General features: G+C 36.5%; 1 protein-coding gene across 3 annotated transcripts; it reads right to left on the bottom strand.

The window, feature by feature from the left end:
• Positions 1-930: 930 nt before the first annotated feature.
• On the bottom strand, positions 931-36,489 carry ING3 (inhibitor of growth family member 3). 3 transcript variants are annotated; one of them, XM_082400116.1, is made up of 12 exons: positions 26,369-36,480; positions 26,053-26,124; positions 23,357-23,457; positions 21,356-21,421; positions 13,204-13,300; positions 11,310-11,381; positions 10,352-10,471; positions 9,942-10,099; positions 9,139-9,332; positions 7,633-7,825; positions 5,237-5,275; positions 931-3,378 (listed from the first exon to the last, which is right to left on the bottom strand). In XM_082400116.1, exons 1-12 carry the CDS (start codon positions 26,394-26,396, stop codon positions 3,262-3,264), a joined length of 1,257 nt encoding a protein of 418 aa, XP_082256242.1. In that variant the 5' UTR covers positions 26,397-36,480; the 3' UTR covers positions 931-3,261. The 3 variants fall into 3 exon arrangements, 1 of the variants encoding a protein (XP_082256242.1); XR_014246930.1 differs by lacking the exons at positions 931-3,378; positions 5,237-5,275; positions 7,633-7,825; ... (1 more) ...; positions 9,942-10,099; positions 13,204-13,300 and having other exon boundaries at positions 10,353-10,471; positions 26,369-36,489; XR_014246931.1 differs by lacking the exons at positions 931-3,378; positions 5,237-5,275; positions 7,633-7,825; ... (1 more) ...; positions 9,942-10,099; positions 10,352-10,471 and having other exon boundaries at positions 13,204-13,296; positions 26,369-36,489.
• Between the last annotated feature and the right edge of the window lie 25,139 nt (positions 36,490-61,628).

Genomic DNA, 61,628 nt, shown 5'->3' with positions numbered 1-61,628 from the left:
AAAAGATTCACCCTAAATTTAGAATTTTTAAGCAACTTCCAAGTTATAGACTAATTAATTTTTGTCATCTCTAGTTTATAATCTCAATAAGTGCTATGATTTCACTAAACTGTTAAACCATAAAGTATTTAACTGACAACATGTAAATGCTATCACTACTCCTATTGACAAACAATTCCATGGCCCAGTGTAAAATGCCCACGAATAGACTCTCACTCAGCTTTCCAGTTTCCTTCCCTGACAGCACATCTTCCTAACCCATGTCCACTCATTTCGGACTACTTTTAAATTCCCAGAATGTTTGTGGCTCTAGAACAATTTCACCTGCCTGGAAAACCTTCCCTGCTTCATCTGTCTTTAGGAATCAGTACAAATGATACCTCCTATGTTAATCTTCCCAGTGTTCCTAGAATACTTTGTACATCCATCTATTACAGCACTTATCAAAATACAGCAATTACTTGTTAACATGTCCATCCTTCCCACTTCCCCCACCAACACACACACACATGCCCATATACACACAAATACCTTCATCTGTGTATTTTCAACATCTAGGTGCTTAACGTTTAATTACAAAAAATGAACATTTTTGAGGATATTCTTTTTCTCTTAAAACCCAACTGTTGAAAGTTTTTTTGTTAAATGTGAGAGTTGAAGGAAAACACTACAAAGTCTACAAAGAGAATCTTACTCCTGGCAGTATATTAAACATTTATTTTTCTAAGACTAAAATAATTAATTAATTAATTAGATCAAGAAGACTTATTTCTGAGGTCTAAGGACGAAGAGCACTAACATTGCACAAAACAAAGATGGTTAAAAATCTAAAATATGTGGAATTTCTTTAAAGGAGAAAAGAGCCAAAAAATGAACTGCCCTTAAAAAGAATGACTGTATGTTTATCAAACACTCAGCTTCATTTAGGCATTTAATTAAGCCATTTATTGCTTCAAATGTGTCACCATGAACATTGTAATATACACTCCACAGCAGTAAGGCCTCAATTTTCACCACCTATAAACTGTGAACCCACATTTGGATTTTTTGTGCCACCAACTGTTACACGAGTTTTGTACAACAAAGATTTTTGAATGTGTATATTATAAGACCAAAAATGCTCATATACTCCTTGATGTAAATGTCACAAAGAATATTAATAGTTGGCCACATTTTTTTTTTTTTCCGATGAGGTAGTTCCATGTTTGGCCCATTGTATAGATCTCAGATATTAACAGGTTCTACCCATTACTAAATAACTGCACACAATTTTGGTTTACTTCTTTATACACACTTCATAAAATATTCAATGTCTGAGCTTAAAATTTGTCAAAATGTTTTTCTGAGTGATTTAGTTAAGTAGTGGAATTCACACACTGAAAGGGGCTATAGGAACTTTCTCTTAAAATAAGGCTGTACATAAGGCTTTTTCCCTTTGACCAATTCCTATAAAACAAATGAGTTTGGAAAAGTCATTATATATAGATTAAACAATACCACTGAGCATCTCCAGGCAACATGCTAATAAGCTAACTGAATACTACATTATATATTATTTTTTAAAGGTTTATAAAATCTCCATGAAAATACTGAGTATCATGAAATCATGAGTACCCACAAATGAACCTAACTTAGTTTTATGGGCTGTCCAGTTATAAAATAAGACTGCAGCAGCTCAGAATTATGGAATCTTGAAGCTGGAAGAGACCTTTGAAATCCCCTATCTAATCCATACCCTTTGGGTAGCATTGCATAGATTTCATAGTTTTCTGTATAAGTTCTAAGAGGCTCATAAGTGGTTTTGATTAAAGCAGAAATCTGATGGGACCAGTAAGTTTCAATATAAAAGAAATACGACATAATAAGTATTTCTAAAGTTTTAAGGATTTTTCTATCGACCAGACTCGATATTATACCTTAAATAAAACTTCCACTATGCAAAATTTATAATTTAAATAGCACCTATAGAATAAAACCTTAGGAGTGCTTTATAGACATCCTGAAGCCAGCGTCACCCTGGTTTAATAAGCCCCAGAGTGATTAAAGATGTGAATTAACTGTCATACCAACATGTGGTAGAATCAAAAAGAGAACTGAATTTTAAGCTCTGATCCAAGGGTTCTCTTTACTTAAGTTGGCCACACTGCCACAAGTCAAAACAACTACAATCATTATTTTCATTTTATCTGCTGTAGTTAGACTTCTCTCATGTCCCTCAGACTGAAGGAAAAGTCAGGGAGATGTTCTAGAAAAATACATTTGCATTTCAAATTTGCATTAAAAATGTCTTTCCCTTATTTTCATATCACAAATTCCAAGCATTATTAAAGAAATAACAGATTACGCAGCATTCTGTGTCCTGGGTCTCTGTTCTTTTTAGATTATGAAAATCGGAAGTTAGTTGGAATTAAGAAATTTTCATTATTAAGTGTGAAGTATAAATACAAGTAATTTTTTAAAAACTTTATTTTAACACCTAATACAATTCCAATTTTAAGGACTACTTGCACAAAAAAATAAACACATTTGGTATAAAAATGTATCACTTATAACACCCTTTCCCCTCAGCCCCTCCCCCTCCCACCCTCGTGAACTGCACTCTATCTGGATGCAGAAACATATAAAGACTAATGGCACAGATTAGTTTTTACCTACAGGAATTTCTGTTTATGTACCCAGGTACTCTAGAGGACACCAGCCCACTTTATCACATGAACCATTTCCTTCAGCCCGCTGAATTTAGTTTCACAAAGAAACAAAGCTTATTATAAAGGCATTTAAAAAACCATTATCTTAAATTCTTTTTAGAAGCACTGACTTTTTTTTGTTTTGCAACCATGTATATACAGTGTTACGTAACAGCTCTGGAGTACAGTACATGCAGCAGAACATACCTGTTGAATATAAAATACTTTTCTTAAAATCTTCGTCGTTGGAATTCTTTGAAGTCTAAATTATAGAATGCCCATTACTTGGAGAAAATGGTTGAGGAGTACAAACGTCTGCATATGTTGGCCACTGAAATAATCCAAGGCTGACTGGAATAATATTCAGAGCACACCAGGAGTGCATAAATAATTTACTTACATTATTAAAATACAACCCATAAAATTCAAGTTCAAGATCTTATAGGATTGTCTATGTAAATCCTTTAAGTGGTTGCCTGGAAATGCATTGTCTCTTCTCTCTCTTTTTTTCTTTTTTTTAAAGTCCTATATAAAATGTTGGAGTTTTTTTCTTTCTCAAATGAAACGACCACCCTTATTTGTGCCGACTGCCCCTTCTTTTCATGGCAGCAGTGCACTGTGGACAGTACCATTTTCCTTTTGGTGCTTCTGTCAATCCAACACATCCATAATGGAACCATTCTATGGGGCACTAGAAAGCAAAAGTGCAAAGAAATAGTTTTTAGTAAAAGATTAGGAAGTATGTTAAAATATGCCCAGCAGACTAAATATTAATAATTAGAGCCATGGAAACAGAACTTTGACATTTAGGAGCTGATTTATTGTTCATTTAGTCCAACTGGTAAGTTTCAGAGATGAGGAAACGGAGACACAGAAAATGATGCATCTTTGTTAACTCTGAGGTTCATGTAATCTACTCCCATAATCTTAAATAATGAACACAAATTCACTAATTTCCGTTAAGCTGGAGAGTACATTGATACCAACTCACAAGGACAAGAAGAAGTGAGATGGGTCTCTCACATAGGTGGTAAATGTATTTTAAAGATTTCATTTAATATTCAGCCTTATTCATTTCCTCATAAAGTAGAACAAGCTACTTGTAATTAAAGACATAAAGGATTGCCCTGGGTTTCCCTTCTGGTGTATCTATTCCTAGATATGCAGAGAAAAAGAGTTCCACTGTGCAATATACTAAGTGGTTCTACACTTTCACAGAAAATCTTAGCACCTAGAGGAACACAACTGGGAATGAGAGGGATCAGAGAGAGCACGACGGGGTATTCACAGAACTCTCATCCCTCATTTGCACTAAGCGCCCCAGAAGACAGTTTACAATGGTCTTTTTGAAATGGTTTTGCAATAATCACAAACAGCCCACAGTGGTTCTGCACAGGGAGTGGAAGGAAAGTCTTTCTCTATGTGAACGTGTTGTTGGGAACCTGGCAGGTCAGGAAAGCACACATTTTCATGAGCCAACCCTGATCAATTTTCAAATTGTTTTAAAAATTTAAAACTCTTATTATTAACCTTAGGATCTTGACATTACTGATCAGTCCTCTTTAGAATTCAGGGTTCAGTTACCCCTCTGGAGGAAAAGATGGACAAAAGGGGGCTGAGCTGCGTGACAGTAAGAAGGCAGTGGAAATTACTAGACAAAAATATTCTCAGGGGGCTTCCCTGGTGGCGCAGTGGTTGAGAATCTGCCTGCCAATGCAGGGGACATGGGTTCGAGCCCTGGTCTGGGAAGATCCCACATGCCGCGGAGCAACTAGCCCGTGAGCCACAACTACTGAGCCTGCGCGTCTGGAGCCTGTGCTCCGCAAGAAGAGAGGCCGCGATAGTGAGAGGCCCGCGCACCGCGATGAAGAGTGGCCCCCACTTGCTGCAACTGGAGAAAGCCCTCGCACAGAAACGAAGACCCAACACAGCCATAAATAAATAAATAATTTTAAAAAAAGAAGCTTTTAAAAAAAATATATTCTCAGCATTCAAAACATATCTCTAACCCAAATAAAACTTCAAAGAAAATAAATAGGAATTCTTTTCTTTCAAACCTTCTTTATTTTTTTAATATCAGAAGTGGCTCTTATCAGCTGACACTTGCAGAGTACCTTAGGAAATACTACACTAATAGGAGGAAAATAACCCACATTAGAGCCTTCACCTTAGCATCATGCTTCCTGAAAGAATGTACTGTTCTAAAGTTCCAGTTCTTCACTGTGATAAGCGAACTGAATTCCAGCAAACACAGCATTCTTTGGCAAAAGGGGAGGAGGAGGGTGTTTCTAATTTTCATACAACGTAGCACCTTTTGGGAAGTATAATCCACACATCAAACCGTAAAACTAGCTTTAAAAAAGTTAAAATAGGGAATACATTAAGGGACACTATCCTATTTGGGGGAGGAATACTCTAGCAATATTACAATGAACATAACTTCAAACCTGTTTTCTTATACTGAGAGACACAGTAAACAAAAAAGTATACATTCTAGCAATAATAATCTGTGATTTTTTCATTCCTAAATAGAAAAATTTAATACTTACATCCTGGTTATCGCAGCCCACCATCTCACCATAGGATACCTAGTTAAAAGAAAATTAAATATTTTTATTATGACTATATAACAAGCATCTAAACCCAAATTAATTGTCTATGATACTGTTAAGAAAATAGAGGGAAATACACTGAATATACAACTGCATTAAGAAACGGGGCATATAGTTTTACACAGTTCATAGTTTTTTTTCTGAAAGATTTTTTTGGGACTGGGATGTAGGGGGAGATACACAGAAATTATGTACTCTTTGAAAGTCTGCAAGAATTTGTTCTGTAAACTACCTTGGCAAAGGAGCCAACTTTTTGGGTGGTTTCTTTTATAAAGATTTTAAGTTTCTTTCTTGATTATTTACATACTTAAGTTTTTTTTTTACTTTTTCTTGGGTCAGGTTAGGTCATTTACATTTTTGCAGTCAATAGCCCATTTCATTGAAACTTCTAAACTTATTATCTATTTATTATATGTCCTTTCTCATTTTTCTTTTTGCTGTTCTTCACTAGCACTTTACAGCACGACTTCCTAATTCCTGAATTCATTTAAGTTCTCAATGAACTGAATACATTTTCAGATAGAGTTTATTTTACTAGATGGCATACTTCCTGATTCTTTGCATGAGTGAAAATATCTGTTTGCGGTTCTATGCACATGATCAACAACTTCTCTGGGTAACAATTTGCCGCGGGGTGGGGTAGGGGCCGGGGAGGGGGGCACTTAGATTTCTCCCTCAAAGCTCTACAGACATATTTCATCAACTTCTAGTTTTTAGTGTTATAGAGGGGAAATCTAGGGTGAATCTGATTTTGTTCTTTTGTAGGTCATCTACCTCTACTGCCAGGATATTTATAGGATATTCTTAATCATTAATGTTAAAAAATGTTTATCAGGTGACAGCAGAACTAGCAAACTCTTAAACGGCATATTCTTAAAAATTAGACTGACAACTCACATTGTTAAACACAATATACTGCAGACAGATTAAATATTTAAATGTGAAGAAATTAAAGCATATCAACAGACCAAAACATTTAAAAATCAAGACACATTTATAAGGGGTAAAGGGGAAGAGGCCTTCCTAAGGATATAATCCATGGCTGAATTCATAAAGAAAAAGACTGACAGTCATTACTACATAAAATTGGAATTTTAGAATTAAAGAACTAAACCAAGCAAAATATTTATATGTGACAAAAATGATAGAAAAAAATCAGCCAACTCATAAAAGAAGAAATCAAAATGGCCAAAAAAATCCAACCTTACTACTAAGGTAAACTGAAACAACTGTGTGATTCAAAACTATCAAAATTGGTACATGCTTTTTAAGAGAGAATAAAATGCAGTGCTGGACAGGGTTTAGGAAACAGGCATATTCACCAATTTATTAATTTTGGTAATAAATTTTAGAAGATAATTTGGTAGTTGGTATCCAATATTTATAACTTAATTTTAATTCTAAAGGATTGCCCTAGAAATTAGATGTATGAAATGGATTACATAAAAAATGCCTACCATAATGTTATTTGTAATTTTGAAAAAATAAAACCACTAAAATAATTTATAGCTAAATATTGACTAAATATGTTTCAGTACAGAGTATAATAGATAACTGTGAGAAGGAAAAAATGACAAGAAAAATCATGTTCAGTACACATGATTTAGTGAAAAAAGCCAGTTACATAAAAGGACATACCATGATTCCAACTGTCAAATTCAAATACACATACACCTATGTGTGTATCTGTGTACGTATGTATTATGAACTGAATGTTTGTGTCCCTTCACAAAATTCATGTGTTAAAGTCTTAACCCCCAATGTGACTGCCTGTGAGGAGAGGATAAAGGTTAAATGAGGCCATAAGGGTGGAACCCTAATTCAATCAAGTTGGTGTTCTTATAACGAAAGGAAGAGACACCAAAGCTCTCTTTCTTCACCATGCGAGGACTCAACAAGAAGGAGGCCGTCTGCAAGCCAGGAAGAGAGCCCTCACTAGGAACACAATTGGCCAGCACCTTAATTTTGGACTAGCCAGCCTCCAAAACAGTGAGAACACAAATTTCTGTTGTTTAAGTCACCCAGTCTGTTGTATTTTATTATGGCAGCCTGAGCAGGCTAAGACAACATCCATGTGGGGTATACAGTAGTAGTACATCGAAATGTTTAATTATAGGTTATATCTGAGGGCCGAGATTATGGATGACTTATGTGTTTCTTTATAGTCTTTGTATTTACAGCAAACACATCATTTTTATAAGAAGCAGGAGAAAAATATATTTAAAAAGCAAAGGTATTTTTAACTGGACTAAAAAGAACTCTAAAAAAATGGAGTAGCTCTTTTTCCTAATTTATTCAGATTATGCTTTTATAGACCTATGTCAGATTTTTACCTGATTACAAATGCAGTATCGTGGTTCATTTGGGTCATAAGTCCAATCAACCTGACTGTTAGAATCAGATTCTGGTACAACTGTTGTTTGTTGAGAGATTTCTTGTACAACAGTTGATGACGAAGAACATGATGATAAGGAAGAAGAGGAGGAGGAAGATGATGACTGCTGGCTTGAAGACTTGTTGTTGTTTCTGAAAAAACAGTATCAGTTTTATTTGCTCAGCATCCATAAGAAGTTACCTGAAAATAACTTCTAAGTAAGTGGTATGATATGAAATAACATTAAATGTATAAATTAATATTTAACACTCAAATAATCTGATAAACAGATTTAAAAGCACAATTGTTTAGAGCAATAAAACATTTTTCATAACAGTTTATTTTTATCTGAGATTTTTTTGTTTTCTGGAGAACAAATATATTCAAAGGAAATTCTTTCAAAATATTTCAAAGTTTTTAGAATAAATTTTTAATCAGTTACTACTTACCATTGATTTAAATTGTAGGTAATACTTTTAAGAATTAGTATTAGTTATGGCTACCTTACAGACATTCTTTGTATTTTTAAGCAAACTGAATACTCTTCATCAAAATCTAAAATACAAATACACAGAAGCATTTGATGAAAATAATCATGACCATCAACTGACATGTGAATACTTACCTGTGTAGGACAGGAAACAAAAAGTGTTAAAATTCACAAGAAATTTACCATTATCTGTATGCTAATAAATTTTTAAAATACAAAAATTTATCATCAGCAGTTATAATAAGTTTGGGTCATTAAATGAATTTTTAAGATATTTAGCACTTTTGTGGTAATTCTACATTGATCATTCTTTTAGAGATTTAGTCACGGAAAGTACAGGAACACAGAAAATACAACATTTACTTGCAGAAAATACAATACATTTAAAGAATAAATTATGATACAATTATGATACAATTCTTTTGGCCGAGCATTTGAACTTTCACTATGTATGAATACCTAACATATGCAGGTAATTTGGAAAGATGGTGCCAAATGCTGTTAGGTTTTTATATAATCATCCTAAGAGTCTCATCCACAAAATCTAGGGATATTTTCATAATTTCAATTTTGGGGATGTAATACCAAGAATTAAGACAACTTGCTCTTAATCAAAATGAAGAATCTTATTTAAAAAAATTTCCAGGAAACACATGACAAAATAAGGCGTTATAAGCAGAAAAAGTTTCATAAAATGGTTTATCTTAATGAACAAAAGAAAGTAAAGAGATAGTCATTTATTAATAAACCCAATTTAAGACTCTAGAAAAATTACGGTCTCTTAGCACTTTTGAAAGACTTCATCCCTTTCAAAGTCAGTCAGTGTGAAGGAAATGTCATGTCTTCCCACCTCCCCAAAGTTCACCCTGATCCATCATATCATGCTGCCTTTGTTTAGTATACGGAAGCCCAGCTGGATGTCAGGTAGTCTGCATACTTAGTAAAGGTACGGGCTACTGTAGCAATAAAACTTACTTGCTCTTTCTCCCACTCCGTGAATCTGCTGCTGATGAGCTGGCGTTCTGTGTCAATGTAGTCATGAGCGCTGAAGATGATGAATAGCCAGCTGCTTCCCTGGGCATGGAAAACTCTTTTCCCAGCTGAAAGTCATTATTCTTAAATGCTTCATAACTGGCTTTTAAACTTGATGTTCTTCGTCCCTCTTTCATCTTAGAAAGACATTCATTGGTAGTATTAATAAATATAAGTAGGTATATTTTCTTTTTCAAGTCTTACTAGTTCTGGCATTATTTTGGCTTATCCATTATTATTTGGTTTAAACCATTATTTTCATCACTGTAATTTAAGCTATTTTATGTAAAGATTTAAGATCAGTTTTTACCTAGTTATGAAGTAACTACAGGATGGGTATCTTAATTTGGAATACAGATAACCAGTACAGAAGTGAACAAACTCAAGGCAACCTAAGTTCTGCGGCTATAGAGAAAGCCTGGTAGAAAGAACTGGTAGAAAGAATAAAGTATAGTCCTAGCAGATGCTGTGGCTTACAGTCAAGAATATGGGCGTCATGAGCAATTACTATGAGGAGGGATCTGCATGAGGTTGTATGAATCTATTTTTTACTTTTCATTATCAATCAGGAATTTCTGCATATTCATTTCATTAAATAAAATGTCAGATAGCATAAAACTATGATTTAAAAATGAAACTCTACAATGCAAGAAAACTCTTTTTCTTCCTACCTAGCTGTTTCTATTTGAGTTTGCCAAGGATCCAGACAAAATTTAACATTGTTTCCAAACCTTTTTCCTTTTTACCTGAGCTGTAGCTTGAACTGCTTGAGCTGCTGCCATGGTGATTGCCCCTGCACCAGTTCCTGAAGACAAGGAGCCAATATTATAGGATGCCAGAGGCTGGGAGGAATTCACATTGTAAGCATTGTTAGAAGAGGCTGTAGAATTATTATTTCGACAACCTGTATAGAATTAAAGAAGCAATAAAAATGGTTAGAGAGAACATAAAGTTAGTGAGCTTAAAATATATTAGTTCTCAGCACAGATATAATCACTAAATTTAAAATTTTCATGTCACATTTTTGCTTCTTTCTTCCTATGGTAGACTTTAACCAGGTAAAGAATCTGTATAATTAATCGTAATTGTTGTCATTTCCCTTTATTTTAATGCAAACAAAAAAAGAAAACAATCATATTTAAGATAATAAACTTACCTAGTGTATTTTCCTTAGAGGCATCTGATGTTAGGGTAGATAAAAGAGCTTCAGATTTAAACTTCTTTTCAGGTATATGATCTGTTGTCGTATGGTGAGAAGTTGGATTATATTTCCTTTCTGAATACAAATAGAAAATTCAAATTTTTTTAAAGTTTAGAGAACTATAGACAAGGCATAATATTGTACTTTCATCTGGTTATAAACTGATACAGTTATGATCTGAGTTCCTCGTGGAATACAGAACATTACGTTTTCTGAGAAGACAGGACAAACAGAACTCTCTGTGTCACCTGTTTTAGTAAGAACAGACTGCTCGGACATTTAAAAAACTTTAATAGCAAAGTAGTGAAGATAACCCATGATACACCATGGTTTCACATATAACATGAGGAGAATTTTGTTTTCAAAACATGAACTGCAATTTAAAATAATTTTCAATCAATCTTTCTTTCATATCAAATTGCTCTGTCAAAAAAAGGCACCAATACGGTCATCTAGCCAGCTAGCATCTGACTAACCATTCATTTACTCACTAACTCACCAGCCATTTGAGACTTTATTATAAGCCAACAGTAAGCTAAAAAATGGAAAAGCAAGGATAAAAAAGACGAAGAGCCCACAATCAAGTAGTTCACGGTTTGGCTTAGTTCTAACACTCCCTGGAGAGAAGCAGGTGTCTGTATGTAGTCAGTATACACTGCTACTAGTACCACACGTTCTTCCGCAATGAATTCCAGGGAAAACAGACTACCTGTTCCCAAATCAAATATGCTCTTCCCAAATGAAGAAGATAAATCTGCCAGTAATTGCGATGAAAAAAATACATCTCACAAAATAAAAGGGGAGGATATTCGTTTCTCAGTTGGTTGTGTAAAGCTAGTGAAAGAGAATACATAGATAATATAAAGAATTTTTAATTGTCTTTAAAATTTTAGCTGTCCTAAATCAAACTTACTTTCCACTGGAGTATGTGAGTGAGCATGGTGATTGTTCACTGGCTGTGAAGGAGTATCTAATTCCAGAGATCCTAAAAAAAAAAAAAAAGAGAGGCACAGAGATAGACCACATGAGATACCGCCACAGAACTTTACACATCAATCAAATACAGGCACTCTGTACCCTTAACCAGCAAAGGACTGGCAAGCTCTGATGCCTATGCCTGTAGCATTTTAGCCAAACACATTAGAGGGTCACCACTGCCAATTTTACCCTGAGCCAATCTGATCCTCTTTCTAAACAGTAAGTTAACCTATTTTTCAATATTCACCTTAAGTACAAAATGGGTCAAGGCATGCTAATGTCTGAGTTAGGGAATTCACGACATTTGGTACCACGTAAGTGGATGAATGGGTATTATAACTCCATTACTGATCTGAAAAACTCAACCTAGAGTTACTGAGCTGAAGACCTTTTAATGGGAGAGTCTAAAGTATTAGGCAATGGGACATTACTATAAGAAAGAAAATTCTCTGATCATTAAAATGACATGTGATAGTAAAGACTTCCTAAAAGAAGTTAGGGATTTTGTTTGTGAAAAGTGATGCATAGAATCTCTACCACCAAGCTTTAAAATACTTGTAAAGAAATTTCCTGGGTTTATCTTGATCCCTTGAGATGAAATTATGGCAGGGCACAGGGTGGAGCAATTTTTATAACTTGATCTAATTTACTTTCATACGTCTGCGTCCTTACAGAGGATGCTTCATTAACCTTCCTGCAGTACTGAATAGGCATGGCTTATTGCTACTCACACCTACTATCAGCGTTTCAGAAAAATAAAATAAAATATTTTATTTTGTCTCAAAATACTTATTATCTTCAGATAGGGTCCCCCTGGAATAAAAGTATCACAAATAAATGAGATGATCACCTAAAATGATGGATCTATTTCTGAATACAAACATGCAACTATGGGTCCCAAGATGGATTCATGTGTGGGTGCTGCCCTAGTTGACGTCTAGTGAGTATATAAACAGAGATATATGTAACCTAACACTCTAAAGAAACCTTTCATCTGTGTGTAGAAATAGGTACATGTTGCTGTACCTATTTCTTGCTGTGGAGATGCACCAAGAAAAGAGATGCTTGAATCCTTTAATCAAATTCTACTAGAAATCAGCCATAATACTGACTTGATTCAACTAACATTTAGTGAGTGCCTACTCTGGGCTTAGCACAGCACTATCTGCTTTTATCTATTTAGGCTGGAAGAGCTAAATTAGTTAAAGAAACAGAGCTCATGTCTCCATTTTGGGGAAGTCTCCTAAGTTAAGCCCTAGAAGTGATAAGAGTAAATTATGGCAGGAGATCAAGTCGAGTCTTGCAGAGAAATATTAAAATGGTTTCTTGCTGATAAGAGAAAGTTTAGGAAAGACTTCTTGAGAAAAAGAGGAAGTGTTGAAGAACTCATTAAAATCTTTCTTAGTAACACAGCTGAGGGAAAGCTTTAAGGCAGTCCTTAAGAAGAAAAAATGACAACCTTCCTCAACACTTAAGTGCATAAACTGGCAGGGCAAAGTCAAAACACGTAATGCCAGATGGCTGACTTGTTTCTAGATGGTTGTATTCCTTTAAATCTTTGTTCCTACCACTCATCTTACTAGCACATATCCATGTTAAAAAATGGAATGACTTAATATGTTATTTTCATACAGAGTGAGTGGATGATATATTATCTCTCCAAGTATCCGTGACCCAAACAGTCCAACTGCTGGGGACCAAGCTATCCCACCCAGGTGCCACCATCCACCAAGGAGCAGGATCTGAGAAGCCTCTGTGGGACGTGTGTCTCCTCAATGATGTGCACATGTACTGTCCAACATTGATGCAAAACTGTAAATTTTACTTACGCCTCTCTAATATTTCTGTAATTCCAGCATTATCAGCTTCCAGCTCCATTTTAAACTTAGCCAGTTCCTGATCCAGCTTTCTCAAGTGTCGATCTACCTGTTTCAAAGAAGATCAAAGATAACCACCACAATTTGGGACACTATTAAAGTGTCAGTTTAATGAGGAAACCTAAATCTTTATTTCTTTTAGTGCATCTGCTTTGTATCCTTGAGCAAGTCAATTAACCTACACCGCAGGTTTTTAATCTATAACATGAGGGTGCTAGGCTAAGTATCTCCGAAGTTTCCTTGAATAAATTTTAAGTTTTAAGAAACCAGAATCACAATTTGTTAGAAAATGTTTGGAAGAAGTAGGATATGAAAAGTAAAGCAAAGATGGGCGGTGGGTGGTACAGGAGGGTTGGTAACAGTTCTTAGTATGCCCTGCGATTACTTTCAGCCTAATCTCCTACTTATAACAAGGCCATCCACACTGCCAGACCATAATAACTGTCACAGTAAGGAATGAAAGATCCTCAGTCTACAAACAAAGAGGCTCCTATATTCTATACATACATTTCTCTAAGGCAGGAAAGTGGACCATTATACTTGTAAACATTTATGTAAAGAGTTGAAACAAAAGGGGTTTTTAGCCAGAAAATGCCATTCCACAAACAGCTTGGTCAAAAGGGTTTTATTGTAATACTGTTGCCCTTGGTTAAGGTGGCAAAATTGTATTTTCTCATTCACCTAGACATCTTTGGACTGATTTCAGAAAATTTTATGACACCTCAAACTAGCAACAAGTCTTAATGTATTTTTAAAGCTTAATATTAAATTTTTTCAATACTTATTCAAATTTACTACTTTGAAGTGAAACCAAAAAACACCAAGTCTTGAAAAATATGCATGTCACATTATTGTCAACATCTTTTTTTCAAACTCTAGTTTCCCTCTTAATCACTGTTATAATTAAGAGTAACTTTCTCACAAATGTCAAAATGCTATGATACACCAGAGGGCAAAAAATTTAAATAAGACTTTCGATTAAATAATGTGTATCTAAATGAGGGAGTGGGGAAGAAGAATAGCAAAAGACACTTGCGGGTGTTAGATGCCACTAATGTGTTTGGTGCATTGGAAGCTTTATGTTTTCTAGTCCTTGCTCTAATCTTTTGAGATAGGTTATTACTGTCTCCACTTCATAAGTGAAGAAACTAAGGCTCAGAAGGGTTAAGCAACATGTCCAAATTCAATAACTAGTGCCTTATAAAAATGAGACTTAACTCTGATCTATTTGTAATAGATTGTGCTTCACTGTTTATACCTAACATTGCCCTCTGAACTTCTGCATGCAGAAGCCAATTTTTTAACTCAAAGTAATAGAATTCAAATTGAAAAAAATAAGAATATTGTCTTATTATTTGTATTTTGTATATTAATAGTAATCATTGGGATGCTGGTTTATGATTTTTCAAGAATTCAAGGCCCAATTTTCCTTCCACCTTCACACATAATTTTTCAGAGCTTGGTAGAAGTTGTAATTACAATATTTAAAATTCTCTAGGGTCACGTATTACAGACACATGCTACTATTCAAAGAACCTGCAGGTAACTGAGCATCCTTTTTAATGGAAACTCCCTTCCAATGATTAAGTGTGAACACAGACCTGTTATTCAAGAATATCTCTTACATTGTCAAAATTTAATCTCAAGGGAGATCAGAAAAAACACTCATATTTAAATTCCAAGTCTACTTAATGCAATGAAAATACTCCACCACCTTTCTTACCTACAACTATACTACTAATAAATATTGAGTTCCTATCGTGTGCTTGGCACTGGGTAAACGGAGAATACCTGAAGAATGAGAGAATCCCTGCCTTCATAGGAATTAAAATTTAGCTGACAAATCAAGATTTATGTAAGATTTTTAACACAGTAAAGGTATAAACAAACAAATAAATAAAAATCTCCTAGATGTAACAAATAAAAAACAGCGAGAAAGGGTCAGAAGTAGCACATAAAGAAAAAATATAATATTGGGCTATTGTAGACATAAAGGAATTATGAATGAGTTAGATAGTGAAGAATGGATTGTCTTCAAACAGGTGGAAAGATGGAGTGATAATTAAATAACTAAAGAATGTATAGAGACAAGAAGACAAACAGAACTCTCAGAGAAAAACAAAGCCTGGTGTGGCCTGTCATAGGGGCAGACAGTATAGACAGGAAGTGTTAGAATCTCGGCTGGGGGCAGGGGGGATCGAGGTGAGATGAAGAGACCATACATACCTCCCTAACTCATTCCACCCCTGAATTTAAGAACTGCTTAATTATCTTTTAAGATAGCACTAATAATGTTTATTATACCTGAAAACATGGAAATAATGATGGAATTCCCAATATTAGATAGTTCAGAAAAAGCAGTGGAACCCAAAGAGTTAATAACTCGAAAAACCGAATTCACAATTAAAATAAACAGATACAGAAAAGGCTTAACCACATTGTGGTGGGGAGTTTTGTATGAGAGCTTTCAATCATTCCCACCTCCTGGTAGGTAAAAAAGATTATGAACTGATTAATATTATAAGCAATTATCAAACAATGAGAATTCTTTTTATTCGATTCATCACTGCTGTACTAAATCAAATTAGGAGTTGGAAAGAAGTTGACCACAAGATTTAACTTAAGCTATAAAGCACCAGGATACTTAAACAGCATTAAACAGCAATAGCAAGAGCTGAACTGAACGTAACTGAAACCTATCATTAAGTGCATTCCCTCTACTTACATGATTCTGAATGGGTAAAGCACCTATCCTAGCTGAGCACCATAATGGCCCCCCAGATATCAGGTGAAGCAAGAACCCAAGTTACCGTACCCCTCTACAAACACCTGACCCTCTAAGACTGATTTATAGTGGTAAAGAGGGTACTGATCCAATCGAGAGATTTTCCATTAACCACAGATTTCTAACACAAGGCTGACCACAGAGTCTAATTATTGATTTGTTCCCCACTTAATGTCAATAAATGCTAGCCACAAAAGTTCCTTATTCTACAACCCTAAATCATATCCTACAACCCCAAATCATAACTTCTTTAAATGTATTGTCCTTTTTCTGAACTTTACAGAGACCAAGGAAATTCTGTCAACATTATTTGTTAATATATTCATGATCATAAAATATTTAAGTCACCTTGGCCCCTCTGCATGAAACAAACAAAAAATCCCGACCCTTTAATTATTTTTGCATAGAGCTGTAATCCTTTATTCTTTCTCTTTTGTCTCTCCCAGTTTTCCAATATTCAAATTTTAAAATGTATCACTTGATGGACTCAAACTGAACTGAATACAGCTCTTTAAAAGTTTTTCCATGATTTTATGGCTTCCAACACTGTCAAATTCTAAAAGTTAGATGTCGAGTTTGCCCTTTCACAATGAGCACTCAGTCTACAAGGTTCTAAGTTGAAATCCATGGCAATAAGAGAGAAATTTCTATCCATGAAAAGATCTAGTAATAGGGAATCAGGAGGGTAAACTGGGGAATAGAAAGGAAACATGATGGCAAATCATTTCTCTGATGGTAAGTCATGAAAATGATTCTTCACATCCTGAATTATATTTAAACTAGATGAAAATTTGATCCATCTTTAGGGTGAATCAAATACTTAAGCCCTTAGCACATAAACTACATCTAATCATTCTCCTAAAAGACAATAAGGATAGGAGACAAATCAAAAGGTCAAGCTCACATAATATATTCCCTTAATTAGAGTTATCAGATGAGGAATTCTCAAGTTTATAGGTAAAATGTGGGCCTGAAATATAATCATCTCAGGAATAAACCAGGATATAAAAAAGAAGCAAGTTCAAGGGTATTTAGCACTGTAAGAGGCTGCTAAAACCATTCAAGCATTAACTAAGAGCTCAAGCTTTATCAGCGTATATATAAATCACCTTTACTAGGTATTGTAATCTAATGTGGCCTTATGGCAGTGACATCTGGCTGAGGAACACAAAAAAGTGTTTAAAGCCTATGAACATCAGGATTCTGGAAGGATATTATTTTAATAAGATAGATTTTTTTTTTGTCTGTTAGTCAAATTTCACTAAACCCTCTTAAATAAAGCATCGGTTCATTCCAATAAACCCCTAGTTCCAAAAATTTCTTCATTTGTGGATATTTATGCAGTCTGATATTTTTCCTTAATAAATAAGGTAGTCAGTACAGTGCCGGTCACAGGAATAAAAAGCTTACTACTGATTTTAAAAGTAAATAAAATATTTTAATGAAAAATAATACAATGAAATACTGTGCTATAGAAAACATTGAGGGGCAAAATCAAACACAATTATATACTCAATTGCTGTATCTCAAAACCTGTCAAGATAATACCTGCTTACTTGACATTTCCATAATAATGTAATGTTTAAGCAAAGCCATACATACATTGTCGTCTAAGGTGTGTCCCACTCCTCTGTTTAAAATCTTTCACTGGCCTCCCCCTGCTCTTAGACTAGAAACACTGCTTCATCGGCTCTTAGGCCTGCGCGTGCTAGCCTCTGCCTGCCCCGCTCACACCCTCTTCTTCTTTCCCACGACACACCAACCGCACTGGCCTCTTTCCTGGTGCAACTGTCAGACCCTTTTCCACCTCGGACACCGCACTTGGTCCATCACCTGCCTGAAACGTTCTTCCTTAAGCCTGTCACATGGCTGGCTCTTTCTCGCTTTCCAAGTACCGCCTCAGATGTCACCTCCTTAGACTACACTCATCCTGACTAGTAGACTCGTAAAGCCTCCCCCAGTTACTCACTCTTTCCCCCTCTTTCCACGATGTTTATTTCCTTCACAGCACTTACCAAAATCTCCAATAATCTAGTTTGCCTATATTCATTGCCTGTATCATTACTGCCCATCCAGCACCAGTGACCACGCATAGCTGGAGATCTATAAATATTTGCCGTATGAGTGAAAGTTATACTCTCCCACTAGGTAGAACTGTATAAATACAAGTACCATTGTTTACTTGGTAAAGGATCTATAAATAAAAATTACTGTATTTTTACGCTTACACTATGTCTTATCTATTCACCTCTGAAGCACAGAGCCTTCTAAGCTCTCACCTGTTAAATGTTATAGGAATTTAATGAGGGTGCATAATTGATTTTAACATTTTAACAATTATTTATTCATGAGAAGTGATGCTAGTGAGAGAAGTAAAACGAGAAGACTTAAGTCTTAATACAATGAGTTCCAGGGCCTAGGAATTCTCAGATAAGAACAGACTCAGAGGAGAAGTTTGAGCTTGAAGAATAATTATTGCATAATTGCTAAAACTAAGCATACACATGGAAAAGTAATGGAGAAATGTTTCTCAACGTGGGTGGTGAGTGTGGCGGGGCTGGGGTAAAGCTGGCATCACAACAATGCTTTACCGTGTGGCATTTGGTCTCATCAGCCTCTGGAGTTGGGGCTGAAGAGGAGAAGAAAGCTACCTTTACATGGGAACCACTGAACAGAGTGAGAAACAACGCAGGTCAAAGACAGAACCCTTCGGAACCGCTCTGAGTGATACCCAAGGAGACTGAGAAAGGCCACAAAGGTGGGAGGATAAAAAATTAACATAAAGTCTCAAGAAGAATGGATTTTATATTAAGGATATCGTGGTCACCTGGAACAGCAATGGAGTATTTGAAAAGGAAGAAGGGGGGGGAGTAACAAAAAGAAAAGGGGAGGGAAAGAAAGGGAGAGAGATAAGAAAGAGTAGAGAAAAGACAAAAGGCAGTCTTAGAAATAAATAATGGGGGACTGTGGGAAAAAAAAACAGGTTTAACTTGGCAGAGCTGAAAGGGAAGCAGTGGCTTCAGGAAAGTAGAAAATTTGTTAGAGAAATGAGATGAAGTGAGTCTTTTTAAAGAGCGAGTGCTTACTATCTGCCAAGCTACGAGCACTGTGTGTGTGTGTGTGTGTGTGTGTGTGTGTGTGTGTGTGTGTGTGCGCGCGTGTGTGTGTGCGCGCGTGCGTGCGCAGATATAGATAAGAGATATACAGAGACAGATATAGACATATGTATATAGATGTATCTATATTTGTCTCTATATCTCTGTCGAAAAAGAGAGAGAGAGAGATTGATTCAAATCTTCCTTTAAGGCACAAACTAATACTGCTGTTTTACAGATAAGGAAACTGAGGTTCCAGGATTAAATAACTTTTCCAAAGTCTTGCTGTCAGTGAAGTAGCAGAACTCACGTCTGCAAGAATCCATTATGGGTCCTTGCTTTTTATTACATTCATTACATTGTATTAAATTTAATACATCACCTGTTATTCCTTGAATCTCTAGCCTAAATAACCTACCTCCCTCAAAGAATTTACTAATTTTTATTTTCATTCTGTGTTTATCCATTACCTCTGAGTGAAATGCTTTCCCCTCAATACAATACCTGAATCCAGGCCCCCGAGGCTCTGAATAAATTCTGTTCAAAACTCATCTCATACCCTCTAAGAAATCAACAGTAACTCTGCTTGACTTAGGTCAGTCTTTTACCAGATCCCCTTAATACCCAACTGTATTCATCTTCATTTGTTAACATGTTTCTATACAGGCTCTTCATTTTACTTATGGGCATGTCTCCCCAACTAGTTAACAGACGCCTTGAGGACAGGAGCATTTATAGCATTTACTCTTCATTCCTCCATTGTACCCACATAAACCTCCATTACACCAAGTACACAGTGGATGAACAGTGTGGTTTGTAAACAAGAGATGGATACACGCACACAAACACACACACATTGAAAAAGCATGTATTTGTTATATATATTTTTTCTAAATGCATGAAGTACTTTTAATAAAGGTGTAAAAAGTAGTAAAATAAAATATAAACAAAAGATTGGAACCAAAGAGCTATATGATTTAAAAAGCAGGTAGTTTCTAAATAAAGTTTGACACCTAGTCACTACGTATGAGAAAGAATGTTACTAAACAAATTAGTCCTGGATTCAAACATAAATGTCTTTCTCTGTTTATAGACCTAATTCAAGACCAAAACAATTAAGAACTTTTTTTGGGTTTCGTTCCACAGTAAATCAAGCTACCGGCCCACTCTATCCTTCTTTAGTCAGTATCTTTTATGAAACTGTTTTTAGACTAACTGTATGAGCAAAAGAGCCTAGGTCTTTATAGCCATTAAAATATTTTCACTATATAAAAACAATTAAGCATTTTCTGTGGTTTTACATGACCAATGTTTTCTAGTTTAGTATAGCATTCACAATGTATACCATATGGGATATGTACCTTTTATCTGTGTCATGCTCACCAATGACATTTATATTAACACGTATCTGTTCAGTAATAAAACTGTATCCAGACAAGACTACAAAAATAAGATATGAATCCATATGCTAAAGTTAATCAAAAGTGAGCATTTGTCTTCAGCTTTAACTTGCTTTGAGGGAGAATCAGAAATGAGTATTTCCTAAAGTATATACTTTGGGAGAAGATGCTTTACGTTAAAAAAAAAAAACATAATTATACCAATTTGAGAAATATTGCATATATCTGTCTTCTCGGTGATTTCAATCCTTAAGAAGTGCTGCCGCTACTGTAAAAAACCGTTTTTAAAGTTCATTTAATCGTGTTTCCCAGTTTTGCCACCTGTGCCAGTTGTTGAGTGCTATCTACTGACGTCACTTAATAGACAGCTGAGTGCTATCCATTAACACAGATTGAAATAAGTCTCTTCTTCATTTTAATCAGACTACCAAGAACTATCAACACAGTACTCTTACGTGTATTTTGCCACAGAAACAATCTCAAGATGATTTATCAGGCAAGTAAGCACACTCCCTTAAGAAGATAAGGATTAGTAAAATAAACACCTATTTTTGTTAAAAAAACAAAAAAAGCCTAACGTCAGCTACAATCTTATAGCAATGTAGATTTGGCTAAAATATAAGGTTCTTGACCTATTGACTGTGGACTCTCTGGCTCTCTTCCACAAAGAAACCAAAAAGTAGACACTGAACTCTGAAATTAAACGGGATCAAGAGAGCAATAATTCAGTTTAATCTGTTCTTCCTATTACATATAAGCCAACACCATTTAAAACATAATCCATAATTCAAATACGGCATAGCATGCACATTAATTTTACTTACCAAGTCATATATCTGGTTTGCCAACTGTACCTTCTCGTCTGCATCCTCCAAAGCTTTATAGTAATCCTGAATAAAGACATTCGCGTTTCAAGAATAAATTAATAATTTAAAAATATGTGTATGCAGGACATATAACTGCATTTTTCATTATCATAGCTTGTTATCACTGTCAGTCACTATGCATTAGCAATAAAAATCCAGTTAGGGAGAGGGTGGGAATGGGGTAGGATTAGAAATTTTAGACAACAGCCAAGGATTAAAGGAAGATGTTCAGAATTCCTAGAAAAGATATAAATAAAAAATAAATATCATCCAAGTCTAGCCTCTATACTAGTAAAAGTTATGTGAGCCAATGAATAGTTCTTTTTCTTTAAAAATAAATGTTATTTAAGGTGTAAGACTTATCTAATTTGTAAAGAGTATTTATGCTATCCATTTTTAAAACTTGTTATAAAAGCAACTTTTGAAAGGATTCTCACCTACATGTCCATTGTTTCCAATTGTTCTATAATTCTCATTTTAAGCTAGGGATCAATTCATACAATCAACCTATACTTTAGATTTCTCCCCCATATAAAGCAAATTATTTTTTAAAAATTCTATGAAGTTCCATTAAGTATCAGACTTTTAGGGTAGATCCAAGCTGTGCTACACCAAAAACCTAATAGGATAAAGGGATGATGAATGACTTTAAGATGCGTATATGTGATGTCTATACTCACACACACCTGGGCCTCCAGATATCCTCCAAGTCAGGACTAATTCTATAAAAGATTCTGAAGTTTTTGCTCCTAACAGAAATAACATTCCCCCCATGTGGTAAAATAAACAACACAACTAGTTTTCAAGTTTCTTTCTCAGTTGATTCTTGAACAATTCTATGAAGGTTGGGGGTAAGGGAGCCATTATTACTCAGAGGTATTAAAGGACCTGTCCCATGTCACATAGTCAAATGGCATAGTCATGACCAAACTGAGGGCTTGTGAGTAGTTCTTCCACCGTATCCCCAAATAAACTAGATCACACCTTTAAAGCAAACCTTGAGGGGAGAGCTGATACCCATTCTAAACTGGAAGAGAGCTCTGAGTACTATAAAACTAGCAAAAACTCAAAGAATTCTGTATTTCTAGGCCCAACTGACGTACAAATTAAGACTTTTAAACTAAATACTTTTTAAGGATCTTTTCAATTCTTAGGATTCTGTTCTTCTATGATTCCACCAACCTAGGTACCTAGCAATATATAAAATATGCTTCAAGGTTGCTAATTTTCACCCCAGTCTGTGGCCCAAATTGGAAGACAATACAGATATAAAGACAAGGCAACTTTAATTACCTGTAACTAGAACAAAACAAATTAAAAGAAAAAATGTTCTTTTTAAATGGTTTTGTGACTCTCTAATGAGTCACTAATTATTGAAATAATTTTCTAAATTACCAAGATGCTTCAATGATTAAAAATTCCTGGGACTTCCTTGGTGGCGTAGTGGTGTGGGGGACACAGGTTCGAGCCCTGGTCCGGGAAGATCCCACATGCCGCGGAGCAACTAAGCCCGTGCGCCCCAACTACTGAGCCTGCGTTCTAGAGCCCGTGAGCCACAACTACTGAGCCTGCGCTCTAGAGCCCGCGAGCCACAACTACTGAAGCCCGCGCACCTAGAGCCCATGCTCCGCAACAAGAGAAGCCACCGCAATGAGAAGCCCGCGCACCGCAACGAAGAGTAGTCCCTGCTCGCCACAACTAGAGAAAGCCCACGCGCAGCAACGAAGACCCAACGCAGCCAAAAATAAATAAACAAATTTATATATAAAAAAAAATTCCTATACCTGAAGCTCTAACATTTAATATATCATTTTTAATTTTATAAGTCACGTTTAAACTCTAAAGAGCTATTGATAACTTTCCCTCATTTTGATATCCCCCAAACTATTTAATTTTAAAATATCTTCCTCAGAGGGTCTCAAAAATTCACAGATAAATCATCCAGAGTGTTGAACATACCTTTTTAATGGATGCCATTTGCTCTTCTCTCCACTCCGGTTTATTTTTCTTTGCGTTCATGAAGAATTCACTGACTCTTTGTTCTAGTTGATCCATTGCATCTAGGACATAATAAAAACATTTCATATTTAGATGACCAAACTCATACACTGAATATACATGCTTTGATGTGAAGAAAGAAAAAAATATCTGACCACATACACTCTTTTACTTGGTCTGTAACTTAAATATGTCATGTTCTAATAATGTAAATATATGGTGCCTTAATTACCTTAGTAAAAAAAAAAAGCTACAATTTTCCCTACTGACAATTTATTTTTGTTGTTACTTCTAAACTTTTTCCAATAGTCAAAGTAGTCAACAATGTAGATAGATTCTATACCATAGTTGTTGAATAGTACAGGCTTGGGGTCAAAAACTAATGGTATAAAGTCAGCCAAATATGCTGAAACACAATTTCTTATTGAAATCACCACTTGATAATCCTCACATTTATTTCAATAAGAAAATGTGATAAAAAGGTTTCAACCTCTTGCTATACACCATTAAGCACCCCATCATCTCATATCATGACTGAACGTGGTAGGTACAATCATTTATTCACTTAACGCACATTATTATTTGTTCTAGATAAGTTTTCCTGAAGTGTGTGCTAAGAATAGTCAATTCATTCTCTGTCTGCTAAAAAAGGAAAAATAAATAAAAGGGATTTTGTTGCTACGTAAATTGAGGAAAACCGTTTTACTATACTGTTTTGGAGATCTGCAGTGCATAATAGTGCATTTCCTAACTTATTTGACAAAGAGATATCTTTTGTTAATCCATAACACCTATTCACTTCAGATAATTCTAATCATTTTAAAAATGCAAGTTTAAAAAAACCTCTAACTTATATAATCAAGTCCAAATTGCTAGAGGACTTAACATTTGTAATGATAAAGTATAAAATAACAACTACCCTTTATTGAATGCCCACTTCGTATCAGGTACTAAACGTTCTAATTTACCTGTATTTCTTTTAATCCGCAAGACAATAAAAATCCCTCAGAAGTGGTAATGTGGTCAAGGCCAATGAATAAGTTAGTAAAGCCTTAAAATGAACTCAGATCTGTCTGATGATAAAATCTATGTTCAATCCTGTAGAAAACACTACTTTAGCAAGTATTTAGCATTTCAACTACATTAAAGTTAAAATGAATTTCGTGAGCAAGCTGGAGAAACAACACACAATTCAGACTTCCACACTGCAATCCACTGAACAGAAGAAGGTGATTTCCATGATGTATCACCTTGTATTATGCACCACATAAAACCGACAGGAGGCTAAGAAAAGACTATTCATGAACACTGGGTATGGAAGTGTGTGTGGCATGGCGGGGCAGACAAGCAGGGGCGGGGGGGGGCAGGTTCTTAGCTACCTCAAGACTCCCGCACTCTGGATGTTCTGTTTTCTGGTCGCTTTCCAGGATACTCCTTTCTTCCCTATCATACCCCAAAACCCAGATCTTCCCCGACCCTTACTTTTCTAAGAAGAAAACCTGTCAGCACAAGAAACTTACCTCAATCCTAATTCTATGTATACTCCAAACATAGCTGGTACACATGGGATCAAGAAACATCTTCTGCAGATACACCCCATGAAGGTCAGCCATTAGTATTATTTAAGCAATTAAGGAGTACTTACATTTCTCCAAACAAAAGGAGTGACACAAAGCCCACAAAGTACACTTGATTATACATTTTAATTATGTATCGTATATTTCACATTAAAAATTTTTAATATAGTATCTCTACAAGATAGTTGGAACAGCTATATTATATTCATTTCACAAAGGGGGAAGGTGTGTGAGGTTCTTTCAGAGCATGATGGACATATATTTGGTACTCAGCACTGTTTTCTTGTTTCGAAATTTTGCTCTAAGTATTTACCTTGTTATCTCCAAAGGTATTTATTCTTTACCCTCTCTGAATCATAAACTCTTTAAAGAAACTTCACAGAAAAAAAAATGTTCAAATAAATTAAATACTGTTCTATGAATGAGCAAGGTTATTTTGGGGAACACGTCTCTGGACTACCAAGCTATAACTGAAAGAAGAAAAGTCAAAATTTTTGTTACAGCAGACAAGAAGCTTTACAGTAAGATTTTATTTACTTTCTTATTTTGACTGAGAAACTACCATATTGTTGCCAGTTGAGAATGTATCCTTTAATGTGTAACTTTTCAAATGCGACATTCCAAGTTCACCAGGGTCTCTAAAGAACTACATATAACCTGTGCTTCTACGTGTTGTCCGCTCTTGAATTTTGATTAGCATGAACTTCAACAAAAATATAAATGCTGAAATCTACGTTCTATATACATTAAGTCTCAAGTCAAAATCTTCGCAACATGTATGCCTTTGTGCACTAAAACATATCTACATTCTCAACGAAGGTATAGAAACTTTTATTGCACAGTCCCAAATTCGAGAAAGGAGCACACGTGCTCTCATGCCACCTTCTCTTGTAAAAGCCAGGAGAAAATTAGCGTGGGAGACAGAAGAGGCAAGATTTGGCATTGCCGGTTCTTTTGGACAACTGCTTCTGTACTAGCGAGTGAGCCGGAGGAGAGCCAAATAGCAGAGTCGGTGGCGTCGATGGCAAGTAAGTCTGGCACTGACGCGCGCAGCGAACAAGGGCAAACGCGCCGACTTACTCTGCACCTGCAGGTCCATCTCGCGCATCTCGGTGAAGCGGTCCCGCAGGTCCATTGGAAGCTGCTCAATCACTGTCAAAGGGAGAGTCCGTCAGAGGGGCGGGGCCAACGGCGAAAGTACGCGCATACGTCACTACGTGCGTGCGTGCGTCGGGGGGGTCGAGGGAGCCGGCAGCCCACAGCGAGGCTGCCAGTTACCGTGAGAAAGAAACATCCCCCGCCTCCCCCTCCCTCCCGCCATCCCGCCAGCCCGTCCACTCCCGCCCTCGCCCGCCCGCAGGTCCCCAAGTCGGGCCCGCCAGCGCCGCCCACTCACTTTCCAGATAGTCCTCTAGGTACAACATCGCGGCCCTTAGAGCTGGGGGAGCGAGGGGGTCCAAGGGTTTATTTGTGTCACTCGCTGTCGCCGGAGTTTTGTCCCTTCCAATATGGCGCCTCCGCTAGCAGCGCCCGCTCGGCTTCGGCGGAAAAAAAAAAAAAAAGAAAAAAAAAAACCACTTTGGCGCCTGACAGCGCTTGCCTCACCGCCGCCCGGAGCGGTCATTGGCTGGCTGAAGCAATGACGTAAACCGACCGGAGTCCGCCCCCGCGCCTTTGTGGGAAGTGTAGTTTTAGCACCTCCCCAGCAAGCTTGAACACGCTGGCAGTCCTCCACGTGGAAACTACAAAAACCAAGCGCCGTTGCGAACGGAGCGCAACAGAATCCGAAATGCGGTGCCTCTGTTTATTTGTTGATATTTACACGGGGAATGACGGGAGTTGTATGCGCCTGCCGAACACAACTAGGAACAAGTTTTCACCTGTTTTTTACTGCTGTGATTCCACGCCCCGGCGTTTGTGAGTCATGGATTTCAAGTAGTGCTAGGCAGACGGCAAAGGTTCTAACGCTAGAATTATCAGCAAAGTTCGGGCAATTGGGATTGTTTAAAACAGAACTCATTGCTGGAATTTATCTTCCGTATCCACTCCTAAAGATGTAAATGGGACGATAGATTGGCTGCCATATAACTAAAATAGTTTACACGCAGAATATGGAGTAAATATGTATTTCCCTTATTAAAAGGTGAACAAATATTTCTCAATAGCCTCTTATACGTTCTATTTTGCGGTCCGTCTCGTCTTCATTCTAATGTAATCTATGCATATACCTGCACCAGAAAAAAAGTGAGCAAGCAGAAATAACGGATGAAACCTTACTATCTAATGGGCTATCTTAGCAGTAACTAGATAATGTTGAGTAAATAGCCTGTATTAGACGTCTGTAGTCCCGGGGGTTGTCTTTTTTTTTTTTTTTTATCTTTCGACTACTCCCCGCATTTGTTCAACCGTGTTATATTTAGCCTTTCACTGCTCAGTTTGTTTCCTTTTTCTTTAAAACGTTTGCACTCAGTAGAGATTGGGTATTATTATTTTACAACTGTCTTAACTTTTTTTTCCCAGGGAAATGTGCCTTTAGTTCATAATTTAATGTTCTGTTTATGTTTTTCAGATTGGAGTTGAAACACTTTATGCATGTGTTTCCTTTCTCCCTCCTTTACTTTTTCTTGTACTCAAGACTTTTTCACAGCTCTTAATCAGGATACTTACCTGTCATATTGATGAATCTCAAAGGAAACGTACCTCAATCCTAATAAGAATTACCTAGTTTATTTTCTGTACTTTTATCTAAAATCTAATGCATTCAGTCTTACTTCCTCCCTCCGTTTCTTCTTCTGGCTGCTTTTAAGATCTCTTTGATATTTTTGCAATTCACAGTGATGAATCTAAGTATGAATTCCTTCCTTTCCTCCCTTCCTCTTTCTTTCCTTAAAAAAATTTTTTTAACCATGCTTAAGATTTGAGAGGATTTCTACATCTCCGGAATGATGCCTTGCAACAATTGTAGAAAATTCTCAGCCATTATCTCTTTAGAGTTGCTCATTTCTTATTTTTCTCCATTATTTCTTAGAACATCTATATGATATCAATAAGATTTTCTCACTTTAAACTCCATTTCACTTAGTCTTTCTTTTATATGGTCCATCTCAAATTTTTCAAATACTTTTTAATTTTAGGAGTTCTATTTGCTTCTCTTTTTGAGCCATTTTCTAATTTCTTATACAAATTAAACATAGTCTATACTGTCTGTTAAATCCAATACTGAAAATTTTATTGGTTTTTTGTGCTGTTTGCTGTTTCTTCTGGCTTTTGCGCATGGTGCTGTTTCCTTGTGGGTTGTTATTTTGGACTCTGCGCTTGTGTTTCTGGGGTTGTAACTGGGAATTCTTTGAGGCCAGAGTTAAAACTGAGTTTTCCTGGAGATTTTTAGAATTTGCTTCTGCAAGTTGCTTGGAGGCACCATCAATCCTAGTACCAGATTAAATTCTCCACTTGAGGTTTATTGGATTGCACAGATAGATTGAATTTGGGCCTCAAATCCAAGTGGCTTGTTATAGATTCTCAGGGGAGACTTTTTCCTCCTGGGTTCCAAGGTCAAGACAGGCATGAAGCCCACTTTGGCCCTCAATTATTTCTCAGGATATTCTCATTTTTCTTCCTTCCTTCCTTGTTTTTCCCTGTGAGAATTTCTTCATTTCCTACCAGTTCATCAGTGTATTTGATTTTTTTTTTAACTCTTCATTTTTTGTTTTCAGCAGGTGGTTCATTCAGAGGGGGCATGCTGTCAGAAATAGAAAAAATAGAAATAGAAATCCATCATTTCAGTGTAAACTGAGCTTCTTCAGGGAGTTTTCCATATTAAGGAAAAAGAGATAATATATGGTTCCCAATTCAGTCAATATACATACATACTCCTGAAAACTAAAAAATAATAAAACCTACACTCTATATATTTTAATTAATGAATGTATCAATAATTCTTTTTGTTGTTTTTTTGTTTCTTTTTTGTTGAGGTGTAATTGACATAAAACATATTCGTTTCAGGTGTACAGTATAATGATTTGATATTTAAAAAAAATTTTATACAGTTTTAAAGGTTACTTTCCATTTACAATTATTACAAAATATTGGCTATATTCCTCATGCTGTACAATACATCCTTGAGCCTATCTTACACCCAAGAGTTTGTAGTGAATGTAATTCTTATTCTTGGACCATGTATCAGCTGCAGAAAATTGTATATGTACACACATGTGGTAGCTTCTTACATCATTAGGTCATATAGTAGATACCACTTGGAGTAGCTGCCCACTTACAACCACTACTGCATTTCTAGGCAATGCTCCTCATATACAGGGATGACTATATCTTTATTACATTACTGTGCTAGCTGATCAGAGCTCATTAACTTACCAGGGACAGACCAAAGCTGGGCCTATTAGTTGCATTCTCTTAGGATTTGAAGTTGGGAGTGAAGAAACTTGAAAACTGAAGTCAGGGTGGCAGAATTGCATTAATTTCAGCACAGTAAATAGGTGGTCCACAGGCTCCTGTTGCTCAGATACCCCAGAGACGCTCTGGTTTTTTCCTTGCCTTTTTTTCCCTTTCTCTGTCACTTTATCTAACATGAGTTTTATGACCTTGAGAAAGTTATTTTAACACTCTGTGCCTCTGTTTCCTGATCTGTAAACTGAAATAGCAATAGTAGCTAAATAGTTACTAAATTATAGGAGTGTTAGATTGAAATAATATCATCCAAGCAAAGCAGTTCGGTTAATGCCTGATAAATGTTATGATACAATAAATGTCAGCTTCCATTATCATCATCATTAATAGTGTTAAGACCCTTTGTAAGTTATCCATATTGCAGATATACTCCTTTGTGCTACTGTTAGCTTTGCCTTGTATCCCTGCTTATTTTGAAGCTGGACCACCTAGAACTTGACTGTTATACTGCCACTGTCATACTAAATTTAGAGGAGAAGTGGTTTGGGGAAGGCTATGCAAGAGTACTGCAGTGAAGGCTAAGTAGGGGGAATTAGAATATAGGGAAGAGGTTCAAAGCGGATGCAAAATATGACTGTTACCAGGAGTCCAAGAGAAAGGAAAATTTAAATCCTTCATATAGCATATCCTCAGGGGAAACTTTGCCTGTGTCTTAAGGTTCTGCTACGTCCCTATCTTGCAAAGAAAACTATCATCTTGAAAACTTGCTAATAAAACTTTGGAATGAAATATTTTCTTAACTTTGTGCCAAGCAATATATCCTCCCTGACAGGGATATAATATGGGAAGAAAGCAGAGTAAAATGCTGTCTTTATATGACCTCTCTAATTTTACATCTTTAAAATTCATTGAGTCACTTAATAGATCAGTTCTAAGCAGTAGGATAATAGTCTTACTTTGTATATCAATGGATGTTTCCAGCCTTTTCCACTCTCAATACTCAACTAAAAAGATGGCTTTAAGGAAGGTTCTACTTTCCTGACCTGGTTCCTGTTTTTGATGGGAGAATCTGGAGAAGAGGAGAGAGAGGAAAAAGACAGCAAGTGCCTAATGGGAGGAGAGTTACGGAGACTTTGCAGAGGGGATTGCTGTGTGGAGGTTCAGCACGTGGGAGGGGCACGATATTGAGAAGAATGATGGATAACTGGCTCTGAAGCTGTCACAAGACCATTCCCCCAAGACAAATGGAAATTCTGGATAAATACAATAAAAAAACTTGAAACCCTCAGGTGCCAGAAAAGAAGAGTAAACTCAAAGTCAGAATAGTGAGTAAGAATTGGAGCTGAAAGAACTAAAGAGATTATTGTCTTAACTGTTGGGTGGTGGGAAACCCATATTGCAGTTCTCCAGATGGAGACGGTCCACATCATGAAGTGTTAAATAACTTTTTTTTTTTGCATCACCTAAATTGTCTTCTTTAATCATTTTTTAAAGACAAGCCTGAGGTCATAGATTTGTAGGGAGCTAAAGCTAACCATCTTGCAAAAAGCCAGTAATCTGAGAGGACTGCTCCTTCTGTGAAACTGGGAAAACAGCAAAGAAGCTTGCCAACCATCTACCTAGAATCGTAAGTGAAAAGGCAACCCAGAGGAATTTAGACCCCAGACCTGCACCCATGCATGAGTGTAGAGTCCAAATTCAGACTCCTTACAAGGTTCAGGGACCCTTTAACAAGGTAGTAAACATTGGTCAGGCCCAGTGAAACAGGAGAGAGCTTATATGGAAACAAATACACTAATACCCATTAGGGTTGCTCCTCAGGCTAGGACACAAAGAAGAGGAACTTCTGCTGGAAATGAGCTCACGCTCAAATGTAACAAATCACTTAAGGAAATGAAGACTCTGAGAGACTGTAGCAGATAGAATAAATAGGGGAATTCTAAAATGCAAGTTTCGGAGTCATGGTTAATGAAATCAATATAGAAAGTAGAACAAACAAGAAAAAGAGAAAAGAGAAAAATTTGAGGGTTGGTCTTGAAGTTTGAAAACCTGTTGCTAGGAGTTCCAGAGAGAATAGAAAAAAAATGGAGACACTAAAGGCTACATACTCTATGACTCATCCTCATGGAGGTGAAGTTTCTGAATAGGTAAAACTAATCTCGGGTGATAGACATAGGAGAGTGGCCACCCTTGCAGAAAGTGAGGTGCTTGACTAATCTTAGAACCCTTTGCTGACAGGGTCTGTTTCTTATGCACTGCGCTATTCCCAGCTTGCAGAGGCACTCAATTCCTACTTTTTGCATGAATAAATGGAAACAGTATTGGGTATAGTAGGGCTTTTCAATCAGACAGACCTGCGTTTGAACACTGTTATTTGCTCATATGACCTGAACCAAGTTGCTCAATATCCCTAAGACTGTTTCTTCACCCTTGAAATAAGAATAAGGAAGGGTACTTTGCTCTATTAGATTGTGGCGAGGCCCAAAGGAGTAATGTTTGAGTACCTAGCCCAGTGCCTGGCACAGAAGTGTAATCATGAAGCAATATTATTTGTAGAAGTGACAGTACCGTTAGGTAAATGGTCCAGTAAGTGCTATTCTAAGGGCATTACAATGGGAGCAGGCAAATAAGAGGGGGCATTGTCTTTAGAGGATTAAAAACAATCCTTACAGTCTGCTTTTATTGTCACAATGTGCCAGCGATTCTAAACAGTGTCAGTGATAAAATATTTCTCCCTGAAAAAATATTTTGTTGGTCAAAGTTCTAAACAACCTCTGAAGTTATGATTGAATTTTAATAACTGGCACCACATATTCCTGTTAAATAGTGGGTTGGAAATAAACATTGAAAGCATGCTGATTTGTAAAGACAAAGACACAGAACTTGAGTTATTTCAATTATGTAATTCTATATGATCACTTGGAGTTTTAATTTGTATTTTAAATTTAAAACAGTGAAACTGTCTATGAACTGCCGGGGTAATATTTTTGTTTGTTAAATGCAAATTTTAGCTCATACATGAAACATATTCCTAAATTTAAATAATATCTTGAAAATTGAAATGTATTCTTTTAAAATTGTTAGTTTTCTCATTTGATATTTAATTGCTATCACATTTTAATGTAGTTTTTTTATTACTGCAACATGCCAATATGTTTTCCCTTTTCAAAAATTGCTTAAATGTAATTAAAAGGGATTAATCCATTACTTTTTTCCTTTTCACTGTAAAATTAATTATTCATTACAAGCATGATTATATACTGAAGTTCAATAAAAGAATGTATACTGTCTGAATTTCTTTTCTGGCCATTATCATTATTTATTTCATGTAATGATTATTTTTGAAAATAATTTTCTTAAATTATTAAGAGGAGTATACTAAGAAAATTATCTGCTCCAGGTGGTAGATACACTGAGATGCTTACTTCGGGGCTTCTCACAGAAGGCAAATGTAAATGTATTTATACACAATGGCATCATGGTCTATAACTATTTTCTGTGTTCGATTTTGAAAGCCTTAGGCTCACTAACATTCATTTTCATGAGACTGGTAATGTAAAGATAAATTATCAAGCATCTTCTCTTTGTGATACAACATGAAAATTTTCAGCGACTGTAAGGATTTTTAACATTGCTGGAAAACCTTCAAAGGTTTTCCTTTTCCTTTTCTCCTTTATCACTCAGGAGCTCTATGATATTGACAAGAAGCAGTGTTTGGAAAATTCAAGGGTTTTTTTTCTTATTTTTATTTAAATCTTGTTTTTAATCATTTAAGGCTTAGGAAGTCTTATTTTGCTAGTAGGGGCAAAACATTTTTCTAAACTTGGTTAGGGTATTCCTACCACTGAAGAAATAGAATGTGGAAATATCACAATACAGTGCTTTTTTACACTCTGTACATAAATATCTTATGAAACTCACTCCACTGTACTAAAAGCCTGCCTTCTCCACTAATCTGGAATTCCTCAAGGGCAAAGACCATGTTTTATTCATCTGTTGATCCACATATCTGAAGGTAATATGAGTTTAATAAAGATGTAATGCATTTTTGAATGAATGAATGCATGAGTATCAAGCACAAGTTCATAAGTTTCCAAGTTCAAACCAGAGAGGGCAAGATGAAGTTATCATGATTGCTAACTACTAAGCTCTGTGAAGAAAATGGGATTCCAGTGGTCATTCAAGTAACTGGAATGGAATGCTGACGAGAATTTTCTAAATAGAATGTTCTCAAAAATTCTCAGGTTTGGGAGTTGATTTACTTCCAAAGTAGCTTTTAATTAGGCTTGCCTAGAAGAGTAGGCAGAGGGAAAATGAAAGTAATATGGTAATTCATGATGCTCTATATTTTAAAAAAATCATTTGGAGTTCTAAATATTAATTTGATGAATAAGTAAGACTCCTAGAGAACATGAGAAAGAATATTATTACAGTTCATTTTAGTAAACATTTATTGAACAGCAAATACCACTAATACAAAATATGGCCAAAACACAGTTTCCACTTTTACAGTATGTACATCTTGGTAAGAGAAGCAGGTAGTTAGGTAAATACAGTGTGGTAGGTGGTTTAATATGGTCAAATTTTGAGGCTGCTACTAGGTCATTCAGCAAGAGTAATTCACATAAATTTGATTGAGAACTGATGGTTTCTTTGATGAATGGTGAAGGTGTAGATTCAGCAAAAGGAAAAAGTGCTGGAGACCAATATAAAGATGTAGTGGATAAAATATCCACAGATTCAGGTATATTCCAGCCATTATATATCATATTTTTATTACTATATAAGTATTCAGGAATGCTAATCAGCTGATTTACACGGATACAATCCTAACCAGTTGTTAAAATATTGAGATAAGACGTTTCACATCATATGCCATCAGGAAAACGCAAATTAAAAAGAGATACCCCTATTAGAATGGCCAGAATCTGGAACAATGACAACACAATGCTGGTGAGAATGTTGGGCCACAGGAACTCTAATTCATTGCTAGTGGAAATGCAAAATAGTACACGTATAGCCTCTTTGGAAGACAGTTTGGTGTTTCATTATAAAACTAAACATATTCTTAGCATACAGTCCAGTAATTGTGCTCCTTAGTATTTACCCAAAGGAGCTGAACACTTATATCCAAACAAAAACGTGCACATGGATGCTTATAGCAGTTTTATTTATAGTTGCCAAAAGTTGGAAGCAACCAAGATGTCTTTCAACAGGTGAATGGTTTAAAAAACTATGGCACATTCAGAAAATGGAGCATTATTCAGTGCTAAACAGAAATGAGCTATCAAGCCGTGAAAAGACATGGAGGAACTTTAAAGGCATTACTAAGAGAAGCCAATATGCAAAGGCTACATACTATATGATTCAAACTATGACATTCTGGGAAAGCCAAAACTATTGAGACAGTAGAAAGATTGGTTGTTACCAGGAATTATGAGGGGGATTGGAAAGACGAATAGGTGGAGCACAGAGGATTTTTAGGGCAGTGAAAATACTCTGTATAATATAATGATGGATATGTGTCATTATATGTGTAATTATGCATTTGTCCAAACCCATAGAAGGTACAACACCAAGAGTTGTGAACCATATTTTACACTATGGGCTTTGGGTGATCACAATGTGTCAATGTAGATTCATCAATTGTGACAAATGTACCACTTTGGTGGAAGATGCTGATAATGGCTGTACACGAGTGGAGGTAGGGAGTATGTGGGAAATCTCTGTACCTACCCCTCCATTTTGCTGTGAACTGTTCTAAGAAATAAATAAAATCTTAATTAAAAACATAAATAATTGAAATATTTCTACTGGTTGGTAAGTAGCAGGTGCTCTGAGCCGCTAGAGTGTCCCGTACCACCCTGGCTACTCGGGCCCTTCCTATTAGACTCTCTGAGTCTCCCTTATTATGTAGCTATGATAGAGTTATCTCACTCAGGTGAGACCAGCCTCTGCTATATGTGTTGTTAATTATATTGGAGATCACTCTTGATACATAACAAAGTAAAAAATTGAGTTACAGACACTGCGTGGAATATGATAGTACTTTTGTAAAGAAAAAAAGTGTATGTGGATAGATCCCTGCACACTTACAGACATATGTAGATTTAGACTTGAATTTACATTAATTAGTTAACAATAGTTATTTCTGAACGATAGTGGAATTAGAAGTGATTGTATTTTCTCTATATATTTCTGTATTTTCCAAACTTTAAAATTATTTTATAATCAGAAATATATATGAAGAGAGAGAATGAGAGGGAAATGAAAGCAATCAGATTGGTAACCTATGTAGTGTGTTGTGTCTGCATCCCCAAAATTTTTCCAAGTTCTATAAAACTGAGCAAATATCTGTCAACTATTTTTAGAATAATCAGTTTTATTCTCTAAAAACTTTCATGCTGAGTTATATTGCTATCAGTGTCAAAGTGGTGTCCAAGAGTCAAAATACCAAGCCAAGTCATTAAGCAAAGAAAACATTCAGGATTTTGAGTCTCATTACCTAGTCTCATTATCAGCCTTGGATCAGACACATAAAGGTCAGGATCTGGGGGAAGCAGATACACAAATAGGAAATGAGGTCAGAACACAAGGAGGAAAGGATTATTTGCCAAGTGAAATCCTGGAACACTGGACAACATGCAAAATGCTAAGTTAAGGTCGGCTGAGGTAGCAGAAACAACATTGTTCAGGCTTTGGAACTAATTAATAATAGAATTCTCACACTGTGTTGATTGTGTGATGATGGCTGGAGGGTGTGACGATGAGAGGAAGAGCACCATCAGCGGACGTCATGCTATCACTTGAGCTGCCTTCTCATCTAGCTCAACAAATGTGTTTTAGGACTGAACTGATGGTGTAAACAAGTAAGTCTGTATGTCATCTAGATTATAAGTGGACCCTGGGAACAGATAACATTGTTGGATGCCTAGGGCCTTGATTCATAATGAGACTACGTTACAGATATGATTGCTAAACTGTAGACCAGTGGTTCTCAACCAGGAGTGATTTTGTCCCCCGCGGGTCACTTGGCAACATCTGGAGACGTTTTAGTTGTCACAACTTGGAGGTAGTACTACTGGCATCTACTGGGTAGAGGCCAGGGCTGCAGCTAAACATCCCCTGCAACAGTTAGTAGGTCCAAAACGTCAGGTTTGAGAAAACCTGCTGCAGACTGATGTTGTAGTTGAAGAGTTCCCAACCTTCTTGGGTCAATGTTCCATGCCTATCAGTAACATTGTGGTCTCCTTAACCAAATAGTGTTGGTTTGAGAAAATCATACAGTAGAGGGCAGTGATAAACAAATTTTTATATTATATTATCATTTGTCCTCCATAGTTTTCTTCCTTTTTCTACTTCTCTAATCCCTAAAACAAAATAATAGCAAAAGCAGAAAAATAAAAATAAAGAAAATAATTTTGTATATTTGAATAAAAATATCACCACATTTTATACAAAAGTGTAGTAAAAATTTTAGAAGTTCCACAGATATAGAAACAACGACTTATCTTCTCAGTATATACCTTGAGCACTGATACCTGCAACTCTTCACTCACTAAAAAACAAACAAACAAAAAAACAATCAGTGGCATCTAAATATTAAGAAAATGAAATGCATCACCTAATACTAATGTATAATTGATGATACTTTTTTTTTTTGGTAGACTATTCCAGCATTTAATAACTTATTTCTGGGAACTGTCAAGTCCAACACATTTTACCAAAGCATATGTTCTTTTGTAGTTGATTTAATGAAATTCAGAGACATTTATTTTCTTTCCACTGGACTCTACATGTTCAAGGAACTTTTTTTTTTTTTTTTTTTTCAAGGAACTTTTAAAATATATCTTTGTTTTTTCCAAATTAATAAATAGTCATCAAAAAAACCAAAAAGTTAAAGAGAGCTTGAGATAGGTCATTTTGTATATTCAACTTTACCCTTCCCCTTGGTAAAAATAACAATAATATTACTTATTCTTACTATATTTATGATAATAAAAAATCATGATAAAAGACCAGGAATCTTCCCAATCTGAATCAAATCTATCAATATTTTCCTTGTGGCTTCAGAATTTCATCATGTTGCAATAAAAGCCTTTCCTATTTTAAGATTTTTAATGCTCACCCCATTTTCTTCTAGTTATTTTAGGATTTCTTTCTTTATTAATATTCTTAAACAATCTGAAATTTGGCTTTGAATTATTATATGAGAAAGTCAATCTAAAATAACTTTTTTCTAAATGATCATTCAATTGTCCCCAAATTTTATAGACAGAAATAAAGGGGATAGACAATAGATACATATGGATTTTTGTTTTGAGTAACACCTGCATGTGGTAACAAATTAATAGTATAAAATAGCTTATAACACAATGCAATAGACTCCTGCCCTATCCTTCCTCAGCCCCCTTCCTTTCTCTGGAGGTAATTACTGTTTCTGTTTTTAATTCTTCTAGTAGTTGCCTTCAGAACTCAAAATTTCATGTCTATAAAGTTCTTAAAGTATTAATTTTGGGTAAGATATATTGTCTCTTCAATACAAAAGATGAGAATATAGAACACTTACACTCCCTCCTTGCTTCCAGGGTTTGATAAATAATTGTTGTTTCATTGGTTATATTTGTAATGTTAATTATATACACTTAAAGTGTATAACTATAATCCTAACTCCAACATCTTGAGGAAGCACCTATTGACTTCTCCCTTGGAAGATGAAGTTACTAGAGTGTCCACCTTATTTTCTACCTTACCTCTTCCCCTTCAATTTCCCACCTTCTGTAGCTATATTGTTACATTGTCATATTTGTTAATACTATGTTTTGCCTTGTAAGCAGAGACTAATTATTTCTTCTATTGTATCTAGGATAACTCTAAAAGATTAAAAATAGGAAACATTTACATAGTTAGGACCATGAAAGTATTTTTTAGTTCTTAGGCAAAGAAGCTTTTCTTCTTTAGGGGTCCAGTGTTACAACCTTGGGGACAGTCGAAAGAAAGTGTTTTCAACACCACTTTATAAATTCCATTAGGTGCTCAAAGTCATGCCATTTTTTACTGTGTTTTATATTTGGACAGTTGATTATTTCTCTCTCTCTCTCTCTCTCTCTGTCTCTCTCTCCCTGTAGTTTCCAGATATTTTTCTATTTTTCTCATGCTAAATCCTCAACCGCCTTTAATTTGCCATCACACTATCTCTCTTTTTATATTCTACTCTAATGGGTACTGGTTGTTGTCTGTGCTTACTGCACAGTTGTCATCCTAGAACATTCCTTTATTCTGACTGGTATATGAAATATAATTAATTTTAAAATAGTGACTGTTATCTTGCTAAGTTTACTTAGTTTTAGTGTTTTTTGTCTTGTAAATTTCTTAATATTTTCTAGGTATATAATCATGTCATTTGTGAACAAAGACAAGGTTATGGCCTGAATTGTCTCCCCCAAATTCCTAAGTCCTAATCCCCTGAGAATGTGCCTGCATTTGGAGATAGGGTCTTTACAGAGGTAATTAATTTAAAATGAGGTTATTAGGGTGGGCCCTAATCCAATATAACTGGTATTCTTATAAGAAGAGGAAATTTGGACACAGACACACACACAGAGAAGACTATGTGAAGACACAGAGAGAAGACAGCCCTCAGAAGGAACAAGCCCTATCAACACTTTGATTTTGGTCTTCTAGCCTCCAGAACCGCGAGAAAACAAATTTCTATTGTTTGAGCCACCCAGTCTTTGGAATTTTGTTATAGAAGCCCTAGAAAACTAATACAGACAATTTACATCCTCTCTTCTATTTTGTCCTCAATTACACTGGGTAGAACCTCTAGAATAATGTTGAAAAGTGTTAGTAAGGAAAATGTTCCTGCCTTATTTCTAGTTGTAAGGGGTAAGTGTTCAATAGCTCATCATTAAATATGATGATAGCTGTAGGATTTTTGAAGGTAGCATTTACCCAGCTGAGGAAGTTCTTCCATTCTATTCCTAGTGTGTTGAAAGTTGTTTTTCAAAACCATGAATTGGTGTTGAATTTTGTCAAATACTTTTCCTAAGTCTAGTTATATTATATATGATTTTCCTCCTTTGTTCTGATAAGATAGTGAATTTCATTGATTGATTTTTTTTGAAGATTAAACCAACTTTGCATTCCTGGGATAAACCCCACCTGATTATATACTATAGTAATGTTTTCTATATTTTGATAGATTTGATTTGTTAATATTTTGAGGGATTTTTGTGTCTAACGTTATGAGGATTATTGGTTTGTAGTTTTCTTTTCTAGTCTTTTCCATGTATATTTTGGTATTAGGATTATGTTGGTCTCCAGTGGGAAGGTCATGAGGAACTCAAGAACAGTATGCTCTTTGTTTTAACATTGTGCTGGAGAAGTTAAAAAGAAATAATAGAAAACTCCTAAATTATTTGCTTAAGGAATTCCGAAAAATTTATAACTGTGATAAAATAATTTTATTTTTCTGACCTGTAAACTCCAAATTTTATTCTGCAATTTATAGGGTTGTAGCATCAGGGAAATTCACAATCCTACCAGATCTTGTGTGAGCAAAATTTTTTTTTTTTCAAGAAAGAGTATGGTATGAAGAACAGGAGAGGGGTCTTGTGGGAAGTTTTAGATGACTCAGAGATCCCCAATTCCCGAATATTTCTTAGCATCCACTGCCAGAGAAACTAAACCCTCTTTTTGTGGTTAAATGAGGACATTCCTGCCTTACTTGAAAATCCCTTATTGAGCTCAATTCCTGAGAGAGTTACCTCTCAAGGGAATCTAATTCTGCTCATCTCTCACTGGTATCTCCTCTGATTGTCTTCAAACTCACAGCTAGAATCAAATTCCAGCCTGACTCAGAGGCGAAATACAAAGTCAGACTCTCCGTGACGACCTAGATGGGTGGGATGGGGGGTGTTGGAGGGAGGTCCAAGAGGGAGGGGCTATAGGTATACATATAGCTGATTCATTTCATTGTACAGCAGAAACTAACACAACATTGTAAAGCAATTATACTCCAATTAAAAAATAAATAAAGTAAAATTTAAAAAAAGAAGAGAGGGCTAATGTGCCCCCATTTGCAACATTGTGCTAATTTATTTTGGAGAAAAGGAGAGCAGAATTAGAAATGGATCATAAAGATGCTAAAGTAGGAAAGGAGAAACAATTCTAGGTAGGGGTGGATTTATATATATGGGTGCATATAGACAAGCAGTTGGGAGTAGTTCTCTGACTTGTTGACTAAATGTGTATTTAACAGTGACCTACATTTAATGAAGTTGAAATGCCAAAATTCCTTGATGAGAAGAATCTAAACTGAAGGAGGCAGGAAAGCTGAAATGGACTTATCAAATGTGATTTTCTCACCCTCCCCTTAATCATGTCTGCTTTGTGGACCAGAAGACCTTCCTTTTACTAAGACACTGATAAACATATTTATGAGGAGAGCACCACTAACTTTGAAAAAATACTCTCATGAAGTATTCTGTAAGCCAGGAATGCCAGTTAAAGATGATGCAGTTGGCATGAGCTCTTTGTGTGCAATGGGGATGCTAGGATCCAAAGCAGCATGGGCATTCAAATAGGGCATTTGACTACCAGGGGCAGAATGAGCTTGGTCTTAATAAACACTGGGGCCTGAATGGTAATGCGAATGATCTAACCTGCAAAGATCTTTGGTGATGGCTAATTGTTGGGCAGGTCCTGGTGAGTTAAATAGTTGGACAGCACGCTAAGGTCCTATTTATCCTCTATAACTAAAAATTCGAGGTCTGGAGAACAGGAGCTTGATCTGAACCCCTGTATTACGTTCCAAGACCTGAGTAGAATCCCTAGAATCCCTTTAATGAAGAGGAGGTTGGTACACTAGAGAAGGGACCTCGCATCATTATAAATCAACGCCATCAATTTTCTTACTAACTTTCCCCAAAGAAACAACAGGCACTTAAGGGAATACACTTAAGTGTATTTTCTGGGACTTTGGATATTTCTCTCAACTAATTGTTAATCTTTGGGTAAAAAGAATGCTATGGTCCACAAATGAAAGTAAGTGCTTATAGAATTCATGTAATTAGTAGAGTTTTCAACTGACTTTGCCTCACAGTGGGCCCCATGCTACTCTGAACTCAGTCTGGGATAATTTCCCCTGTTCCATAATATAATGTTGAAATAGATATATTGAGCAACTGGGAAAATCTCCATTTGGTAACAGTAGTACAAAGGGTCAAGTGGAAACTTTATCTCGCACCCTAAAACTTCCAATTATCAAAAATGATATACATTTCAGGAATGTCAGAGAGATGAATCCTACCATTAAAAATTGAAAGATGTCTGCCTGGGAAAACTGACCATCATCTCTCTGTGTGAGTGTAATAGAATGCTAACTAGCCTCTATGCTTCCCCCCACCCCCTTCCTCTCTAGGGTCCATTCTCTACGTGACTGGCAGAGTTATCTTTAAAATAAGGCCAATGATTTTTCTCCTCTGCTCAGAACCCTCCAATGATATACCATTTCAGTCACAGTAAAAGACAAAGTCTTTACAGTGGTCTACAAGGTCCAGAGTGATTGGTCCTGTTACCTTTGCAGTGTCATTTTCCTCTGCTTTCTCACTTCACTCACTACACTACAGTCATGAAGACTTCCTTACTGTTCCTTACTCATACCTGTCATGCTACTGTTGTTTCAGATGTGGTCTATTTCCAGGAGAAAGTCAGCCCATCCTCCAGCACCTGGTATGCAGCTCTTGATCTGTGAAATGCTTTTTTCTATATTTCAAGCGAGAACATCTGAAGTTCTCTTTCATCTAGAGGGGATAGCAGTGCACCTCCACTATCTTGCTTCAGCTCCATGCCACAATATAATCCATAGGGACATTGATTATCTCAACATCTTACTAGATATTATTCTGGCTCACGATATTAATGAAATAATGCTGCCAAGAACTTACAGATATTTTAGAGTCCTTGTGTATCAGACACCGTTTATGAACACCTTCAGAGCCTCTGGCGTCACCTGTTTCTTGTTCTAAGCTGTCTGAGCTCTGGCTGACCTCACCAGGGCACAAACAGACAGGTGCCTTACATCTTTCTCACACAGTGTGCATCTTCCCTTTCCCCTAGACCATGCAATTCTTGCCTCTAGCCCGTGCTGCATGCCTCTTACTTCTTGCTTCTGCTCTGAGATCTTGCCTATGCATGCACACCCTGGAACTGCAGAGCACTTAACACACTATGAGGACAATCTTTGACCACTGAAACGTGGAAACCAATGGATTTTTTCCACCTCCCAACCCACCAAGTGACTATCTGGAAATGCACTTTATACACTTCTTGAGAACAAGCAGTGGCCAGGTCAGAAACTCATCCTCCTATTGGCTCTGCTTTCTGGGAAACCCAAGCTGAGACAGCTGGTACCAGAAGTAACTTTACAGAGCATGCCATTAAAGTATAATTTTGGAATTGGTTATTACCTGGTCAGAGGGTGATGAGTGGTGTGGTAATAAACCTATATGGAGTATCATTGTGCTACTGAGCATTTCTCCTGTGATAAAGTCAGATGGAAGGTGAAATATTAGGCTGGGCTGTGGCTGTGGCGTCTGAAGAGCATGGAAGCAATGCTAATTAAAGAATTGTGCAGTGGGGTGACGAGGCAAGGAGTTAGATATATCAATTCATGATATGGTTAATTGTTTGACAAAATGATCTGTGACTTGAAAAAAGACAGTTTGGAATATTGGTAACAAAGGGCTTGGGGTAATGATCCAACATGTGAGACTATTTGTGTCTTATATGAATGTTCACAAAAGACCCCCACTGCAAAATAAGCTTTCCATAATCAGATGAGAAAGATGCTCAGTTCTGTGGATGTCAGTCAGTTACTTTGCAGGTTCAACTCCAAGGCTGGCTTAGTGGGCACTGGGGCAAGGACAGAGATTTTGTTTGGGCTCAACAACAAGAACTTTTCTCATCAAGATTGAGTTGGTCACTGCCACAACTATGTGTCAAATTTGACAGCAACAGGAACCAGATCTTAGCCTATGAGGCCCAGGCAACTTTGTGATAGAGTGAATATGTTGGAGATCTTCCGAGTTTGAAGTGGCAATAATATTTTCCTTAGGGAATAAAGTCAGTTTTGATTCATAGGATTCACAAATCTTACCATATAACAATCCTAAAAGAATCTGTCCCTATGGATTGGTAGAATGGCCCATTAAAGATCAGATTTCATGTACTATCTGATGGGATATACTATCTGCTCTAAACCAGGGACCCATATATAGTGTTACTTCTTCAAGTTATGAGTCCTGGAATGTAATTCAAGTGAGAGTGACCCTCTTCTCAAATATTTGATTTCCAGCCTTCTGACTCTGCTGGTTTAGATGTAGTAATTTATAAGATTTTAGAGGGTCTCTTTTTAAGCAGAGGTTTTCATTTATATGAGGGGATAATGTAATTATGTTGCATTATTTTAGGCTGCTTTTACTGATGTAATTTTCAGAAGTTCAACTTTGAAAAAAGAGTGTGTATAATGTTAGGCAGCTAATGCATTAGGCTGTGGTGATATTTGTCATATTTTTGAGCGCTCATTGAATGTACTGCCTATGTTTGGGGAATTCTTTATCTTATGGGAATAAAAGCCATGTAGATGATTGCTTTCACAGATTTCCTTACAGCGTGTGATCTCAGCTCTGACAATAAGATGAACCCATAGTGGACCAAATCAGAAATTAGAAACTGATGATGAAGCCAGAACTGTGAGGAATTCATTCTGATAAGTGTGGTGGTGTCCACATCCAGGACTTGCAGCATGCAGGGCTGCTGGTACAGACTGCACTTTCCATAGTTAGTGGTGACTGTATATGTATGTTCAATTCAGTGCTGTGATTTTTTTTTTTTATATTGTTCTTAGTTGTGAAGCTTCTAAGCCTGGTTCACAGGTCCTGCCAGAGAGTTGGTGAGCTACCCAATGTTTCCTCTGATTAATTCATTAACTACTTAAACTTATCAGACCTAGTATCTATTGGTTTCAACCAAAAACCTTACTGAAACAATTCTTTTTCATTTTATTTAATTGTTCCTTTTCAAATTCTTGAGATTAAAAGATTTATTTCTATTCATTCTTATGTAGTAATATATATGCGTAATACTAACATTTCCTTTAAGCATTGCTTTATTTTTTCTTTGTTATTACTATACATGGTAAATATTATAAAATGTTGATTGTGATATCCTTTTACTCCCAAAATTGTTTTACCAGAGAATTTTGAATTTCTAGATAGTTGTGAGGATTTTATGTTGCTACTGTTTCTATTTTTGTTGACTTCTAATTTTCCTAACTTGTGATCAGATCATTTATTCGGTGTTTCTACATTTTAGAATTTATTGAATTTTTATAGCTTAACGTGTGGTAAATTTTTGTAAATGCTTAAAGGAATTTTTGAAAAGTTGTGGTTGTGTTTTTGAGGATATTGATTTCAATATATATTCAATACTTATAAGTTCTATGATATTGTTACTGAGGGCCTTTATAGTCTTACCATTTTTCTATCTACTTAATCTATCATATGCTAAGTATTGTTATTGTTGTTATTTTTCTATGTCTACTTGTATTTCCTACAGCTTTGCCTTTTTTCATTTTGAAGCTGTTACTTGGTTCGTAAAGATCCTTGAGAGATATTTACTGTGGATTGCAGTCTGTATTATTTTAAAGTATTTTTTTCTTTAATACTTTTTGCTTTGACTTAATAATTGCCTAATATTAATATTGCAAATCTTACTTTTCCCCATATGATTAGTATTTGTTTCCATTTTTCTTTCAATCTTTCTTAAATCATTTTATTTTAACTATGTATCTTATATCTGGTTGGTTATAATTTTGCAGGCAATCTAATAGATTAATGTGTTCTATTTCACTTATGAAATATATGTCGAAATTTAGTTCTGATCACATTTTTTGTTTTCTGTTTTTATTGTTTCCTTTTTTTTTTTTTCAATGATTTGCCAAGAAAAAGATTTAGAGTCCGATTTTAAGAGATGAAAAAATGGTTTTCTCCCTAATCATGAGTTGCAACAATTGCAGCTTAACTCTGGTTTTCTCATCTCCGTTAAGATCACTAACCATGAGCCTTTCTTAGTGTCAAATCCCCAGAGTCATGTATAATATCCCCGGCTTCCTAACTCCAACATTTGATTGAGCATTTTGGATGTATTTCTGCTGATATATCAAATATAAGACATTATTTTCCCTTATGAGTCCTCCCAATTAACTTCTTCATGGAAGGAACTGCTTTCTTTCTCTCTCCCATTCACAATGCTTTCCACTTTAATGCCATCTGGTAGAATAAGAGTTCATGATGACCTATGTGTGTCCAAAATGTTTAAAGTTATCTTTTCCTAGTTTTTGTCTTTTTTCTTTTTTTTTCATTTTTATTTATTTATTTATTTTATTTATGGCTGTATTGGGTTTTCGTTTCTGTGCGAGGGCTTTCTCTAGTTGCGGCAAGTGGGGGCCACTCTTCATCGCGGTGCGCGGGCCTCTCATTATCGCGGCCTCTCCTGTTGCGGAGCACAGGCTCCAGACGCGCAGGCTCAGCAGTTGTGGCTCACGGGCCTAGTTGCTCCGCGGCATGTGGGATCTTCCCAGACCAGGGCTCGAACCCGTGTCCCCTGCATTGGCAGGCAGATTCTCAACCACTGCGCCGCCAGGGAAGCCCTGTCTTTTTTCTTAAAGAGTTATTTGTTCAAATGTATCATCCTTCTCATTCCTTTAAAGCTCAGAACTTTAAAATCAGGGTTCATTAAATTATTTAAGAAAATCTTTAACTTTTCTTAAAATCTTACCATTTACATAAACTTAATAGGACTCTTGCCTCTCTTCTCTCCTCCTTCCTTCCCTTCCCAGCCTGCGTTATAAACACACACTCATGCACAGCTTGGTTTTTAGGATTATGCAGTCATACATTCTTTTCTCAGTAGTAAGCATGAGTGTTAACCATCTTCATTGCAGACTCTTAGAGATAGCTATGTCAATGCATGCAATTTGATGATGATAAATACTGAATAAGTAGTTCTTTATCATTCTTATGAAAAAATTTACTTTAAACTATGCATCTATTTTTAACCCAAGAAATAATTTATGGGTGGCAACTTATCTATTTCAAAATCAAGATTATTCAGTACTTGGTTCACCAACAGGAAAATGGAATTTCCGTATACCTTCAAACTTGACTTTTAGCCCAGATTTAGAGAAATACACACCTTCTCTCTTAGTTCATTTCATTTAGAGCTGAATTAGTCATAATTTCCTTTTTTGTTTCTTTACAGTCTGCAAAAACATCATCAGCTATTAACCATTTAATTTCCATTTTCTCAAAAATTTGTTTTGAATTAACTTACGTTATCATTATCTACTCTTGTTAGCATAAAGATCTTTAAAAATGATCAACCCTTAGGCAAGTGAAAGTTAAAAAGATCAATTTTAAGTTAACATTTTATTTGTGTGTGCAGTAAAAACCGCAAATTTTGAAGACTCATCTTTGCAGTTGTTTTAAATGAATTAAAACATAATGCAATTTTGAATCCCATTCCTGGGCATATATCTAGAGAAAAACATGGTTCAAAAGGATACATGCACCCCAGTGTTCATTGCAGTACTATTTACAATAGCCAAGACATGGGAGCAACCTAAATGTCCATCAACAGAGGAATGGATAAAGAAGATGTGGTACATATATACAATGGAATATTACGCAGCCTTTAAAAAGAATGAAATAATGCCATTTGCAGTAACATGAGTGGACCTGGAGATTATCATACTAAGTGAAGTAAGTCAGACAGAGAAAGACAAATATATGATATCACTTATATGTGGACACTAAAATAAAATGATACAAATGAACTTATATACAAAACAGAAACATACAGGCTTAGAGAACAAATTTATGGTTACCGGGGTGGGGCAGGGAGGAGGGATAGATTAGGAGTTTGGGATTGACATGTACACACTGCTATATTTAAAACAGATAACCAACAAGGACCTACTGTATAGCACAGGGAACTCTGCTCAGTACTGTGTAGTAACCTAAATGAGAAAATAATTTGAAAAAGAATAGATATATGATATGTATAACCAGATCACATTGCTGTACATCTGAAACTAACACAACATTGTTAATCAACTATATTCCAATATAAAATAAAAATTAAAAAAATTAAAAATAAAAAGATGCATTTGAACCTTTCAAAAAAATACAATGCAATTTTGAAAGGTTACTTTTGGATCATTAAAATATTGAAATGTCTCCAAAGCCTGATTCTTATTCAAAGCTGTTGATAAGATATTGTTTATTGCTTTTATTGTTATGGCAATAGATTTAGAGATAATTTTTAACTTTAATTTTTCTCAAAACCTTTTATATTGTAGTGTCTTCAAAATATACCATGCTGTTTTTTTTTTCTTTAACTTTTGTTGATGTATTGGTTTGTAGTATGTGCTTAGGAGTTGGACAGTATGGAATCAAATGCCTTCTCCATAACTCATCGGCTGTTACTTAATCTCTCCTTGTTTCAGTTTACTTAGCTGGAAAATAGGGATAATAATAGTTCCTACTTCATAAGGCTGTTGTGAAGAATAAAAGAATAGCTGTATGTAAAGTTCTCAGAGGAAACCCTGACATTTGTAAGCACTACAGTACAGCAGCTACATTTCCCCACAGTATATAGTGTAGTCATTAAAATCATGGCACTGGAGCTGGGCAGACCTGGGAACAAATCCCAGGGCTACCTTATATTGTCAGTGTGGCACTGGCAAGTCATTTATTTGCTCTCTCCTCCAAGCTCCTATTTCCCTATTTGTTGAGGGTAATAATACATACTTGGCTACATTAGATGAAAAGTTATCATAATACCTACCATGTGGTAAGCACTCAATTAATGGTACCCAGAGACTCCAAATATGTTTAGACAGTCTTTTATATATATATTTTGACAGAAACTAAAGAGCAAGTTTGTGTGTTAAAGTGAAGGGAGGTGAAAGAAAGAAAGAAGAAAGAAAGAAATAAAGAAAGAAAGAAAGAAAGAAAGAGAGAGGGAAAGAGAGAGGAAGGAAGGAAGGAAGAAAGGGAGAGAGAGAGACAGAAAGAAAAAGAAAGAAAGAAGGAAAGAAAGAAAGAAAAAAGAAAGAAAGAGAAAAAGAAAGAAAGAAAGAAAGAAAAAGAAAGGGGGAGGGAGAGAGTAAGGAAGGAAGGAAGGAAGTTAGTTTATATTCCATTGTATTTTTAGGTGTATAAAGAGTATAATTTCCTTAAGTGCCAGCCTGTGGAGAAAGGTAGGCAGGAATGAAAATCTCTTTGACTTGAAGTAACACAACTCTGTGTTACTCTTTCCTTACTCCAAAGCTTAACTGGTCTAAATGTCCTCCTTCATCCAAATACTAGTTCCGTGCTGATCCTCACACCCAAGCCTGAGTTCATGCAGGGCAGGCAAATGTCTATGTGGGAAGGCTTTCCTTCCAAAAGTAGTTTCTTCATAAACAAGCCACCATTAAAGTTATTGTTTTTTATAAAAATGCCTATTCCTTGGGAGTTGTCAGAAATGAGTGTATTTTGGGAATTAGTTCATTCATTACCTCTTAACAGCTAAGTGAGAGTAGGGCACTATACAGTTGGAATGAGAAACAGAGTGAAGACTATTTTAAAAATCCAGATGATTTTTGGCGGGTGCAATCCATTTATCCGGTCCTGGGAAGCTCAGAAAGTAACAACTAATTTCCTTTAAATTTAAAAAGGAAATATGGGGATATATGTATATGTATAGCTGATTCACTTTGTTATAAAGCAGAAACTAACACACCATTGTTAAGCAATTATACTCCAATAAAGATGTTAAAAAAAAAAAGAAATAGTAAAATACAAAAGGAAATTATTGTTTTGGCAAATACTTATATTTTGCAGACACAGCAAGATAAAAAGAATTGAACACAGAATTATTGTAAATTTGTGTTAATTTACAGATCAAGAAATTGCAACTTTAAAATAGTTCCTGTTTTACAATGGCTAAAAATAACCTCTTGGAAAAAAAGCCCAAACTCAGGACTAGAGGTCGGTATAAATAGGAGCATGACTCACAGAAATCACATTAAAGTTCCATCTGAAAAAGCAAGTGGAGTAATTTTTATTCATATTTATACTATATACACATTAGAAGAGTTCTTATGATTATGACTAATTCAGAGCCTTAGGCTTCTTAAATTTCTCTCCATAAATTACTAGTTTCTCATCTGTACTCCTCCTCCCCCTGTAGTACTGTGGTCAAAGCACAACATTTTCAATAGGATGTATTTAGGCATTTTTTTTCTCAAAGTTCTTGCTGCTGATGTAACTCTGAGCTTGTGCCACAAATCTGAGTCACTGTCATAGTGACGCTTGTGCTTTCAATATTGAATGTTCCTAATTTAATGTTATTGCTCTGTCTGCCTCTTTACTATCTTAATAATGATTACAATATGCATTATTTAGCTATTGTTTCACAACAAGTTAAAATTTTGTGACTTAAAACACCAGTAAACATTTATTAGCTCTCACAGTTTCTTTGTCAGGAATTCAGGAGCTGCTTGATAGGCAGCAATTCTGGCGCAGGGTCTCTCATGAGGATGCAGTTAAGATGTCTGCCAGGGATACAGTCATCTGAAGGCTTGACTGGGGCTGGAGGATGTGTTTCTGAGAAGGTTCTCTCACATGCATGGTAAATCGGCGCCAGTTTCTGACAGCAAATCTCAGTTTCTCTCCACATGAATCTTTCCAAGATCCATGAATCTTGAGTGTTCCTACTGCATAATGGCTGGCTTCCCTCAGCACAAGCAATCCAAGAGAACAAAGCAGAAGCCACAGAGCCCTTTAAGAACTAACCTCAGAAGTCACACACTCCCACCTCTACCTTTCTCTGTTTGTCATCCATAGCAGCCCTGATTCAGTGTGGGAGGAGAGCACACAAGAGACTGACTACCGGGAGAGGAGAATCATTGGGGGCCATCTTGGAGGCTGCTTATCACACAGTATAAGTATATGATCTGTTGGCCAATACTAGACACTATTTTATGTCTCTTGAACTGGGCTTTTCTATTTTCCAACAACTGTAGATAAGCCTGGGCCTGTCTTTTTGGCCTTAGTGATTTATTATAAATCCAGATTCTGACTACTCCTAGTTTTCACCATCCAGCTAAACTAGAACCCAAGAAATGCAAGTCCTACTAGAACATACTTCTCAATTAAATCATCCAGGAATTAGTAACCAGTTTTGACTCTCAGTGGATCATTTGTTGGTGAACTTAGAGTATCCCTTGACCCTTTTCAAGCTTAATAACATTACACTGGTCAGTGTAAGCCTTTTCATAGTCAGTAGGAGCATTATACACTTCTCTTGGATAAAAAATGTATGGAAATAAGAGAAAGAATATTAACTTCATGGAAATGTATATTATATGGTTAACCATAATGATGGAACTTTTAGTTTTTCCAAGCTGTACTTCTCCACTTGTTTTCCTTAAAATTATTATTTACCTGGGTTATAGAATGTGACTCTCTACCCCAGGCTTACTCTAGAGAACAAGTTTTACATGGAGGAGGTTATTGTTTGTTTTTATTAAAAGTAAGTTTCTGGTATTCTTATTGATTGAAGTCTAAGTTTCCCTTGATAAAAAGCAATTGTACATAACAGTGGACTAACCAATGGCACATAGTTCTATAAGCCAAAGTACTTATTGAAGAATGTGGTAAAATGATAATTATATAACTGATTTAACCAAAGAGTGTCATGATTAATGACACAGAATTCTATAAGCAGAGATATTTAAACAAAGAATATGGTAATTCATATAATACTTTTAGAACAAAACATTGTTTTTTAATTCTCTAAAACAAAAATTACAATGAAAGGCAAATTATGTAAATGAATTATTTTGGATTTCGATTTGCAGAATTATTGAGCAGTTATTAAATTTCAGAACTTGAATAAACAGTAATTAATGACCTAAAATTGCTCTAAATGTATATTTTAGAATAAATGTACAATAGCTAGTGTAAATTAATTGATTCTTCTAGTTAATTTTATTTACTGTAATTTTAATTAAAATCTCTTAATACACATTAAAGCATAGCAAAACAAATTTTTTAAGAAGTAGTTCCCTGCTTTAAAGTTGGAATCCTTAGAAGATATTATTAAACTATATATCAGTGACTCAGTGAAATTCACAGGAGATAGCATTTCCCATTCAAAATTCCTGTAACAGCTCATTGGGCAAGCTATATAAGTTTACTTCTGGTAATTTCTAGTAAAGTATTTTTTTAATTAATTAATTTATTTATTTTTGGCTGCATTGGGTCTTCATTGCTGCATGCGGGCTTTCTCTAGTTGTGGCGAGCGGGAGTTACTCTTTGTTGCGGTGCGCGGGCTTCTCATTGCGGTGGCTGCTCTTGTTGCAGAGCACAGGCTCTAGGCTCATGGGCTTCAGTAGTTGTGGCACATGGGCTCAGCACTTGTGGCTCACGGGGTCTAGAGCGCAGGCTCAGTAGTTGTGGCCCACGGGCTTAGTTGCTCCACTGCATGTGGGATCTTCCCTGACCAGGGCTCGAACCCGTGTCCCCTGCATTGGCAGGCAGATTCTCAACCACTGTGCCGCCAAGAAGCCCAGTATTCTTGAAGCACACAAAATTAAAAATTGAAAAGGCTGGGAGAAAGGAACTGAAATACTTTCCCTTTCCTTTCCATTAGCTCTAAGCTTGCAGTCTGGATCCAGCTGGTCTTTTAACAATTTGCCCTTTAAAGTTAGGAAGGGATAATCAAAGAAAAGATCATATAAAAAGGTGGACAATAAGGAGAAGCGAAGAAGAAGAAGGCAGTAAGCTCACTTGGAGCAATTAAAACCTGCTTAGAAGTTGTGCTATAGACTGAATGTTTGTGTACCCCAAAATTCATATGTTGAAGCCCTAATCCCCAATATGATGGGATTTGGAGGTAAGGCTTTGGGGAGGATAATTAGGTTTAGTTGAGGTCATAAGGGTGGGGCCCCCATGTTGGGATTAGTGTTTTTAGAAGAAGAGGAGGAGCCTGGAGCACTCTCTCTCTCTCTATCACGTGCGAAAGTAGCTATCTACATATCAGGAAGAGAGTTCTCACCGGACACCAAATCTGCACCTGATCTCAGACTTCCCAGCTTCCAGAACTGTGAGGAATAAATATCTGTTGTTTAAGCCACCCAGTATATGGCATTTTATGTGTATAGCAGCCGATGGTTACTAATATAGGCAGATATCTCTGGGAAGAAGGTTCTATGTAAAGGGAACAGATAGTAAAAAGCCCCGAGGGGGGAGCATGCCTGGTGTGTTATAGGAACAACGAGGAGGCTGGTATGGAAAGAAAGAGAGTACATCAACCAATAATATATCCTTAAACTTGATCAACCAAAGTGGCATCATTTAATCTTCTGCTAACCCAATAGTTATTATAAACCTAGTAAGGGTGTGACTATCACTCAGGGAGCAGGAGATTTGGGGATTATTAGGGAAACTCTGTCCTCTCCATTCCAGGACACTTTCTTTAGAGGCCATTATGTTTTAATAACAACCACAGCAATTTTACCCTTAAAAGTAGCTCTGTTTTGTATAATGTCTTGTTCATTCTAAGACTCAACCTCCTCTCTTTTCTCTAGAAGAAGAAATCAATCTCCATAATAGTCGAAACTGCATAACCATGTATGTAGTTATGAGCTCAATGAACTGATGAAATCCTTGTGTTTTATTTCCCCTGGACAAACATACTGGGGCCACTTTTAAAATGCACTATCAGCACTCTTTTAAATAACTCTCCAAGTTTGCTAACCTGTCATAAGTTAGCCTAAATGCCATGAACAGCTTGCTTTATGACTTAATGTACCTAAAGAAAATCCCTTGACTCTTTTTTGAATATAAATTGCACTTCTAGCAAGTCCAATTAAGGAAATGAGGTTTGGCCAGGAGTCACATTGAGTGTGTGTGTGTCTCTCTCATCTTTGCATCCTTGTGATTGACGAAGTCCAGCTATAAAATTGGAGCCTGTCATCTTATTTTCCATGACAATTTGGTGAAGACGTGGGAAGATCATCAGATCCTGAGAACAGCAGAGGAGACATCAGGACATCAGAGGACCAGATGTGAAAGGTGAAACTCCCTACTGTCTTACTTTCATTTCTTTCTCCTCGTTTCCCCTTTCCTGTCCAGGGTTGTTGAGGTTATTTTCATCCTAGATCTGTTTTTTATTCAAAGATTTTGTTATTTTAGTTAAATATTATAAATTAATTCCACGTATCCAGCTCTTGGGAGACTGGGTAATCCCTACTCCGTGGTCTTTAAGAATCAAGCAATTCTGCAATTCTCTGACACCAATTGGGTGTCTTACAATTCAATTCTATTTTGACGTTAACTACCCAAAGTTAGCATCAGACTCCACAGATTTAAGGATTCAGTCCCACAAGGCTGCCCTCACCTCAGATACCAGTCCCAAGTCTTAAGTCCCCAGGCTAACTGTAATTTCGTCTCATGTGGCTGCAAATTGTGAGACTGTCACAACTCCCTATCCCATTCAGGCTCAATAATTCATTAGAATGACTCTCAGACATCAGGAAAAGACCTTACTTACATTTAAAGGCTTATTATAAGGGATACAACTCAAGAACATCCATATGGAAGAGATCCATCAGGCAAGATGCAAGAGTTAGGGGTGGCAGGGAGCTTCCATGCCTTCTCAGGGCACCCTCCCAGCACCTCGATTTGTTCACCAACCTGGAAGCTCTCCAAACCCTGTTGTTTAGTTGTGTGTGTGTGTGTTTTTTTAATCGAGATTTTATTACATAAATGTGATGGATTAAATTATTGGCCATTGATGATTAAACTCAGTCTCCAGTCCCTCTCCCTTGCCTGGAGGTTAAAGGGTGATGCTGCAAGTCCTAACCCTCTCATTACCTGGTTGAGTTTTCTTGTGATTAGTCCCGATTATTTGGAAGCCATCTAGGGGCCTGCCAAGTCATCTCAGCAAAAATCAGGTATGGTTGAAAAGAGCTTGTTATGAAAAACAAAAGATACGCATATCACTCAGGAAGTCCAAGAGTTGTACGACCTCTGTGTCAGGAACTAAGGACAAAGATCAAATATGTTTTTTATTATACCACACTTATCCATCTCATGTCTTTCCTATTAGACACAATAAAAAGTTAATGTGTCCTTAGGAACCAGTTTAAAGGGGCTCTCGCTAGCCAACTCTGGGAATGATAAATGACTGAGGAGGCAAAGTTAAGTAGAAATGTCAACTGTTAAATGTGGAAGGAATAATGAAGTTTGAAAGTAACCATTTGGCAACAATCAGTTGAGGCAAAAATCATCAATGGATGCTAGAACAAATGGGTACCAGTGTGATGAGAAATAGGACATTTAAGTAGTCCCAAAGTATCTCTGCCCAAATGCTAATCAGTGAAAAGAGAAATATCATAATTTTGAGAAATCTGGTAGACACTACCTAAACACATGACTGATGTTAATACCAACAGAAACGAAGCAAATTAATATCATATGCCTCTTGACATGATGCTTTGGAAAAACCCAACGTTGCTTCTGTAGTACTCTTGCCAAAAATGTAGAACCTGAATCTAATTGTGAAAGAATATCAGACAAGCCCAAGTTGAGGATATTCTACAAAGTAACTGGCCTATAGTCTTGAAAAATTGTCAAGATCATGCAAGACAAAACAAAACAAAACAAAAAATTGCAGAGGATCTATTCCAGATTAATGGAAGACTAAGCCTCAAAACTACATGCTTCAGAGTCACCCACCCCTAAAGATATGTTGAATAGATACTGAAATTTGAATATGTATAAATGTTTGCAGTACTGTTTTAACACAGGAAGTTATCTTTGGTTTATAGATGCAGGACTTATTCTCTCAAAAGAGCCCCTAGCACTATGACTCATAAAACCATAGTTTTTACAATTAAAAGGATGTTCAGAAATCTCTTATTCTCTAGTTGTGAGTGTTTGAATAAGTGCTTGCTCTACTATCAAATAAATAAAAAGTACTTGATTTTACAAAATGAAGCACTTATTGGTAAAAATACAAAATATTTGAGTTTGATTTTTTTTCCTGAATGACGATATGTATGTATTCGTATGTAGTTAAAACATACATGAACTAAGTGGTTTTGATCAAGAGCTATATTTTCTAGCATGGTCTGAGGCTCAAAATAAATGCAGCTTTTAGTTTGATAAGAACAGCCCACAGGCCAAATAATAAGTAAGTAGCTTAATTATCACAGGTACTTTTTTTGAATGGCAGTTTTAAATCCTGCCTAGTAGCAAAAGCCCTGGTTGTTAAATAATAAAAATTATGGGCAGGAGGTTATTCCAACCAACCTTACCCCTCTCTGCCCTGCTGCTCTTTAGTTTGCCCAATGTTTTGAATGCACTTAATGCTACTGAATTGTACACTTAAAAAAATGATTAAAATGGTAAATTTAGGTTATGCATATTTATCACAAAAATTTACAAATAGCATGTAAATATCTCATTTTAAAAAGCTTTAGGTATTTTCCCAATTTCTTTATTATTTGGAAAAAAACTTTTCAAAAGTCAGGATCACAGATGTTGCTATGATCAACATGCTTTGTGACATAAAATCCCTCATGTCTTTGGTGGATATAAACCATAATCCCTAGCAAGGCCAGTCAAGGAACCTCAGCTTGTGGCTGGCTCCTTATTCCTTCCTACATGTAGCCTTAGTAAATGACAAAGTCTTTATTTGGACCCTGACTGTGTGGTCCCATTCTCCCTAATGCTTTGTCTCTACTACTTCTGCTGCACCAATGTCTGCTTCTATTGTTTTTTACTAACTGCAGCCTCCTTGTTGCATTCATATTCTCAAAAAGTGGGTCAGATGATCAGTTAGTCTCTACCTAAACTATAGCTTCTCTGACTGGCAGAGTTCCTAGAAGTTGCCGGGCCAGGTCTTCTTTGGGTCAGGCATTGATACACGCAAGATGCAAAGGTTTGGCCAGGTTTCCAGGGAGATATGACACAAAGCATGGCAACAATTATGCAAAAACAGGTTCAGGCTACTTCACTGAGCATTGAAACAACCATTTGGAAGGGTTAATGTAGCATGTATTGAATCACTGATACATTGCATGCACTGTATCAGCCAAATTAGAATTAAGGCTATCACTACAGATATGCCTAGGCAGAAGATATTGTGAAATAGTGCACTAAGTGAAACAGTTCATCAGAAACAGCTGGGCTGGAAGGCAGAGTAATCTGTGATATTGGCTTCAGATTCCTAACCAAACTAAAGGTCTACAAGAGGAGTGGCAGATGGTGACCTGTTGCATATTTGTAATATCTCACTTGTCATAATGACTGTATCTTATACCTAATATATTTCATCACCATCGACTGAAGCCATACTTTATCTAAAATGACCAGATAATATCACCACTACCAAGATCCTGGACCACAGCCAGTATTCTGGCATTCAGTGATCCTTGATGCAACCTAACACCACTGTGAACAGGATGTTGAAGCAACTGTTGCAGTAAAGCTGAAAGGGGACATTTGCAATCAGAGAGCAGAAGAAACACGTAGCAAATTGTACAAGCCAAGGTCAAGTAATGCAATAATGCCTTGAACAAAACAGGATCTTTTTGGTTAAGAGTTTACTTGAATAAGTGAAGGCAGACTCGGAAATAGAGCAGTCATTTCCCAATAAAAATGCTCCTTTGGCAAAATTTGAGCATTTTAAAATTTATTATGGATTTATGTAAATTACCCAGTATGTGATTTTTCAAATTACTCTTGTTGATAATTAGGGAATAAGCTCAGGCTGAGTAATATTTCATTATATTGAGTGTATCATGCTTAGTGAAATAAGTCAGACAGAGAAAGACAAATACTCTATGTTATCACTTGTATGTGGAATCTAAAATGAATGTATATAACAAAACAGAAACAGACTCACAGATATGGAGAACAAACTAGTGGTTAGTGGAGAAGGAAGGAGGGAGGGGTGAGATAAAGGTATGGGATTAAGAGACACAAACTGCTATGTATAAAATAAGTAAGCAACAAGGATATATTGTACAGCACAGGGAAATAGAGCCATTATTTTTAAATAATTTTAAATGGAGTATAATCTATAAAAATCTTGAATCACTATGTTGTACACCTGAAACTAATATAATATTATAAATCAACTATGCTTCAATAAAAAGTAGAGAATAAGGTTAGGAAGAGAAAAAGAAGTCAACCAAATAGTAGAGAAAGTACACTTTCTTTTGCAATTAAGACTTGGAAAAGATAAAGAATGTTTAAGGAAAGAAAACTTAGTCTGCAGAAGAGGCATGTACTGGGTCATGTACAAGAAAAAGCTGTTGGAGATGAACGAGGGATATGGGGACAGGAAAGCAGGTGGGAAGGCATTGGCATGTAGATGTCAACATCCCTAAACCATCAAATCAGAAAAGCATTAAGCATTTGGATAAAAAAATGTCTTCTCAATGTGAGATGGCAAATGTATTAAACAATGAATGATACTGGCCCTTCTCCTCCCTCTTATCTACGAAAATAAATTCTGGCTTTATCTAGTCGGTTCCCCATCCCCTCACCCTCCACCAGACTTCTACTGATCTCCAAAAAAGGACCTGTCTTGTTCCACTTGTCTTTGGAGCTTTCGTGATGAACTATTAAAAGAAGGAATGTGGGCTGAAAGAGAACAATTTGAGTACTAGAGTGGCTTGAGGAATAAAAGTTTCATGGAAGTTTTTCAAAGGAATTTTGAAGGGAGGGGCACAGAAGCTACCATATGAGAGAGATGCTGATGGGGGAGGGAGGAGAATTTTAAGCACTGCAGTAGAAATATGCCGCCCTCGTGAACGTTAAGAAATACATGTGAAGAGCTTAAATTATTTTAAAATGGTCTCTTTGGTTGTGACTGCATTGCTGATCTGAGCCTGGACCTGATGGACTCTATAAACATTGCATTCACTTGTACAAAATCCTCAGTTTAATCCAATAGCTGTGCATGTATCTTGTTGAAGCTGTAGTGAAGAGATGGGGTCTTGATAGTGGTTTGGGTGGCAAATCAAAAAAACCAGTACAGATTAAATTATTACTTGTTTTCATTCATCGTCATTGATCTTACTCTTAGTGATAATAGATTCTTTTCCACTCTGTGTTGTGAACATAAAAGTCTAACAGCTTTAATTGGTTAATTTCTGACTTTGCTTACTCTTTTCTATTTTTCTCAACTCTAAATTCTCCTACACAGGAATTTTCAAAGACATGGCCTCTACAGTTAGGGAGCTACTTTTGTATTTTTGAAAATTTTATTTTTCATAAATTTCATTGTTCACCTCAACCATACAGTTCTCTCTTTCCACACCTGGATTTCAGACACAGACGCACCAACCTACAAATAACCAGACTTGTATGAAGATGTGCCCACCTGCCCGGGTCCCCCCACCCCCGCCCGTCTCTGTCTGCTTTTTTCTCTTTCTCTTATACATTCACACACACACACACACACACTTTGTTTATTTGTTGGCACAACTAAAAAGGTGGCAATAAGAAAGATTAATAACACATTTCCCTCTGCCAAAGCCAAAGAGTTGATGGCAGTTCTTATTTGACCAGTACAGTTTTAGCCATTATGAAAAGGATCATGTGGCTTAAAAAGCAATTAGTGGGGCTTCCCTGGTGGCGCAGCGGTTGAGAATCTGCCTGCCAATGCAGGGCACACGGGTTCGAGCCCTGGTCTGGGAGGGTCCCACATGCCGCGGAGCAACTAGGCCCGTGAGCCACAACTACTGAGCCTGCGCGTCTGGAGCCTGTGCTCCGCAACAAGAGAGGCCCGCGCACCGCGATGAAGAGTGGCCCCTGCTCGCCGCAACTAGAGAAAGCACTCGCACGGAAACGAAGACCCAACACAGCCAAAAATAAATAAATAAATTAAAAAAAAAAAAAAAAGCAATTAGTGAAGGCCTAGATGACCCAGCAAAATGCACCTTGAATATTGCCTGAATGGAGTAAGTTTGATAAAAGACCTAGCTATAGCGAAAGAGCCTAGCTTCCAATGGCTGTATTTATGACTACTTGGATCCCAAATATGTAAAGACTGTTTATGCCATAAATGCTGCAGGGGAAACACAGCACTGAATAACTATCACCTGAGCCCTGCTGGAGAAGCAACTATTTGGAAGAGTGCCTGATCGGGTCCAGCCCAGAGATATTTGCACGGTCTCTCCTCCAACAGCAACATCTAGTGTGGAGCGTCCTTCCCATTAACCAGGTGTTAAAGAGAAACCAGACCTGGACAGTAGCTAAGGCCATAAAAACAGATTTTATTCAGAAAAACTATTGCAACTGGGGAAAGAGACCTCAGTATAGAACTGGCTCAATTCTGAATACAACCAGGAAAAGTGGGAATTTTTATCCAGGGAGCAAGCTGGGGGTTGCTGGATGGAGAATTACTAAGAGGAAATATCAGGAGCAAAGGGGGATTCTGGCTAAACTGACTTAATACGGTTCTTGGTAAAGTCATGCCAGGGTGATCAGACATCACTTGGAGGATGATAGAGGATGAGGAGCTTGACTAGATATTGAGGGTGATAAGATATGGAGGATGGGGAATTCTGGTTAAACCAATTTCGCAGGATTCTTGCTAAAATTGGACAATACAGGGATGAAAACAGAAGCCCCAAACTCGACTTCTAGTTGAAAAAGAGCTCACAGAAGAGCCTGACTAAAGTTCAATCATGGAGAGAATCTTTGTCAGTATAAACTGGACAAGTTATCTGTATGTGCACCCATGTTCTGTGACCCAAGTGTTCGGTTCAAAAAGAGTAAATATCAAGGGCAGCTCCAGAGTTTGCCCTTTGCATTAGTTCCAAATACAAAGTCAACCGCAATTAAGTTTCCTTTGGGATTTTGATAATGGGTTTAAAAGTTTCCGCAAATTCTGTCTGTAATGTATTTTATGAACACATAATTTGCTATTGGAAATTTCTTCTCCTTTCAATTATCTTATGCAATTACACCTTTCTGAAGATGGTGAGATCAACTGATCTGCACTATGAGAAATACTAACAAACTCTTATTATTTCCCCAGGTTTTTGCTTTTCCACGAGTGTAGACTAGTCAACCAAGATGAACTCTTTACTCTCTCTGACAAGAGTTTTTCTTTACACTCAAATTCCTAATTCTCCCTGGAAGTCCCACAGTAGCCCCATCAGAAAGTTTCCCTGAGGTATGCTTCACAAGTTCAGTTCAATTTTACTCATCCTACACCCTCAAAAATACAGCCTCAGCCTTGATTTTAATTAAAAATCACTTTCAGGAAGATGATTTTCTAACCTTGACAATTAAGAATTTGTGGAATAACTTTAGAGAGAGTTCTTGCTCTTTTCTCAGCCTTGGGCAGAGGCAGAGCACTGACCCCTGCATTTTCGTTAAGGTATCACTTCAGCACCATCACAGCTTTTGGAACCCTTGGTGAGGGAGAGATATAGTGTCACAAATTATCCGTTTCTTCCCTCTTGAGAGTAAGCAGTTCAAACACCAGAGACTTTAGGTTCTCCCAAATGAACACTTGTGGGGTTGGGGACACCTTTGTTCATCTGAACCAGAAGCATAATCTCTTACTCTTTGGTCATTCTTTTAATAAGAGTGTGTCTGTCTAGTTTTGCTTCCCAAGGCAACTTACCTTTCCATTAGTCTTCCTGTTTCCCCCATTTCCAATTTCCTTGTGTATATGATTTTTCTGGAAAGAATAAATGCCACCATGACACTTAATTTTGACCTCGATACCTCTATTCAGTGGGGAGCCCTGCCACTCAGAAGCGTATAGTGTTTTCTTACACTGAATTTTGCTGGCTCACTTCAATATTTTCCACCACTTGCAAGGATATGAGACCATGTCATTCTATTTCAGTTGGGTGGGGTTTGAGTATGAGGGTTTAATCTGATAATGGGCATCTTCTCCTCACCTCCTGGGCTGAGGTAAAGGTTTTCAGACAGTCACTGCAGAAGTAGGACTTGCGAGTCCTGAGAGACAGACCCTCCACAGAGTCCACCTATGTGAGGGATCCATGAGTTACTCAGGTCTACATTTCAGTCATCACTGAATACGAGACAACTCTCTCCTCCGTGATTAACATGGCATTGATGAATCATTTGCATGTATCC

The sequence above is a fragment of the Balaenoptera borealis genome (genome assembly GCF_965194805.1).
Source record: "Balaenoptera borealis genome assembly, chromosome: 7".
In the NCBI taxonomy this organism is placed as follows: Eukaryota; Metazoa; Chordata; class Mammalia; order Artiodactyla; family Balaenopteridae; genus Balaenoptera; species Balaenoptera borealis.
The sequence above is the reverse complement of the archived record's forward strand: the minus strand, read 5'-3'. Positions and strand labels throughout refer to the sequence as shown.

What these genes read in the sequence shown, in the direction of transcription:
- ING3 (XM_082400116.1), bottom strand. Translation starts at nt 26,396, where the DNA reads ATGTTGTACCTAGAGGACTATCTGGAAA. An exon ending in CTCACATACTCCAGTGGAAA is followed by an intron (nt 10,472 to 11,309) that starts GTAAGTTTGATT and finishes ATTTGTATTCAG; the next exon opens with AAAGGAAATATAATCCAACT. An exon ending in GATACTGCATTTGTAATCAG is followed by an intron (nt 5,276 to 7,632) that starts GTAAAAATCTGA and finishes TCTTTTAACTAG; the next exon opens with GTATCCTATGGTGAGATGGT.